The 72,089-nt window shown below is 48.1% G+C and overlaps 1 long non-coding RNA gene across 3 annotated transcripts; it reads right to left on the reverse strand.

Annotated features, from left to right (window-relative positions):
- Positions 1-14,422: 14,422 nt before the first annotated feature.
- LOC136600968 (uncharacterized) lies at positions 14,423-26,260 on the reverse strand. 3 transcript variants are annotated; one of them, XR_010789271.1, is made up of 3 exons: positions 25,975-26,260; positions 16,544-16,695; positions 14,423-15,122 (listed from the first exon to the last, which is right to left on the reverse strand). It is a non-coding gene; the product is annotated as an uncharacterized lncRNA (long non-coding RNA). The 3 variants fall into 3 exon arrangements; XR_010789272.1 differs by lacking the exon at positions 25,975-26,260 and adding an exon at positions 17,479-17,776; XR_010789273.1 differs by lacking the exon at positions 25,975-26,260 and adding an exon at positions 16,925-17,407.
- Between the last annotated feature and the right edge of the window lie 45,829 nt (positions 26,261-72,089).

Genomic DNA, 72,089 nt, shown 5'->3' on the forward strand with positions numbered 1-72,089 from the left:
ACAGCAGTCTGTCCAGGAGGTGTCATCCCGCTATCCCAGATGCCTGAACCTCCGATTCACCTATGCATAATACAAGTGGTGGTGCATCATCAACCCCTCCCCTTGGCTCTTGATTGATAGCCCAGTTATATTGCTAGCAGCCAATCAAGACCAATGAGAAAGGGTTGATGATCGCGTAAAATCCAGAACCACTATATAGCAATAGATGCACAAGAAAATGGAGCAGGTCCAGCGTAGGATAAAAACTCTTTTTCTTTATTGAAAAATCCAGAGGAACAAGGACCATGTGCCGTCTTACATATTTCACGCAAGCATGTTGCCCTGATAATAGACTATGATAAAGGGCAACATGTTTGCTTGACACATGTATAATGGCACATGTTACTTGTTCTTCTATGTCTGACTGGATCAGTGTTTCCCAAACTCCAGACCTCCGGGGGTCCTAACAGGTGATGTTTTCAGGATTTCCTCAGTATTGCACAGGTGATGTAATTATTGTCGGTGCCTCAGACATTGCTACAGGGGATCTTACTATAGGATATCCTGAAAACATAACCTGTGGGGGTCCGTGAGGACTGAAGTTTGGGAAACACCGGTCTAGATTTTTCAACTATAAGAAAGAGTGCTGTGAAGGCTCCGGTTACACCTTTGGGCCTGTTTCACATGGACGGCAGGTATATCAGCGCTGCAAAATTGCAGTGATATCGCAACTGTGTTCTCGCAATTTTGTGGTTGCAGTGATGCGTTTTTCTTGCAAAAAATCGTGCAGCACTTCACTGTTGCCTATGATAAAATTGTGAGAAGGTTAAGCCCTCCACCTTAAATAAGCCCTAGCTGAATTTCCAAAAGAAAGGGGAATACTCACCAAGCATGTGCAGTCCAGGTCCTCCCGCTGCTTTCTGGAGATCCATTGGGCATTTTGCAGTCCTTGTTCGCCCACACGAGATCACTTCCTGGTTACTGGATTCAAAATTCCCACCTCCAAGAAGCGATGCCTCTGATTGGTTAATCCAGCGCTTGTCGGCCAATCAATGCAGCGCACGATGAACCAAAGTGAGGGCTGTGATTGGTTCATCCAGCTCTGCATTGATTAGCTAAGCAGAGTTTGAAGAACCAATCACATTGTGGAGGCGGGATTTAAGAATTGTCTGAGCGGCGGCATTGATTGGCTAATTCATAAACCCCGCCTCCAGTACAGTACTGTTCTTTCATAATCCTTTCTTCCTGGTGAGATTGTTCACACTGTTCATCACTTACATCCCTGAATCTTGGAAACGCTGGTCTTTCATGCGTTTCTGGATTTGTAGTCCATTGAATTTACCTGCTGTTAGCTTCTCCATGCTCATTGCAGGAAGTTTTCTACATTTGTAGCCAAAACACTTTCCATTCCTCTTCAATGTCTTTACTAGAGATGAGCGAGCACCAAAATGCTCGGGTGCTCGTTACTCGGGACGAAATTATCGTGATGCTCGAGGGTTCGTTTCGAGTACGAACCCCATTGAAGTCAATGGGCGACCGGAGCATTTTTGTATTTCGCCGATGCTCACTAAGGTTTTCATGTGTGAAAATCTGGGCAATTCAAGAAAGTGATGGGAACGACACAGCAACGGATAGGGCAGGCGAGGGGCTACATGTTGGGCTGCATCTCAAGTTCACAGGTCCCACTATTAAGCCACAATACCGGCAAGAGTGCCCCCCCCCTCCCAACAACTTTTACTTCTGAAAAGCCCTCATTAGCATGGCATACCTTAGCTAAGCACCACACTACCTCCAACAAAGCACAATCACTGCCTGCATGACACTCCGCTGCCACTTCTCCTGGGTTACATGCTGCCCAACCCCTTCCCCGCACGACACAGTGTCCACAGCACACACACCAAACTGTCCCTGCGCAGCCTTCAGCTGCGCTCATGCCACATTCATGTCTATTTATAAGTGCGTCTGCCAGAGGGACCGCAGGCACACACTGCAGAGGGTTGGCATGGCTAGGCAGCGACCCCCCCAGAAAAGGGGCGGGGCAATAGTCCACAATGCTGTACAGAAGCAATGAGAAATCCAATACTGTGCCACCTCCATCTGGAGCTGCACACGTGGGCATAGCAATGGGGAACCTATGTGCCACACACTATTCATTCTGTCAAGGTGTCTGCATGCCCCAGTCAGACCGCGGTTTTTTATAAATAGTCACAGGCAGGTACAACTCCGCAATGGATATTCCGTGTGCACCCACAGCATGGGTGGCTCCCTGGAACCCACCCACTGTACATAAATGTATCCCATTGCAGTGCCCAGCACAGCTGAGGTAATGTCAGCTTTAATGCAGGTGGGCTTCGGCCCACACTGCATGCCCCAGTCTGACTGGGGTTCTTTACAAGTGGACAGATGTAGGTTCAACCCCGTGTGGACCCACAGCATGGGTGGGTGCCAGGAAGCCACCGGCGGTACATAAAGATATCCCATTGCATTGCCCATCACAGCAGAGGTAATGTCGTGCTTAATGCAGGTGGGCTTCGGCCCACACTGCATGCCCCAGTCTGACTGGGGTTCTTTAGAAGTAGACAGATGTAGGTTCAACTCCGTGTGGACCCACAGCATGGGTGGGTGCCAGAAAGCCACCGGCGGTACATAAATATATCCCATTGCATTGCCCATCACAGCTGAGGTAATGTCGTGCTTAATGCAGGTGGGCTTCGGCCCACACTGCATGCCCCAGTCAGACTGGGGTTCTTTACAAGTGGACAGATGTAGGTTCAACTCCGTGTGCACCTACAGCATGGGTGGCTCCCTGGAACCCACCGGCGGTACATAAATAAATCCCATTGCATTGCCCAGCACGGCTGAGGTAACGTCCGATTAAACGCAGGTGGGCTTCGGCCCACACTGCATGCCCCAGTCAGACCGCAGTTTTTAATACATAGACACTGGCAGGTACAAATCCGTAAAGTGAAGTACCTGCGGACCCACAGCATGGTTGGCTCCCTGGAACCCATCGGCGGTACATAAATGTATCCCATTGCAGTGCCCTACTCAGCAGAGCTAACGTCAGATACAATACAGGTGGGCCTCGGCCCACACTGCATGCCCCAGTCAGACTGGTAATATGTACCTTAACAGTAACCTTGTTGGTGGTAATGTGGTGGTGACTGCGGACCTAGTACCGCGGTTTTATTTAGTTGGTTTTCGGAATGTGGCCAGGATTAAGTGGGCCGTGGCAGGGGGATGGTGGTGGTGTTCTCTTGTTGTGTCGTTAAAGGTGAAATTCTTGGACTGCCACCAGACGGACCAATGCAAAGGTATTTGCCAAGAATGTTTTCATTGTTGGAGGAGGAGGGGGATGTTTTGGAGGCACTATGTGTCCTCTCCACGTGTCCGTGGTTATATGCACCTTAACAGTAACCTCGTTGGTGGTAATGTGGTGGTGACTGCGGACCTAGTAGCGCGGTTTTATTTAGTTGGTTTTCGGAATGTGGCCAGGATTAAGTGGGCCGTGGCGGGGGGATGGTGGTGGTGTTCTCTTGTTGTGTCGTTAAAGGTGAAATTCTTGGACTGCCACCAGACGGACCAATGCAAAGGTATTTGCCAAGAATGTTTTCATTGTTGGAGGAGGAGGGGGATGTTTTGGAGGCACTATGTGTCCTCTCCATGTGTCCGTGGTTATATGCACCTTAACAGTAACAGCGTTGGTGGGAAATGGCCTCGCCGCCATCATGTCTTTGGGAAGCCTCTGTTTCCACACCCCAGTGACATACCAATAGCAGCGGTATAGGATGAGCCCAGAATTATTAACATTTCAGCGGTAGCATTAGGGACAGGCCCCACTAACATATCACTAGCAGCATTATAGGGGGAGCACAGTATTAGTTCCATTTCAGTAATAGTAGCACTCAAGACAGGCCCCAGTAACAATTCCGAAGCAGCAGTATAGGGGGAGCACAGTATTAGTTCCATTTCAGTAATAGTAGCACTCAAGACAGGCCCCAGTAACATTCCCATTGCAGCAGTTTAGGGAGATAACAGTCTCTTTCACATTTCAGTAGCTGCAGTATAGACAAGGCCCCAGTTACATTTATGAAGCAAAAGTGTAGGCCAACCCCACACACCTTTCTGTACCATGAGTGCAGGCGAAGAACATACAAATTACTATGATTACACTGTAGGTGAGGGCACAAAAAAATTGGTGTACCAACAGTACTAATGTACCTCTGAAAAATTGGCCATGCCCAACCAAGATGGCAGGTGAAACCCATTAATCGCTTTGGTTAATGTGGCTTAAGTGGTAACTAGGCCTGGAGGCAGCCCAGTTTAACTAAAAATTGGTTCAAGTTAAAGTTTCAACACTTTTAAGAGCATTGAAACGTATAAAAATTGTTTAGAAAAATTATATGACTGAGCCTTGTGGCCCTAAGAAAAATTGCCCGTTCGGCGTGATTAAGTGAGGTTTCAGGAGGAGGAGCAGGAGGAGGAGCAGGAATATTATACACAGTTTGATGAAGCAAAAATGTCCCCGTTTTGGATGGTGATAGAGAACGATGCTTCCATCCGCGGGTGCAGCCTACGTATTGCTTAGGTATCGCTGCTGTCCGCTGGTGGAGAAGAGAAGTCTGGGGAAATCCAGGCTTTGTTCATCTTGATGAGTGTAAGCCTGTTGGCACTGTCGGTTGACAGGCGTGTACGCTTATCTGTGATGATTCCCCCAGCCGCACTAAACACCCTCTCTGACAAGACGCTAGCCGCAGGACAAGCAAGCACCTCCAGGGCATACAGCGCGAGTTCAGGCCACGTGTCCAGCTTCGACACCCAGTAGTTGTAGGTGGCAGAGGCGTCACGGACGACGGTCGTGCGATCGGCTACGTACTCCCTCACCATCCTTTTACAGTGCTCCCGCCGACTCAGCCTTGACTGGGGAGCGCTGACACAGTCTTGGTGGGGAGCCATAAAGCTGTCCAGGGCCTTAAGGAGTGTTGCACTGCCTGTGCTGTACATGCTGCTCGATCTCCGCGCCTCCCCTGCTACCTGGCCCTCGGAACTGCGCCTTCTGCCACTAGCGCTGTCGGATGGGAATTTTACCAACAGCTTGTGGGTCAGGAGAAAGGCATCCTAACATGAAGTCAGCCATGTGTGCCAGGGTACCTGTACGCAACACATGGCTGTCTTCACTAGGAAGATCACTTTCAGGATCCTCCTCCTCCTCCTCCTCCTCCTCAGGCCATACACGCTGAAAGGATGACAGGCAAGCAGCATGTGTACCGTCAGCAGTGGGCCAAGCTGTCTCTTCCCCCTCCTCCTCATCCTCCTCATGCTCCTCCTCCTCCTCCTCAACGCGCTGAGATATAGACAGGAGGGTGCTCTGACTATCCAGCGACATACTGTCTTTCCCCGGCTCTGTTTCCGAGCGCAAAGCATCAGCCTTTATGCTTTGCAGGGAACTTCTCAAGAGGCATAGCAGAGGAATGGTGACGCTAATAATTGCAGCATCACTGCTCACCACCTGGGTAGACTCCTCAAACTTTCCAAGGACCTGGCAGATTTCTGCCAACCAGGCCCACTCTTCTGAAAAGAATTGAGGAGGCTGACTCCCACTGCGCCGCCCATGTTGGAGTTGGTATTCCACTATAGCTCTACGCTGCTCATAGAGCCTGGCCAACATGTGGAGCGTAGAGTTCCACCGTGTGGGCACGTCGCACAGCAGTCGGTGCACTGGCAGATTAAACCGGTGTTGCAGGGTGCGCAGGGTGGCAGCGTCCGTGTGGGACTTGCGGAAATGTGCGCAGAGCCGGCGCACCTTTCCGAGCAGGTCTGACAAGCGTGGGTAGCTTTTCAGAAAACGCTGAACCACCAAATTAAAGACGTGGGCCAGGCATGGCACGTGCGTGAGGCTGCCGAGCTGCAGAGCCGCCACCAGGTTACGGCCGTTGTCACACACGACCATGCCCGGTTGGAGGCTCAGCGGCGCAAGCCAGCGGTCGGTCTGCTCTGTCAGACCCCGCAGCAGTTCGTGGGCCGTGTGCCTCTTATCTCCTAAGCTGAGTAGTTTCAGCACGGCCTGCTGACGCTTGCCCACCGCTGTGCTGCCACGCCGCGCGACACCGACTGCTGGCGACATCCTGCTGCTGCTGACACATCTAGATTGTGAGACAGAGGTTGCGGAGGAGGAGGGTGCTTTAGTGGAGGAAGCATACACCGCCGAAGATACCACCACCGAGCTGGGGCCCGCAATTCTGGGGGTGGGTAGGACGTGAGCGGTCCCAGGCTCTGACTCTGTCCCAGCCTCCACTAAATTCACCCAATGTGTCGTCAGGGAGATGTAGTGGCCCTGCCCGCCTGTGCTTGTCCACGTGTCCGTTGTTAAGTGGACCTTGGCAGTAACCGCGTTGGTGAGGGCGCGTACAATGTTGCGGGAGACGTGGTCGTGCAGGGCTGGGATGGCACATCGGGAAAAGTAGTGGCGACTGGGAACTGAGTAGCGCGGGGCCGCCGCCGCCATCATACTTTTGAAGGACTCTGTTTCCACAACCCTATACAGCAGCATCTCAAGGCTGATAAATTTTGCTATGTGCACGGTTAACGCTTGAGCGTGCGGGTGCGTGGCGGCGTACTTGCGCTTGCGCTCTAACACTTGCGCTTGCGCTCTAACACTTGCGCTAGCGACGGCTGGACGGTGCGGTGCGAGACATTGGTGGATGGGGCCGAGGACAGCGGAGGTGAGGGTGTGGGTGCAGGCCAGGAGACGGTAGTGCCTGTGCCCTGAGAGGGGGTTGGATCTCAGTGGTAGGTTGGGGCACAGGGGGAGAGGCAGTGGTGCAAACCGGAGGCGGTGAACGGCCTTCGTCCCACCTTGTGGGGTGCTTGGCCATCATATGTCTGCGCATGCTGGTGGTGGTGAGGCTGTTGGTGGTGGCTCCCCGGCTGATCTTGGCGCGACAAAGGTTGCACACCACTGTTCGTCGGTCGTCTGCACTCTCTGTGAAAAACTGCCAGACCTTAGAGCACCTCGGCCTCTGCAGGGTGGCATGTCGCGAGGGTGCGCTTTGGGAAACAGTTGGTGGATTATTCGGTCTGGCCCTGCCTCTACCCCTGGACACCGCACTGCCTCTTGCAACCTGCCCTGCTGCTGGCCTTGCCTCCCCCTCTGAAGACCTGTCCTGAGTAGGCGTAGCAAACCAGGTGGGGTCAGTCACCTCATCGTCCTGCTGCTCTTCCTCCGAATCCTCTGTGCGCTCCTCCCTCGGACTTACTGCCCTCACTACTACCTGACTGAAAGACAACTGTGTCTCATCGTCATCGTCCTCCTCACCCACTGAAATGTCTTGAGACAGTTGCCGGAAGTCCCCAGCCTTATCCCCCGGACCCCGTGAACTTTCCAATGGTTGGGCATCAGTCACGATAAACTCCTCTGGTGGGGGAGGGACCACTGCTGCCCAATCTGAGCAGGGGCCCGAGAACAGGTCCTGGGAGTCTGCCCGCTCCTGAGAATGTGTCATTGTAGTGGAGTGAGGAGGCTGGGAGGAAGGAGGAGCAGCAGCCAGAGGATTCGGAGTTGCAGCAGTGGACGGCGCAGAACTGTGGGTGGACGATAGCTTGCTGGAAGCACTTTCTGCCATCCACGAGAGGACCTGCTCACACTGCTCATTTTCTAATAAAGGTCTCCCGCGTGGACCCATTAATTGTGCGATGAATGTGGGGACGCCAGAAACGTGCCTCTCTCCTAATCCCGAAGAAGTCGGCTGGGATACACCTGGATCAGGTGCTCGGCCTGTGCCCACACCCTGACTTGGGCCTCCGCGTCCTCGGCCGCGTCCACGTCCTCTAGGCCTACCCCTACCCCTCAGCATGCTGTATTACCAGTAATTCAGAAACAGAACGCTGTAAGAAATAATGTGGCGCAAGCCTGCTGTTAAACGTAGCTGGCTGCGTATGTTTTTTTTTAAGTTCTCCACCCAGCACACACGTACCCAGAATGCTGAGGACTGTGAGAGGCAGGCCAAATAGAATTTTTGACCTTTTTTTTTTAAGGAAAGGCCCACTGCCTATATTCAATCAGTAATATATGTGTTGTGGCCCTGCAGTGTGTCACAGAACTGCAGTGTTGCACTGTTATTAACTGCAGCAGAGCGGTGATTTCACAGCCAGGAAATAAATTGGCGCAAGCCTGCGGTTAAACTTAGCCAGCTGCGTATGATTTTTTTTACATTGTACACCCAGCACACACGTACCCAGAAGGCTGAGGACTGTGACAGGCAGGCCAAAGAGATGTTTTGCCCTTTTTTTTTAAAGGAAAGGCCCACTGCCTATATTCAATGACTAATATACGTCTTCTGGCCCTGCCTACACAATTCTGTCCCTGGAGTATTAATGCAGGGCGCAATGCTCTGCACGGCCAATTTGGGGGGAAAAAAGTGCAACACTGCAAAAAGCAGGCTCCACAGTACTGCACACGGTTAGATGTGGCCCTAAGAAAGACCGTTGGGGTTCTTGAAGCCTACAATCACTCCTAACACTCTCCCTGCCTATCCACCACTTCTGTCCCTGTAGTATTAATGCAGGGCGCAATGCTCTGCACGGCCGAGATACCAAAAAAAAAAAACGGGTGCAACACTGCAAAAAAGCAGCCTACACAGTACTGCACACGGTTAGATGTGGCCCTAAGAAGGACCGTTGGGGTTCTTGAAGCCTACACTAACTCCTAACACTCTCCCTATAGCAGCTCCAACACGATAGCACTTTCCTTCAGCTATGTCAGAACGCATCTGTGGCGAGCCGCGGGAGGGGCCGATTTTTATACTCGGGTGACACCTGATCTCCCCAGCCACTCACAGCAGGGACATCACAGGAGGACGTTGTAATGCCTTCCCTGTCTTTCAATTGGCCAGAAAAGCGCGCTAACGTCTCAGAGATGAAAGTGAAAGTAACCCGAACACCGCGTGGTGCTCGTTACGAGTAACGAGCATCCCGAACACCCTAATATTCGCCTGAGCATCAAGCTCGGACGAGTACGTTCGCTCATCTCTAGTCTTTACACATTGTTTCATCAACCCAAGTTTGATGTTCAGTGGTGGCAATATGTATCATATGTACTAATAGTTGGGTATTGTGCCCATGATGCACACCAGCACCAGGTGATAGCACATATATAGGTGATCACCACTTAACTTGATCAGCTGGTTTTAGGGCCCATTCAGATGGTTGTATGTGAGTTGTGCCTGAGATTCTCAGGTACGAAATGCATCAGAGAGCACAGGGACACACATCTTTGAACTGTCAGAACCCCTCGGGTAGGGGATATTGCTTGTCCAACTCTGGTCTGTGATATAGACCAAAATAGGACATATGCTTGTGAAATTATTGAATTATATTTCATGAAGTAGTGTTGTGTGCATGGCAAGATGTACTTGTGCAAAAGACATGCATTGTAGTGAAATTTTACTAACAGGGTATCATATGCTGAGCATGTAGCTTTGTCATAATTAACCTTTGTAATGTCTTACTAAGAGAGAAGTATAACACATGCTGTAGACTTTGAATTGTTAACCTTGTGGGGGTTGCCACACTATATAACCCCTCGCATTGGAGCAATGAAACAGAAGAGCTTAGAAACATCACTTAAGTATGTCTCATTGTTTTCTTCTCCAATGCATCAAATGATAATTAGGCATGCCTGATTGATAAGCCTGCAATACCCTTCTAGTATCACCTAAGTTAAGTGATTACACTAACAGACAATCAGGCCTAGTGAAAAAATGTTTGTGTTCATAGCCAAATTGGCTTTAATGGGTCTGTGTGATGCCCGTAAAATGCGTTAAGAGCAGCCAGATGGTAAATGCTCCCAAGAAGAGTGCCCATCCCCCCCCCCCTTACTTCCTTTCTTCTATTTTATTGAGGTGCGGATTCCATCAACATTAATCTCATGGTACAAATAAGCACTATAAAGAAATAATGTTAAAATACAGGACTTTGGCATAAAATATATCTTTAATTTAGGATGTTAGATTATAAATTAAAATATAATATATAAAAAAAAATAAAAACAAATCTAAAAATAAACTAAAAAAAACAACAATGTTGGTTGCTGGCACCTGTTGGTATTAGGTGTTCTTAGTAGCAGGTGTTATTATTGGCAGGTGGCAGCAGTAGGTGGTATCTATTGTTGGTTGGTGGCTGCAGCTGCTTTAGGTGCTCTTGGCAGCAGGTGGTATCTATTGTTGGTTGGTGGCACCAGGTGGTATTAGGTGTTCTTAGCAGCAGGTATTATTATTGGTAGGTGGCAGCAGCAGGTGGTATATATTGTTGGTTGGTGGTACCAGGTGGTATTAGGTGTTCTTAGCAGCAGGTGTTATTATTGGTAGGTGGCAGCAGCAGGTGGTATCTATTGTTGGTTGGTGGCACCAGGTGGTATTAGGTGTTCTTAGCAACAGGTGTTATTATTGGTAGGTGGCAGCAGCAGGTGGTATCTATTGTTGGTTGGTGGCTGCAGCAGGTGGTATCTATTGTTGGTTGGTGGTACCAGGTGGTATTAGGTGTTCTTAGCAGCAGGTGTTATTATTGGTAGGTGGCAGCAGCAGGTGGTATCTGTTGTTGGTTGGTGGCTGCAGCAGGTGGTATCTATTATTGGATGGTGGCACCAGGTGGTATTAGGTGTTCTTAGCAGCAGGTGTTATTATTGGTAGGTGGCAGCAGTAGGTGGTATCTATTGTTGGTTGGTGGCGTCAGCAGGTGGTATCTATTGTTGGTTGGGGGCACCAGGTGGTATTAGGTATTCTTAGCAGCAGGTGTTATTATTGGTAGGTGGCAGCAATAGGTGGTATCTATTGTTGGTTGGTGGCTGCAGCAAGTGGTATTCATAGCTGGTTGGTGGCTGCAGGTGGTATTAGGTATTCTTGGCAGCAGGTGGTATCTATTGTTGATTGGTGGCTGCAGGTGGTATTAGGTGTTCTTGGCAGCAGGTGGTATCTATTGTTGATTGGTGGCTGCAGGTGGTATTAGGTGTTCCTGGCAGCAGATGGTTTTTTATCTTGGCTGATGGCAACAGATGGTATTTGCTGCTGTTTGACATCTCCCCTGATGTTATGGGGAATGTCACTTCCTGCAAAAGGAAAACGTAAAGACAATCTAGTTAAACCTTCTTTTAAGCTATAGGCAGTGTGGTAGCACAGATGGCCTGCAGAGGGCAGTAAAGCAGTAATTCTGCTAGTAAATTACAGAAAACCCTTGTGTGGGTATGGCAGGGAGGATGCAGGCAAGGAAAATGCTGTACAGCCCTGCTGAGGTGATCTAGTGTGTGTTTGTTTCTACTGCAGCTAGGGCTTATTTCAGGGTTAGGGCTTATGTTTCAAGTTCCCCTGAAAATCCCATCTAATCTTATAGGCCGTGTCTATTTTACAGGACAAAATGAACGGCAGGAAAAAACATCAGACACATTCACTGTTGAGAATGAAGTCATAAGACCAGAGGAAGAGTAAGTTCTTGTAGTTTATCATAAAAGTTTTATGTTGTTTGTTATGCATTTGCATTAAACACCAATGAACTAAATAGTTAGAAATCTGACACTTAAAAACTGATCAGCTAGATCTAGACTCAGGGGCATAGCTATAGGGGATGCAGAGGTAGCAGTCACTACCGGGTCCTGAAGCTTTATAAGAAAAAATACCAACTTTATTAGCGATGCTTGTGCCGGGCACACACACTGACGTCAGTGTGCGCACCTGGGATCATACTTCCCTGACCTCTTCTCATTGTTTCCTTAGGAGGAGTGGAGAAGAAAAGAAGCTCCATCAGCTCGAGCGTCCCGCAGCAGCGCTGAGAAGGGTAAGGGTGTCGATAAGACTGCAAAGAGGAGGTAAGTATATGGGTCTCAGGGGGAAAGGGCTACTACTACTGGGGCTACTGTGGGGTTAATATTACTACTGGGGCCAATATAGGGGACACTATTAGTAATAGTTTGGCCCCAGTAACATTTACTGTTGAGGATGAAAGACCTGAGGAAGAGGAAGTTCTTGTAGTTTTTTATATGAGTTTTATGCTGTTCATTATGCGTTTGCATGAACAAGCAGTGAGCTAAATAGGTAGAAATTCGACACTTAAAAACAATGCGCCAAAGCTAGGACATGGTGAGCCGTGACAAGCCATCACTTAACCCTCCCACCTCTCCATGTATTTCAGGTGTCCGAGTCTTCATTTGGGACGCTGCAAGGTCACTATGGTCTTTGGTTCCAATCTGTGATGTCACAGACACTGCAGGTATATAAAGTGATATTACAGTGAGATGAGCTCATTCTGTATAGAAAGTGAGAAAGAGAAGAGAAAATGTTCGTGAAAATGATATTAATGACTCTGCTGCTATTACCATCAGTGCATGTAGGTCCAATCTTCAGCAAAAAATATGAAGGTAACTACATTTGTAGCCGCCCGTCCTTACATCCCAAATAACAACTCATTTAGGAATCCGCAGTTGTAATACTAACGACCTAATGAATAAAAGGCAGATTATGAATAACTTCTATTGTTTCTTCTTTTCTAGATGTACCAAGAAAGAAAATAGAAGAGACGCCCACCATTATAGATCGAATAGAGGATAACATCAGATTTATTTTACCCGCTGTTGCCCCCTACTTCTTGGTACTCGTATATGCGGTGGGCGAGTGTCTTTATGAGAGGTATAAGTAAGTATTGCAAACCGTAGACACAAGACCCCCCAAATATGGCCGAATTGCATTTTCTTTTCTATTTCACTCCAGTTTTTTAGAGTGGAGCGAACAATCTGAAAATGCAAAAAAAGCTCCATGTCCTTAAGGGGTTAAAGGGTATATTTTAGTGTACTGTACACTTCTTGTGGCTTGTTTTACTGCACGGACTCACAAAGTGACTTCTAATTTTCCAACTTTACAGGAAAAAGAAGATGGATGACATCTCAACAGATGACATCGAGAGTGGAAGATCATCCAAACCCACAGAAATCAGCAGCGAATCCAACGGTAAATGCTGCAGTGGAGTCAAATCAATGTGCATTATATGAACATCTAATCTTATAGGCCGTGTCTATTCTACAGGACAAAATAGACAAGAAGAAAAACTTCCCTACACATACACTGTTGAGGATGAAGTCAAAAGACCAAAGGAAGCGGAAGTTCTTGTAGTTTTTTATATGCGTTTTAAGTTGTTCGTTATGGAGGACTGTAGAAGGACTTGCGCAGACACGACAAGAAGTTTTTTTCTTACTGCAGGTTGACCATTGCAAACTTTGACAAGTTGCTGGAGATTCTGTGACCCCATCTGACGTACCGGGATCATTGCACAAATTATTTTTTTAGCTAGTGTTTTTGGCTTTTTTGATAGTTAGGGACTCGCAAGAAAATGAGGACCCTTGACGTGGGCTTGCGAGCTTACATAATATGGTGAATTTAGCAAAATCACTCCTGAAAAAGAAGTGATGTATATTTGCTACATTTGCCCGTATTATAAACTAATACCTCATTTGGTTTATCTTAGGGATAACATAGGGAGAAGATCGCAATCCTCTGCCACTGCTGTGACAGGGGATTATTTCATCCTTGCAGGGAATCCCCTCATCACTGAATACTGTGACAGCACTGTCACAGTGTTGAGTGATGAGGGAAATCCCCGTAGAGATAAAGAAATCCCCTGCCACAGCAGTGGCAGAGGATCGCGATGCTATCCCATTGCTTTCAATGGGGTTGGCACTGCTGCTGCTCCATTGGAAGCAATTGGATAAAGGCATCCTCTGTGTTGATGATTTTTGGTGGGGGTGGGGGCTAGAAATACAAGCCCTACTCCGAAAACAATTCATAGCTGCAGAAAAAAAAACTAAACACCACTTTAGATGCACCAATCAGAGGCAGTGCTTTCAGGAGGTGCGATTTTTCAATCCACGACCAGAAGAGATGCTGAAGAAGAGGACCTGGGAGAAGTTCTGCTAGAGATGACCGCACTTCTAAGGTGATGTATTTCTTTATTTTTTGGTCTGCAGCTAGGGATTATTTTTGGGATAGGGCTTATATTTCAAGCCCCTCCCCCTCCACACACACACACACACACACACACCAGAAAATTATCGCTGCGGGGAGTCCCCTCATCAATGAACACTGTACTAGTGCTGTCACAGTGTTCAGTGATGAGGGGATGCCCCGTGGAGATGAAGCAATGCCCTGCTATGGCAGCTGTGGCAGGGGATTCCATCAGTGTGATGCGGCGCTCTGATTTTTGCACAATGTCCTATCTTTTACAGGTGCATTTTCTTTTGCGCTTGTAGTAAATGGACATCGGTTGTAATAGAGCCATTTTTTTGCATATCTACTTATGTGCGCAAAAAAATTGCTTGTTTCACTGCGGCGTCAAAAATGAAACAAAAACACAATATTTTTATTAAAAAAAGTTTTATTATTTTCTGTTTTTAAAAATACACAACAAAGACTTAACTTCAATTTTTTTTAAACAAAGATGCCTCTAGACTTTGGTCCTGGGGATCTGTGTCACTGCCAGAAGCTGTGGATCGCATAGAGGGTGCAGCTGACTGTTGTGGAGTTTGCTCCAGTGATGAGGGGATCCCCTGGTAGAAGACAGATGCCGTACGGCTGGCGGGTGTGCATATTGCCATGAGGATGACGGGGTTGGTATGCACCATATTCATGGCTATGGTACTGCTGAGGTGGGGGTGTTGCTGGTGGAGGGGTGGGGGGAGGTGGAAGTGGAGGCTGCATATTGGCATGCACACATTGTTGATGGTGCAGCCTGAACTGCTTGATATTATAGTGCAGCTCATAGGGTACCTTTGGGGGGCGAGACATTTCTAAAAGGTGAAAGACTTCTCCTTGATTCGTTAGCCGCCAGTGTTCGGGCATGGTTCTTAGAATTAAGGCCACTAAATAATTGGGCCGCATCATTCAGAGGCCTTTGGTGCTCAAGAAGTGCCATGACCTGTTTTTGCATCTCTTCCTGCCTCTGTACTGATGCTACAACTGGGGCATTTACTGGCATCGCAGCTGGGGGTCTTCCCACTCTCCTTGGAAGCAGTTGGCTGCTGACGGATGGCACACTGTCGTGCTCCTCTACTGTAGGCTGTTGAGGCAGCACCTGCTTCTTGCTGCGGGCTCGGCAAATTATCACTAGATCTGTGAAGAGAAAGCACTTTTTAGTAAACGCGTCTGGACCGTAATGCATGAAAAACAGCTCAACTGCAAACCGGCACGTCACCAGGCATTTGTGCTTTTTCTATTTCCCATTTTTTCCTTCCCCCTTTTTAAAAATTGAAACTCATCTATTAATTGGCAGCTGAGTGAGGACTCGCTTCTGCGGGACGAGTTGTATGTTCAAATGTTTGTATGTTCAAATGCTACAATGTAACGTCCCTCAAAACTTTTGAAAACTTTCTGGAGAGAATTAGACAGAAGAAGAAACTTCTCCATCTCTCGGTGCGTCTTGTTTTGATGGCATTTCTATTGTTCTTGTTCCTCTTTGTTTCTAGCCATGAGCCGTAAATACTGTTTATTTTATGTATCGGACTGTTAGAATGTAAATTTGTTAAAATGCAATAAAAAGTAATGATAGAGTAGTAAATATTCTAAAACGGTCCCGCTGGAAACTACGGGGCCCTCAGACAACCATGCTGACAGTAAAATGAAGAAGCTATTGCGCTCTGAAGATGGCGGCAGGCATTAATTAAAGGAAATAAATAGCTTTGAAAAAAATTTGTTTCGTTGTACCGACCCATAACAGAAGTTTTCATGTCATTTTTGTTGCAGTTTGTGCGCTGCAGGCACAAGACGCACTGAAAGAGGGCGGAATATCTTTTTTTGCCCCATTTCTCTCCTGTAGAATTTTTCCTAATGTTTCAGTGCATTAGTAGCATTAAAAAATACACCGCGTCCCACAAAAAACAAACCCTCCTACAGCGACGCGATGGATGAATAAAACAGGATTTTTTAAAAAGGGGGCAGGAAAAAGCTAAAATGGAAAAAACCTTGGACACTAAGGGGTTAAAGGGTTAACAGCTCCGAAGAGCCACACAGCTTATCGGAGTTGTTGCTGCTGGGTGTTGGCTGTAAGATACAGCTGGTGCCCGCGTGTTATGGAGGGAGATCACGGTGCGGTCTCTCTTAAAAAATTGTTCCGGCGATACAGGATTTAAAAACACAGCAGGCTTACATGTCAGCAAGTCCCAACTATTACCGCCTTTCCCTGAAGGCATGCCCTAGCTATGCTACAAAACAAGACTTTACCTAGCAGGGGCGGTCCAGGTCCCTCCCGCTACATTGAATAGCTGCGCCACGATGCTCGAGAACCAATCCGAGCCATCGCTTCCTGGAGACGGAGTTTACAAACACTGTTACCAGGAAGCAATCTCTAGTCGGCCACCGAGGACTGATGGGATTGCGTCGTAGACCAGTGGGACGGACCCGGACCATGCCTGCTAGGAAAACATGATAAGACATTCCCAAAAAATAAGACGCAGTTCCACTTTTGGGCTAAACATGGGGGTCTTATTTTGGGTAAATACGGCATTCGTACATTTCTTCAGCTGCTGTGTACTTACTCTCTCATGCCCATGCTTGGTGCCGGGTACATTCATTGCTGCAGGTAGATATATGGTCGTTTTGTTCTTCCTACAGCTCTGCTCCTCGGGACCGCTGTGTATTCTTCTCGGAATTGATCCTGCGCTCCTCCACTTTCCCTTTAATTCTTCCACTGCAATAGATCAAAGAAGCAAACATAAGCATTCTGTGTGCATGTGTCTGCATGTCAGCTTGTGTGCAAGTGTCTGCTTGCATGTATGTCTGTATGTCAAATACGCATGCATGGATCTCTTTGCATGTCAGTTTGCATGCATGTGTACATATGTTCATGTGTCTGCATCATTTGTGTAGGTGTTTGCATGTATGCAAGTGATGGCTGATAAGTAGCAGTCAGTACTTACGCAATTCTTTTTCTCGCTCGTGTCATTGGGGTACACAGCAAAGACCGTGGGATATAGCTTCTGCCACTAGGAGGCGACACTAAGCACAAAAAGTTAGCCCCGCCCTCTGGCTATATCCCTCCTGCCGACAGCAGGCTAATTAGTTTTTAGCTTAGTGTCTCGTAGGAGGACGGTTGTGCCCGTTAGGGCTGCTTTAAGGGCCAGGGTTAGACGGAGAGGCAGGACGCTCCCCATCAAACCCGAACGGAGAGGAGGGCGAACAACCTCGGGTTTGTCCAGGTTGCTTCTTGCCCGGCCCGCCTCAGAAGGAAAGGTGGCACATCCGGGTCGTATATATCCGCATGTGGCCCGCCAGCGTGAGCCCCCCTATGTTTGGTGCAGAGGTCTGCATCCCCTTCCCATGGGCAGGCGATGTTACAGGGGTAGGCTGCTGGAACTGGGGAGCCGCCTTATCTTCCAGCAAGAACGCAGGAGGTAAGTATGTGCTGGCGACCCCCCCTCCCCTCCCCTCTCCCTTCCCTGGCTCTCCCAGTATGTCGCTTTTGCATGCGTACCTTGTGGGCTGCAGCGAGGCGCAGGCATAGGCGTAGGCGGACAGGCTCCTTTTCGCGGGGGTTGTATCCGCTATGTATGGCTGCGGATATTCAGGGCACTGGTTTCAGGCACAAGCCGGCGGGGGGGCGTGGCCTCGTAGGCATGGCACCTCAGGCGGCGGCAGCAACAACTTCAGGATGCCCTGGTCTTCCGGCTCCCTGCATGGGCTCCCGGCAGGAGTTCCTGCGATGTAGGGGCTCAGTGGAGGGGCTGCAGTGCAGCCCCGGGCGAGGCAATGCCGGGAGCGGAGGGGGCGTGGCCACGCCCACATGACGTGTGGGGGCGTGGCTTCACGGTGATCCCTCCGTGGGGGCGTGGCCACGCCCGTGTCACGCTGGGGGCGTGGCCTCGTGGCGTGGGTGCGGCAGAATGCTGCCTTCATTGACTCCATGTAGGGGGCGTGGCCTTATCGGCAATGCACGCCGCCCTGCCCCTCCCCATTCCTCCCTTAGCACAGGTGAAGGGGGATGACATCAGAGAAGCAGCCTATTGGGGACAGCGCGCCAGGACTTAAAAACCTCCCTGCTGCTCCACTCCTTGCTGCCTTTTCTGCTCAGCTTATACGCTGCACAGCTCAAGCTTCAGGAAAAGAAAGCCCTTCAGCACCTGCAGTCTCCCAACCCAGCGGCTCCCCGGACCTCTTCGGACCTCGGCAAGGACCTGGGTAAGCTCTGCCTGGCGGCTAGCTCCCCTCTTTCACTGCGTATCCCTCCTGCCGGCGGTTGGCATAGCAGAGGATAGCTCGCAGTTTTCTTTGCACGGTGAAACCCCAGCACCATGTCTGACCCCAGAGGCCTGGAAGCTGGACCAGGGACAGCAAGAGTAACGCACTTTGCTTGCTCACGCTGTAACCTAAAGTTCGCATGCGGACAGGCTGAGCCCTTTTGTAGAGATTGTTCCCCTGCGAAACAGGCGGCTGGGCAGGGCATCCCCCCCGCAGTTCAGCCCCCAGCTGTGGCCGAGCCGGAATGGGCCCGCTCCTTGTCAATGGCGGTGTCTGACCTCACTCGGGCATCTGGCGCAATTTTGGAAAGGTTAGCGCAGGACGCCACCGGTTCACATGAGGAGGGTGGCCGTAGACGTAAACGGGTCAGGCCTTCGGACTCACGGCGGCCCTCCCGATCACCATCCTCCTCGTCGCTTTTGCGCTCTTCTGGCACTAGGTCACGGCGCTCGTCGGCAGAAGAGGATGTTTCGGACGAGGAATGGTCTGAATCTTCCTCAGACTCTGTTGTGGAGGAGGATCAGGTCCCAAAATTTTCTGCGATGGTGGAGAGCTTAGTGGTTGCAGTGCGTGACACTTTTCAGCTCACTGAACAGGAACCACAGGCATCTGGAATATCGTTTTCTTTCAGGCAGCCTAGACGCTCTCCAAAAACCTTTCCTCCTCATGAGGACTTTGACAAGGTCCTATCTAAGGAGTGGAAGGCACCGAATAAGCGTTTTTCCAAGATAGGTTACTTGGACGGGAAATACCCCTTCCCGCAGGATTTAGTGGAGAAGTGGTCGGTCCCACCACTAGTGGATCCACCCATTTCGCGCCTGGCTAAGCACACGGTGCTACCCACGGCACAGTCCTCCTCCCTCAGGGATCCCAAGGATCGAGGAGTCGAGGCCTTAGCAAAGACCGTTTTTGAGGCGGCAGGGTCAGCTCTTAGGCCTGTGTTTGCCTCGTCCTGGGTCAGTAAGGCTGTTACTGACTGGGCAAAGCGGTTACGAGAAGGAATCCTCGAAGGGGCAGCGTCCGAGGATCTGGTGGGCATTACACACCAGATTGAACAAGCAGGCATGTTTCTCTGTGAGGCCTCTATGGATACAGCCAGGCTGGCGGCCCGAGCCTCCGCGGCATCGGTGGCGACTCGCCGGACCCTATGGTTAAAATCGTGGGATGCGGACGCTTCCTCCAAGGGGTCGTTGATCAGTATGCCCTTTGTAGGATCTCGTCTGTTCGGCGCCAAGCTAGACGAGCTAATCTCAGAGGCTACGGGGGGAAAGAGCTCGCTTTTGCCGCAGAACCGTCCAAAGCGGTCATCTCCGCAGCACAGACGTTTTCGTTCCTATCGCCGGACGAGTCCTCGTAGGGTGGAGAGGATGGGTCCACAGGAGCGGGAACAAAGGAAGGTTCCTTCCTTTAAACCAAAGTCCTCTTGGCGGGGGCCCCAGCCCGCAAAGGGTACCAAAAGCAAGCCCTCCGCATGAGGGACTGCCCCCACCTGTTTCGGACAAGGTGGGGGGACGGCTTCTCCAATTCAGCCAGGTCTGGTCATCTCAGATCTCAGACACTTGGGTACAGGAGGTCGTGTCCAAGGGCTATGCGATAGAGTTCCTTTCACAACCGCACGATCGCTTCTTTCGGTCCAGAACCCCGGGGGACCCAGGGAAGGCAGCAGCTTTTCTCGGAGCGGTCCGCTCTCTTTATTTACAGGGGGTGGTGGTGCGAGTGCCCCCCAAACAATACTTCACGGGGTTCTACTCAAATCTTTTTGTGGTCCCCAAAAAGGACGGCTCCGTCCGTCCGGTTCTGGACCTAAAGAAGCTGAACAGGTTCGTAGCGGTCCGTCATTTCCGCATGGAGTCGGTACGAGCGGTCATCGCATCCTTGGAGGCAGGGGAATTCCTGTCTTCGATAGACATCCAGGATGCATATTTACATATCCCCATTTGTCAGGCGCACCAGCGCTTCCTCCGGTTCGCAGTACAGGAAGAGCACTTCCAATTTGCGGCATTGCCATTCGGGCTGGCGACAGCTCCCAGGGTGTTTACAAGAGTCTTAGCGGCAGTGATGGCAATCTTGCATTCCAGGGGGGTTGTTGCCATGCCGTATCTAGACGACATTCTGGTGAAAGCCCCGACCCAGCGGGACAACCTGGAGAGCCTGCAGATTGCCCTGGACACGCTTACCAGGTTCGGTTGGCTGATCAATTTCAAGAAATCGTCTCTTGTGCCAGCTCAACGCATGCAGTACCTGGGGATGTGCTTCGACACGGCACGAGGTCGAGTGATTCTCCCGGAAGCAAAATGTCAGCTGCTTCAGAGGCAGGTGCGGTCCCTTCTATCGCAGCGACCGGTGGCGATCCGCCATGCGATGAGGGTTTTGGGACTGATGGTATCGTCTTTCGAGGCGATTCCATTTTCCCAGTTCCACTCCCGCCCCCTGCAGTGGGCGATACTGTCAAGGTGGGACAGGTTAGCACGATCCCTCGAGCGGAAGATAAGGATTCCGCCAGGTGTTCAGCAGTCGCTCCAGTGGTGGTTGGACTCGCCACGTATCCAGCAGGGCAGGTCGTTCCTGCCCCTGCAGTGGCAGGTGCTGGCTACAGATGCCAGCATGACAGGCTGGGGGTGCACGCTGGGGGATCTGGTAGCACAGGGAACCTGGTCCACGCAGGAGTCCTGTCTCCAGATAAACGTCCTGGAGCTGCGAGCAATACTCCGGGCCTTGCAGCATTTCGTGCACCGGCTGGAGGGAACTCCAGTGCGAATCCAGTCAGACAATGCGACCGCGGTGGCTTACATAAACCATCAAGGCGGGACCCGCAGCAGGGGAGCCATGAAGGAAGTAGAGGGAATTCTGTCATGGGCCGAGAAACATCTTCCAGCGATATCGGCAGTCTTCATTCCCGGGGTCGAAAATTGGGCGGCCGACTTCCTCAGCAGGAAGGAGGTCGACCCAGGAGAATGGGGGCTACATCCCGAGGTATTTCAGGAAGTATGCCTAAGATGGGGTCAGCCAGACGTGGACCTGATGGCGTCTCGCTTCAATCAGAAGCTTCCAGCCTATCTGGCCAGGTCAAGGGACCCCAGAGCTCTAGCAGCAGATGCGCTAACGGCTCCATGGACGGGGTTTCATTACCCCTATGTCTTCCCACCAATTCCTCTCATTCCACGGTTGCTCAGGAGAATCAGGAAGGAAGGGCTACCTGTGATTCTCATAGCCACAGATTGGCCGCGAAGAACGTGGTACGCGGAGCTCATGGACATGGTAGCAGACGCGCCCTGGCGATTACCCCTGCGAAAGGATCTTCTCTCTCAGGGTCGCCTCTACCACCAGAATTTAGCTACACTGCGTTTGACGGCGTGGCAGTTGAGACCGCGGTACTGAGAGCAAGGGGCTTCTCAGACCCAGTTATCCAGACTATGATTAGGGCTAGGAAGCCGTCGTCATTGAAGGTATATCACCGGGTGTGGAGAACATTCTTTCGCTGGTGCGAGCAGAAAGGGGCGCACCCGATGCATTTTTCGTTGGCCCGTCTCCTGTCGTTTCTCCAAGACGGGTTGGGCTTGGGCCTGAGCCTCAGCTCCCTTAAGGGACAGGTTTCGGCTTTGTCAGTTTTGTTTCAGCGACCTTTGGCTTCAAGGTCGGCAGTGCGCACCTTTTTTCAGGGAGTTGCTCATACGGCACCCCCTTTCCGGTCTCCGGTGCCACCTTGGGACCTTAACCTGGTTCTGGATGCCTTGCAGGCCCATCCGTTTGAACCATTAGCGGAGGTACCGTGGCGCTTGCTATCTTGGAAGGTCGCTTTCCTTGTGGCAGTTACCTCCCTTCGTAGGGTTTCGGAGATTGCGGCACTATCGGCAAAACCACCCTTTACGGTTTTTCACCAGGATAAGGTGGTGTTGCGACCGGTGCAATCTTTTCTCCCAAAGGTGGTGTCTACCTTTCACATTAATGAGGACATTGTACTGCCATCATTTTGTCCAAAGGCGGTTCACCCTAGGGAACGGGCTCTGCACACCTTAGACCTAGTCCGCGCTCTAAGGACATATTTGGACCAGACAGCGTCCAAAGGCGCTCAGATTCCCTGTTCGTGATACCGGATGGTCCGAGACGGGGCCTCGCGGCATCAAAGGTGACTATTGCTCGCTGGATCCGTTCAGCAGTGGTGGAAGCCTACCGGGCCAAGGGTGAGGCACCGCCATTCCAGGTGACGGCACATTCCGCCAGAGCAGTGGGGGCGTCATGGGCGGTAAGTCACGGTGCCTCAGTATCACAGGTGTGTAAGGCAGCTACCTGGGCATCCCTGCACACCTTTTCTAAGTTTTATCAGTTACATACGTTTGCGTCAGCCGACGCTTCGCTGGGTCGAAAGGTTTTACAGACGGCTGTAAACTGACCGCATGCGGTTATGATTTATTTGTACCCACCCTTGGGGACGGCTGTGGGACGTCCCACGGTCTTTGCTGTGTACCCCAATGACACGAGCGAGAAAAGAGGATTTTTTACTCACCGTAAAATCTCTTTCTCGTCTCGTCATTGGGGGACACAGCACCCACCCCTCTTTCTTTATATGACACAGTGGTGGTCCTGGTCGGACTCCGGATTCTGTAAGTCGCACATGGTGCTGCGTGGTTTTCATTACAGTTAAATTTTTTGTTGATGTGTCATATGACTAACTATTGTTGTCTCTCTGTTCCTGCATGGCTATTCCAACTGCTGGCATGACAAACTAATTAGCCTGCTGTCGGCAGGAGGGATATAGCCAGAGGGCGGGGCTAACTTTTTGTGCTTAGTGTCGCCTCCTAGTGGCAGAAGCTATATCCCACGGTCTTTGCTGTGTCCCCCAATGACGAGACGAGAAAGAGATTTTACGGTGAGTAAAAAATCCTCTTTTTGTGAGTTACCACGGCTGTAGTCCATTCCTCGTAAATCTTTTTAGCCAGTTCCTCCCACGACCTTTCTTTCCTATCCTTATTTTGATGCATCAGGACAACCAATTTCCCCGTGTCAAATTGTCATCTTGAGAAAATGGCAACCACAGGTCTTTACTTTCTGAAAACCAGCCTTTTCTCTACCCCCCTGGATAATCTCTGCCTTCAAATCCACAGTTCATGCGCAATTGAATTGCAATTGCACTGCGGATCATCCACACCCATTGACTTCTATTGAGCCCACTCGCACAGGATCCGGACTGTAATGGAGAAAAATTGCTTGCCGCTGCGGGAGATTTACATATCAAATCTGCAAGCTTAAATTAGGTTGCGGATGCCAATGCTTGCCTATGGGAACTTTGACTTGCGGATCTCCTGCGCTGGTGACCAGTGCGGATTCCGAATACAAATCCGCCCATGGACATGAGCCTTAATACTCCCTGCAGCCACCAACCAATAAAGGATACCACCTGCTGCCAAGAACACCTAATACCATCTGCTGCCACCATCCAACAATGAATACCACCTGCAGCCAAGAACACCTAATACCATCTGCTGCGACCAACCAACAATAGATACCACCTGCTGCCAGGAACACATAATAGAAGCTGCAGCCACCAACCAACAATAGATACCACCTGCTGCCAGGAACACATAATAGAAGCTGCAGCCACCAACCAACAATGAATACCACCTGCTGCCAAAAACACCTAATACCATCTGCTGCAACCAACCAACAATGTATACCACCTGCTGCCCAAAAAACCCAAATACCATCTGCTGCAACCAACCAACAATAGATACCACCTGCTGCCCAAAACACCTAATACCATCTGCTGTCACCAACCAACAATAGATACCACCTGCTGCCAAGAACACCTAATAGCACCTGCACTCACCAACCAACAATAGATACCATCTGCTGCCAGGAACACCAAATACCAGCTGCAGCCACCAACCAACAATAGATACCATCTGCTGCCAAGAACACCTAATACCACCTGCAGCCACCAACCAACAATAAATACCATCTGCTGCCAAGAACACCTAATACCAGCTGCAGCCACCAACCAACAATAGATACCATCTGCTGCCAAGAACACCTAATACCACCTGCAGCCACCAACCAACAATAAATACCATCTGCTGCCAAGAACACCTAATACCAGCTGCAGCCACCAACCAACAATAGATACCATCTGCTGCCAAGAACACCTAATACCACCTGCAGCCACCAACCAACAATACCATCTGCTGCCAAGAACACCTAATACCAGCTGCAGCCACCAACCAACAATAGATACCACCTGCTGCCAAGAACACCTAATACCAGCTGCAGCGACCAACCAACAATAGATACTATCTGCTGCCATGAACACCTAATACCACCTGCAGCCACCAACCAACAATAGATACCACCTGCTGCCAAGAACACCTAATACCATCTGCTGCCACCAACCAACAATACCATCTGCTGCCAAGAACACTTAATACCACCTGCAGCCACCAACCAACAATAGATACCACCTTATTGCTTCCAGGTTTGACCAACTATACCAGTGATGGGGAACCTTTTAGAGACCGAGTGCCCAAACTGCAACCCAAAACCCACTTTTTTTTATCACAAAGTGCCAACATGTCAGGGGTGGGGCTTATCACCATGTATGATTTTACCCCCATCATTCTAAAAAGGACAGGGCCGCTTCAAAATAGACAGGGTGCAGACTTTGACTGCTTTTTGGATGCGGAAATACTGCAGAATGTCCTCAGCGGGAATTTCTGTGGAAAATTCGGCAGCATTTCCGCATCCAAAAAGCAGTCAAAATCTGCATCGTATTTTGAAGTGGCCCTGTCCTTTTCCACCACATGTAAACATACCCGAGCGATAATAGTGACCCCCCCCCCCAGCGGCCCCAGTGGTAATAGTGACTCCCACCCCACAACAATAATAGTGACCCCCACAGCGGCCCCAGCGGTAATAGTGACTCCCCTAGCGATAAAAGTGACCCCACCAGCGGCCCTAGGGATAATAGTGACACCCCCTCAGTATAATAGTGATGCCCCCAGTATAACAGTGACACACACAGCGGCCCCCAGTGCAATAGTGACACCCCACAGCGGCCTCCAGTCTAGTAGTGACACCCCACAGCGCCCCTCCCAAGACCCACATACTTACCCCTTCCTCCTCCTCCTGGAAGCTCAGCTTCTCTTCTGGTTGGCGATGGTCCCGACACGCATATTAACTTTTTCTTCCCCACTTCTGCCACAATAGGCAATTCCCAGCAACCTGATTGGCTGTTTGGTGTATCAGCCAAGACAAACAACCAATCAGGTTGCTGGGAATTGCTGATTGGGGCAAAAGTGGGGAAGAAAAAGTTAATATGCTCCCGGCACACACTGCGAGGTCAGTGGGTTGCCGGACGCCTCCTCCCCCTGCTCTCGCGGAACCAAGTAGTAGGGGACGTCGGGGGAGGGCGGAGGAGGATCCTGGCTGCACATTGAAGTCACAGTGACGGGATCAGCGCGGCTAGCAGCGCTGTGAGTGAATGCCAGCAGGGGAGCCACGGCCCCTGCTGGTATTCACAAGTGGTGAGCGGCCGATGGCGGCGTGTGCCAGTAGGGAGGGCTCTGCGTGCCGCCTCTGGCACGTGTGCCATAGGTTCGCCACCACTGAACTAGAGGCATTCCTATGTATGATAAGACATTCCCCAAAAAATAGGACCCAGTTCCACTTTTGGGCTAAACATGAGGGTGTTATTTGGGGTAAGTACGGCATTCGTACATTTCTTCAGCTGCTGTGTACTTACTCTCTCATGCCCATGCTTGGTGCCGGGTACATTCATTGCTGCAGGTAGATATATGGTCGTTTTGTTCTTCCTCCAGCTCTGCTCCTCGGGACCGCTGTGTATTCTTCTCGGAATTGATCCTGCGCTCCTCCACTTTACCTTTAATTCTTCCACTGCAATAGATCAAAGAAGCAAACATAAGCATTCTGTGTGCATGTGTCTGCATGTCAGCTTGTGTGCAAGTGTCTGCTTGCATGTATGTCTGCATGTGCATGCATGTCTGCCTGCAGATATGCATGCATGGATCTCTTTGCATGTAAGTTTGCGTGTAATTATCTGCATGCATGTGTGCATATGTGCATGTGTCTGCATCATTTCTGTAGGTGTTGGCGGGTATGCAAGTGATGGCTGCTAAGTAGAAGTCAGTACTTGTGCAATTCTTTTTGCGAGTTACCACGGCTGTAGTCCACTGCTCGTAAATCTTTTCAGCCACTTCCTCCCACGACCTTTCTTTCTTATCCTTATTTTGATACACTTCACTATTGGTGTCCCAAATAGCAGGATAAGGGGGACTACCCACTGCAATTTTTTTTTCTACTGCGAAATTCACAGCGTTTTTTTTTTCTTCTAATGTTAAAATCGCGGTCGCGAAAAATCACGATTTAGCAGTAAATTGCGATTTTGCGCGATCGCGAATTTAACATTACAAGTCCCATAGACCCCTGTAGAAAAAAAACGCGGGCAGTCACCCTTATCCTGCATCAGGACAACCAATTTCCCCACGTCAAATTGTCTGCTCATCTTGAGAAAATGGCTGCCACAGCTCTTTACTTCCTGAAACCAAGCCATTTCCCCACCCCCGGCTAATCTCCAACTTCAAATCCGTAGTGTCTTATCACCGAAAGGACCACAAATCATAAAACTTAACTTTTATTAATTATAAACCATAAGAAGACGTACTTTTATTTTCCCATATGTGTCAGAGGACACACAACAATTAAAATCAACCAAGCTCAAATCGGTGGATGTTGCTCAATCGCAGTAAACAATATAGTCAGACTTTTATTCTATACTGTTAGGATTCTTATCCATCCATCATTTTTATATTTTCCAATATTTTTCAATCCGGGATGACTAAATATCTATTGTCAGTGACTGACACCACCAGTATTTATCCAAGAGTGGTAGAATATTTATTGTCAGTGACTTAAGATTATTATTGATGGTTCTATATCCAATGTTACTCATCAGTATCACTATCCATTTCAACACCTCTAATTCTTTATCACAAGATGGATCTAGCATCTGCAGTTGTTCCTGTTCTTATATTGGTCACGGTACAATGATGTTTATTATTTTGGATCAATAGTCCATTGTCTTTATTATTGTATCTGACAAATGCATTTATTTCTATTGTCACCTTATTTGGAACAATTGTTCATCAAAGATTGCTCAGGTAGTATGAGTTCCTACTAGAACAGTGTTTGGGTGACTAATTTTTAGCAGATGTCACCTCAATAAATCGCCATTGGGTGCTATGTCTGAAGTGTATTTCCACAAACCTTGATATATCAAGCTTATTTATGCTTGTTATTCTGTGGCACTTCCTTATTATTGTATGACCCGTTCCCTGAGCTATTCATTTCCCGTGATTTATATGATTATATACAGGAAATGAATACAGCCACATGCAACCGTTATTGGTTATCAAAGACCATGATGGATTGTTCCAAATGGTAATGTCTTTTACAAAATTCAATCTCTCTTAGGCCGCCTGCAGACGAGCGGGTCGGATCCGGCAGCGAGAAATCTCGCCGCGCGATCTGACCCCAGAGCCTGCAGGGACGAGCACGTACTTACCCGCGCGTGGCGGCCCCGGCTCTTTGATGTGCCGGCTGCCGCGCAGCCGGCGCATGCGCAGACCGGAGCCGGCGGCCGGTGAGTGCGTGCCCCGCAGAAAATTAGAACATGCTGCGGTTTGTTTGCCGTGCGAGATTTCGCGCGGCCAAACCGCGGCCGTCTGCATAGGAGTGCGTATTGTAATGCACTCCTATGCAGACTTTCAGCGGTGGAAATCCCGCGGCGGGATTTCCGCTCGTGTGCAGGCGGCCTTACTTATAAGTAGGCAATTCAAAGGAATTGTCGCTCCCACTTATATAATAATTAGTGTAGAGAGAAGATATGTGAGGTGAAGAAAGATAGTGGCTGCATTTAATGAAGCAGCGTACTCTTCCTTTATAAGCTGCTCATCCCTTAGGATTTAATGAGCTAGTATTTAGTATACATAGATGGCTTGGTGGTAGCCTAGAATATATTGTAGGCTATCACCTCCATCAATACCCCTTAGGGCGATAGTCTCTGTTTCTATAAGTGCAGTCTGTTATGATAAACTAACAGCTGCCAGCTAGGATAATGATGATGACCCTGTTTTCAGTTTATAAATATGTAGATGGGTTGCGTTATGATGAACACACAACCACTCTATAGATTAGTTTTTCAAGGAGGGAATCGGCCCATGGAACCTATCCCCCCATCCCCATCAACGCGTTTCCACATCCTTGGAGACGGTTGTTTCCTCAGGATGGAGCTAACCTAGCATGACCAGCCGCTCTGGCTGTCAGAGTGTAAAATGAACAGAGATTCCGTAGTCAAATCCGTAGTGCATCCGCAAATTGAATTGCGGGTGCAATGTGAAGCACCCGCACCCATTGACTTCTACTGAGCCCACCTGCACGGGATCCGGACTGAGATGGAGAATGCTGCGATTTGTTTCCCGCAGCAGGAGATGCGCAAATCAAATCTGCAAGCTTAAATTAGATTGCGGATGCCAATGCTTCCCTATGGGAACTTTGACTTGCGGATCTCCCACGCGGTTGACCAGTGCGGATTCCAAAATACAAATGTGCCTATGAACATGAGCCCTAATGCCACCAACCAACAATGGATACCACCTGCTGCCAAGAACACTTAATACCACCTGCTGCCACCAACCAACAGTAGATACCACCTGCTGCCAAGAACACTTAATACCACCTGCTGCCACCAACCAACAATAGATACCACCTGCTGCCAAGAATACCTAATACCAGCTGCTGTCACCAACCAACAATAGATACCACCTGCTGCCAAGAACACTTAATACCACCTGCTGCCACCAACCAACAATAGATACCACCTGCTGCCAAGAATACCTAATACCAGCTGCTGTCACCAACCAACAATAGATACCACCTGCTGCCAAGAACACCTAATACCAGCTGCAGCCACCAATCAACAATAGATACCACCTGCTGCCAAGAACACCTAATACCACCTGTTGCGACCAAACAGCAATAAATACCGCCTGCTGCTAAGAACACCTAATACCACCTGCAGCCACTAACCAACAATAGATACCACCTGCTGCCAAGAACACCTAATACCACCTGCAGCCACTAACCAACAATAGATACCACCTGCTGCCAAGAACACCTAATACCGCCTGCTGCCACCAACCTACAATAGATACCACCTGCTGCCAAGAACACCTAATACCAGCTGCAGCCACCAACTAACAATAGATACCACCTGCTGCCAAGAACACCTAATACCAGCTGCAGCCACCAACCAACAATAGATACCACCTGCTGCCAAGAACACCTAATACCAGCTGCAGCCACCAACCAACAAAAGATACCACCTGCTGCCAAGAACACCTAATACCATCTGTTGCCACCAACCAACAATGCCATCTGCTGCCAAGAACACCTAATACCATCTGCTGCAACCAACCAGCAATAGATACCACCTGCTGCCAAGAACACCTAATACCACCTGCTGCCACCAACGAACAATAGATACCCCATGCTGCCAAGAACACCTAATACCATCTGCTGCCACCAACCAACAATGCCATCTGCTGCCGAGAACACCTAATACCACCTGCTGCCACCAACCAACAATAGATACCACCTGCTGCCAAGAACACCTAATACCATCTGCTGCCAAGAACACCTAATACCAGCTGCAGCCACCAACCAACAATAGATACCACCTGCTGCCAAGAACACCTAATACCATCTGCAGCCACAAATCAACAATAGATACCCCCTGCTGCCAAGAACATCTTATACCAACTGCTGCCACCAACCAACAATACCATCTGCTGCCAAGAACACCTAATACCACCTGTAGCCAGCAACCAACAATGGATACCACCTACTGCCAAGAACACCTAATACCACCTGCAGGTACCAACCAACAATAGATACCACCTGCTGCCAAGAACACCTAATACCACCTGCAGCCAACCAAGAATAGATACCACCTGCTGTCAAAAACAACTGTTACTACCTGCTGCCTGCCACCAACCAACAATGGATACCACCTGCTGCCAAGAACACCTATAGAACACCTTTCACGGCCGGCCGATATACGCCATCACCTGGGGCATAGAAGCTCGTGAACGGGCGCATAAATCTAACGTTTGTGCGCCCATTCACACGGCATGGGCCCCCGGCATAAATGCGCCAAGGTCACGATGCCGTCGCCCCTTTCCCCTCCCTATTGCAGGCTCACCTCTGCTTTCCTCCTCGTTCTTTGCAATGGGAGGGGCGGGGTGGGGCGCAGCTAAGCGCCATCCCATCTCTTCCCACTGATGGCTATAGACAGGGGGCGGCAGCTTAGCTGCCAAACTCCCTCCCAACTACAGCCGCTGCCATAGACTCCCATAGGAGCCATGCAGCGGCCAACATATTCTGGCCCAAAAGATAGTTCCAGGACTATCTTTTGGGCCCGACATAAAAACGTCTGGCGCTATATTGGTTGGCCGGGCGCTTTTACGTCTCAGGAATATGGCCATGTAATCTGATGCATTGGAATCCAATGCATCAGAACACAGCGTGTATCAGCCGGCCGTGAAAGCGGCTGGCTGATATACGCTCATGGGAAACAGCTCTTACACATTTGTGTGGCTATAAGACGCACCAAGATTCAGACAACAGAAAGTAAGAACGTATTTAATCACAAGCATAACAACGGTAAATAGGGAACAAGTTACAAGGAAAGCCGATCCATACGTAAAAGTAGCGCACAGCCAGATAACATGAAAAGCAATGAGTTTATTACAATATTCCGAAGGCACAAAAACACAAAACATGTACAATAAAACCATTTAAAAACACTAAAACTACCCAGCGGGAATAGGCATGCAGCAGCATCTAAAGGATAAAGCAAACAGTGATACTCCGATTACACTAACTAATCAAAAGGTCCAATCTCCTAGAATAAACCCAACATCACAACCACTATTGGGGCAGTAATGTGACATCCGAACAGGATATGAGAAGAGACGGACTAATAGATCTGGGGGAAAATATTTTAAGTCCCATAAACTCATTTTAGGGTATTTAACGAGATATCCCACGCAGGTGGAGTCCCATATGAAATGTTGAAAGCCCTTATTATTACCCTACCCGACCCTGGTAAGTCCCCAGATCAACCGTCACTCTGCTGTCCTACCTCCTTATTACATGCAGATATAAAGCTATATGATTAATCGCATCCGCTGCTGAAATCTGCATGAAAAATCTGCGCATGCCGGGGACATGAGGCCAAAGTCTTAGCTGCCCGACTATCAGAGGTTCTTCCGAATTTAATTGATAGAGATTAGAGATGAGCGAACGTACTCGGATAGGCACTACTCGTCCGAGTAATGTGCCTTATCCGAGTACCGCTGTACTCGTGCTCAAAGATTCGGGGCGCTCCGCTGCTGACAGGTGAGTCGGAGCGGGGAGCGGGGCAGAGCGGCCGGGAGAGAAGGAGAGAAAGATCTCCCCTCCGTTCCTCCCCGCTCTCCCCTGCAGCTCCCCGCTCCGCAGCGCGTCCCGAATCTTTGAGCACGAGCAGAGAGGTACTCGGATAAGGCACATTACTCGGACGAGTAGTGCCTATCCGAGTACGTTCGCTCATCTCTAATAGAGATCAAGTTTAGACCTGCCGATTTCTCGCTTGAACGAGCGAACAATTCATCATTGTCTCATACAAACAAGAATTCGTTCAGTCGGTCACAATCGCTGTATAAGTGCAGTTAAGGGTGCGTTCACAAGAGCGTATATCGGCTCGGTTTTCACGCCGAGCCGATATACATTGTGCTCACGTGCAGGGGGGGAGGCTGGAAGAGCCCTGGAGCAGGAACTGAGCTCCCGCCCCCTCTCTGCCTCCTCTCCACCCCTCTGCACTATTTGCAATGAAGAGAGGCGTGCGGGGCGGGGCCAATTCACGGACCTTAGCCCCGCCCCCGTCCCACCTCCTCTCATTGAAAATAGTGCAGAGGGGCGGAGAGGAGGCAGAGAGGGGGCGGGAGCCTCAGTTCCTGCTTCTGGCTCTTCCAGGCTCCCCCCTGCAGATGAGGAGGACGTATATCGGCTCGACGTGAAAACCGAGCCGATATACGCTCTTGTGAACGCACCCTAAATCGAATGACTAGTGAACGCGCCAGCGATGATTCTTATGCCTGCAGGAAATGAGTGATGAGCGAATAGCGGATGATTTCTCGTTCATCGTTCCATCGTCGGCTGAGTTATACTGAACGATTAGCATTCATTTTCACTCGTTTGAATGATTTGTTTGAACAATAATCGTTCCGTAGAGAAGGGCCTTTAGGTTTATTGAAGGTTGAGAAACAGTTGATGGCACTCGCCGGTTTTTTAGCAATATTTGAGGTCATGGCCCGAGAAACACCTTCAGTGCTCCTCACTCTGGATACGAGGAGCCGTTTGACCGCCGGAGCTGTCTTAGAGAGGTGCTCTTAATTTGTCTTGAATGCTTTTTTACCCTCTTCCATCATGGTCCTCTCTTCTTCACCATCAGCTCACATATATACATCGGGCTGTATTTCAACTCCTTTTAACATCACTAATGGTACCAGGCGGGGATGCCCACTGTCACCAATGATTTTTGCTTTAGTGATGGAGCCATTTGTCTGATTGATTCGCTTGTCCCCAGATATTTCTGGTATCACTATTACCAGAACCGACCACCGTATTGGCCTCTTTGTAGACAACATAATTTTGAGCATAACCTCACCAGAAACATCTCTCTAAGCTGTTTTGTGGACTATTGAGGAATTCAGCCACTAAGTCATTGATTCTTGGTGTGGGCATACCTCGACCACTTCAATTAAAATTAGAGGCCAAACGTGAAATTTCTTATTTAGATATTCTTCCTACCTTCCCGATTAGCCAATTAGGAACCATTAATTGTAATGTTCTATTATCTACCCTACAAAAAGATATTAAAAACTACACTAAACTATCGATCTCCTTGGTGAGTAGTAAATTGCTTACGAAAGATGTTGATATTACCCACAATACCCTACTCCTCCGTACCTTCCCATCCTTATTTCCAAAGCTGTATTGATACGGATTCAAAAATTACTTCCAAAATGTATTTAGAAAAACCAAAGAGCAAGGGTCTCACCTAATATACGCCTCTAATATGCCTCTCAAGGAGGATTAGCTTGCCCACATGTGAAGAATTATTATTTGGCCTCACTACTAGACCAATTGAGGAGCTGGTGGTTGGACGACTCTGATAAGCACTGCGATGATATAGAAGCTACCATTACTGGATTTTTCAAACTGCATCCATTAACATATGTAAAGGAATATCTTCCTCTTTTGATGGTTTCCCACTCCGACCTGTAAATACCCTCTTGGAGATCATCCTGTGAGTTATCCCTGACATTAGGCTTAGAAGTTGGTATCTCAACAGTTGGTATATCAACAGTGATGGGACCTGATGGAAGGCTCATGGATGCTTCTCTCCGAAGATTCTATAAGTACCTCCAATTGTGACATTTTATCTTGTTGTTAAACCTTTCAGGATGCCCTCCTAGAACTTTATATGAATCCTTTTTTTCTAATTCACACTAAAGGTATAACTGGAACCTACACCGCACTTTCCCTTAATTGTAATTCCCGTTTTCAGAAAGAACTGAGAAAGGGAATTTCAGGAGACCTTTAATGAGGACCAATCAGTTAAGTGCTAAGACCTCTTGTTGTGCTAATCATTAAGAAGACGTTTATATAGGTGGCATCTACCGCTTGTCTGAAATGCTTCCTGGTACTTCTGGTTTGTGTTGGAGATGTTATGGACAAGTTGGATCTCTGTTACATATCTGGTGGTCATGTGAAATCCTTAAACCTCTATGGGATCAGATTTACTTCCCACTGCATTCAATTTTGACTTTCGATGGGGCCCTAATGTGGCCCTATTATCATTAGCTGTAGAGGATATTATTTTTGCTGGCCTTACTATATTGTCTCATCTCCTAATAGTAACTAGGGCTTCTATTGCTATGAAATGGAAAACTACGGCTAGATCGACTTTTTGCTGTTATTCAAAATAACTGCTTAATGGAAAACTTATTGCTTCCAGATTAGACCAACTAGAGGCATACAAGTGTAATAGGGTAAATGGGACAATGGAACAATACCTCTACAGCGCCACCTATTGGAAGGCAGCATTTCTGCAAGCCAATGTCAGACTTTTTAGCAAGCCTTGTAACAATGACTGGGAATTATAAGCCAAAGCCACAATCTTCTCCAGAAGGAAAAGCTAACCGTGCACAGACAGACAGAAATGCTGCCTTCCAATAGGTGGCGCTACAGAGGTATTGTTCCATTTTGCATTTGCATATTTCCCCCAGGAGCATGGATGGCCTTATAAGTCTCCTCACACCTTCTAAGTGCTCTCCTTAAGGAGTAACGGTACCCTTCCTGACCCAATGTAAATGGGCGAAATGGCTTCAATTCTCTGGTTAAGATATTGCAGTGCTTAAATACAAATTAGAGGACAATGTGTATAAATATATTAGGGGACAATACAAGGATCTCTCCGATGATCTGTTTATACACAGGACTGTGACGGTAACAAGAGGGCATCCTCTACAGTTAGAGGAAAAAAGGTTTCATTACCAACATAGAAGGGGGTTCTTTACTGTAAGAGCAGTGAGACTGTGGAACTCTCTGCCTGAGGACGTGGGGATGGCAAAATCCATAGAGGAGTTTAAGAGGGGAGTAGATGTCTTTCTAGAGCGCTATGTTGTTACAGGATATAGACATTAAATAACCATCTGGATCTTGGAGTCATGTAGAAACTATAAAAAAATTGATCCAGGGAGTATTCTAACTGCCATTATAAAGTCGGGAAATAATCCCCCCCCCCCCCCCCCCCCAATAGCCTTTTTTTTTTAACTTCCTCTGGATCAACAAGGGAGGGGGGGTGGAAACAGGCTGAACTGGATGGACATTGTCTCCCTTCAGCCTAACATACTATATTACTATGTATATTTGAGCAGTCAATCAAGAGCCAAGGGGAGGGGTTGATGATGCACCCCCACCTGTATTATACATAGGTGAATCGGGGGTTCAGGCATCTGGGATAGCGGGATGACACCTCCTGGACAGACTGCTGTAAGAAAACTAACTTTTCCATTGATCTTTCAGGCTCCATAAACAGCAGGTAAATCGTTGGCACCTTCACCCCTGCCAGTCTGTTTAGTATTAGGTTTGTTGTGTGCTGATGACCAGCCATCTAGGCAGGATTATGCCACTGAATTTACACACCGCTTCCCAGAACTGGAGTCAAACGGAGAAGACAGTAAAAGTACTTTAGGTTGGACATCTGAACTTTTTTGAAAAAAACACATTTATTTATTTTTTAATGCTATTTTATTTCCACTCTGGCATTAATTTTGACTTTGGAACATATAAGATAAGGACAGATGCATCTCAGTAGCCCGGGCCGTGCTGGTAACTTCTATGGTGACTGATGAACCTGTAGACTTCATGATCAGCGGGATCTTTTCCTCCGTCAGTTGAGCTGTAAAGAAACATTCTGACATGTGAGCAGTGTAGAGTAGAACAAAGGTGAGCACTAATCTACAGGGCAGAGTCCGGGGCAATGACTTTACCAACTGCAGGACTCACATCTATGCACTTTTGCAAGAGAGAAGGCGGGACAGGGGCGGAGCTAAGTTCCAGGAATTAGCCCCGCCCCTGTCCCACTTTCCCTCATTGCAAATAGTGCAGAGGGGCAGAGAGGTAGTGGAGAGGAGGCGGAGAGGGGCGGGAGCTCAGTGCACTGCTTCGGGCTCTTCTAGCCTCCTCCCCCTGCAGAGAGGGACGCCGTATATTGGCCGGAGTGAATACACGGCCGATATAAAGTCATCTGAATAAGCCCTCAGACTCCCTTGCACTCCCCTTATAAACACCCGTATGAAGCATGGTCACATGACTTCCAAACTCCCAACACAAAAGGATACATTTTGACACCAGACGGCTCCTTTGCAGACATTAACCCTTTCATTCCTACAAGCATCAATACACATTTTGCTGATTCCTTCCACATTGAAGCCACTGACAATACATAGGCATAAGACAACTGCATGCATACATTACGGAGGCGCCCCGGTAACTCCGCCCACTACGACAGCATGCATACATTATGGAGGAGCCCCGGTAACTCCGGCCACTACAACTGCAGGCATACATTATGGAGGAGCCCCGGTAACTCCGGCCACTACAACTGCAGGCATACATTATGGAGGCGCCCCGGTAACTCCGCCCACTACAACAGCATGCATACATTATGGAGGCTCCAGTAACTCCGCCCACTACGACAGCATGCATACATTATGGAGGCGCCCCAGTAACTCCGCCCACTACAACAGCATGCATACATTATGGAGGAGCCCCGGTAACTCCGGCCACTACAACTGCAGGCATACATTATGGAGGCGCCCCGGTAACTCCGCCCACTACAACAGCATGCATACATTATGGAGGCGCCCCGGTAACTCTGCCCACTACAACTGCATGCATACATTAAGGAGGCCCCAGTAACTCCACCCACTACAACAGCATGCATTCATTATGGAGGTGCCCCGGTAACTCCGCCCACTACAACAGCATGCATACATTATGGAGGAGCCCCGGTAACTCCGCCCACTACAACAGCATGCATACATTATGGAGGCGCCCCGGTAACTCCGCCCACTACAACAGCATGCATACATTATAGAGGAGCCCCAGTAACTCTGGCCACTACAACTACATGCATACATTATGGAGAAGTCCCGGTAACTCCGGCCACTACAACTGCATGCATACATTATGGAGACGTCCCGGTAACTTCGGCCACTACATCAGCATACATACATTATGGAAGGGCCCCGGTAACTCCGCCCACTACAACTGCATGCATACATTATGGAGGCCCCAGTAACTCCGCCCACTACAACTACATGCATACATTATGGAGACTTCGGTAACTCCGCCCACTACAACAGCATGCATACATTATGGAGGCCCCGGTAACTCCGCCCACTATAACAGCATGCATACATTATGGAGACCCCGGTAACTCCGCCCACTGCAACAGCATGCATACATTATGGAGGTCCCGGTAACTCCGCCCACCACAACAGCAGGCATACATTATGGACGCGCGCGGTAACTCCGTCCACTACAACTGCATGCATACATTAAGGAGGCCCCAGTAACTCCGCCCACTACAACAGCATGCATACATTATGGAGGAGCCCCGTTAACTCCGGCCACTACAACTGCATGCATACATTATGGAAGGGCCCCGGTAACTCCGCGCACTACAACTGCATACATAGATTATGGAGGCCCCAGTAACTCCGCCCACTACAACAGCATGCATACATTATGGAGACCCCGGTAACTCCGCCCGCTACAACAGCATGCATACATTATGGAGGTCCCAGTAACTCCGCCCACTACAACTGCATGCATACATTATGGAGGCGCCCCGGTAACTCCGCCCACTACAACTGCATGCATTCATTAAGGAGGCCCCAGTAACTCCGGCCACTACAACAGCATGCATACATTATGGAGGAGCCCCGGTAATTCCGGCCACTACAACTGCATGCATACATTATGGAGGAGCCCCGGTAACTCCGCCCACTACAACTGCATGCATACATTATGGAGGCCCCGGTAACTCCGCCCACTACAACTGCATGCATACATTATGGAGGGGCCCTGGTAACTCCGGCCACTACAACTGCATGCATACATTATGGAGGCTCCAGTAACTCCGCCCACTACAACAGCATGCATACATTATGGAGGCCCCGGTAACTCCGGCCACTACAACTGCATGCATACATTATGGAGGCGACCCGGTAACTCCGGCCGCTACATCAGCATGCATACATTATGGAAGGGCCCCGTTAACTCCGCCCACTACAACTGCATGCATACATTATGGAGGGGCCCAGGTAACTCCGCCCATTACAACTGCATGCATACATTATGGAGGCCCCAGTAACTCCGCCCACTACAACAGCATGCATACATTATGGAGGGCCCGGTAACTTTGCCCACTACAACTGCATGCATACATTATGGAGGCCCCGGTAACTCCGCCCGCTACAACTGCATGCATACATTATGGAGGCCCCAGTAACTCCGCCCACTACAACAGCATGCATACATTATGGAGGCCCCGGTAACTTCGCCCACTACAACAGCATGCATACATTATGGAGGCGCCCCGGTAACTCCGCCCACTATAACAGCATGCATATATTAAGGAGGCCCCGGTAACTTCGCCCACTACAACTGCATGCATACATTATGGAGGCGCTGCGGTAACTCCGGCCACTACAACTGCATGCATACATTATGGAGGCGCCCCGGTAACTCCGCCCACTATAACAGCATGCATACATTATGGAGGCCCCGGTAACTCCGCCCACTACAACAGCATGCATACATTATGAAGGCCCCGGTAACTCCGCCCACTACAACAGCATACATACATTATGGAGGCCCCAGTAACTCCGCCCACTACAACTGCATGCATACATTATGGAGGCCCCGGTAACTCCGCCCACTACAACAGCATGCATACATTATGGAGGCCCCGGTAACTTCGCCAACTACAACAGCATGCATACATTATGGAGGCCTCGGTAACTCTGCCCACTACAACAGCATGCATACATTATGGAGGCCTCGGTAACTCTGCCCACTACAACAGCATGCATACATTATGGAGGCCCTGGTAACTCCGCCCACTACAACAGCATGCATACATTATGGAGGTGCCCCAGTAACTCCGCCCACTACAACAGCATGCATACATTATGGAGGCCCTGGTAACTCCGCCCACTACAACAGCATGCATACATTATGGAGGCCCTGGTAACTCCGCCCACTACAACAACATGCATACATTATGGGGCCCCGGTAACTCCGCCCACTACATCAGCATGCATACATTATGGAGGCGCCCCGGTAACTCCGCCCACTACAACAGCATGCATACATTATGGAGGTGCCCCAGTAACTCCGCCCACTACAACAGCATGCATACATTATGGAGGCCCTGGTAACTCCGCCCACTACAACAACATGCATACATTATGGGGCCCCGGTAACTCCGCCCACTACATCAGCATGCATACATTATGGAGGCGCCCCGGTAACTCCGCCCACTACAACAGCATGCATACATTATGGAGGGGCCCCAGTAACTCCGCCCACTACAACAGCACATTCTGCTGCATTACTTTTCACTTCTGTTCTGTTTTATTTCAGTTTCTCTCCAAAAATGCAGCAAAGAAATAGAAACCCTGAAGTGACCCAAACGCAGGTGGGAGGCAGCCTCGGTTTACCAGCAGCCGCATGTAAACCCCCCGATATTACATACTCTGTACTGAGCTACATGACGACCTTGGCTCTGCTACATCATCCTGGGGATATATGTCAAGCATTGGGAATTGCTCCTACCTTTAAGGCCCAATGTCCACAGGCCAAATAGAATTACGAAATCCGCGCGGGTCTCCAGCAAACATGATCCGCGCCAATAGGGAATCACTGGGCACCCGCAGGTCGTTAAATACCTACGGATGTCATTTTTTCCTGGAGCGCGGATCGCACGTGCAGAAAAGCACCAGCAACATGCTCCATTTTGTGTGGCGTTCCTGCACGGACGGCTCTCGTGGTTTCAATTGAAGCTTATGGAAGCCGTCCAGATCTGCGGCACACCCGCAGCTCTATTTGTTTTGTGCCAGGGGAACGCGGGAGAGCAGGAGTTAAAGAAAGAAATTTGTGCGGCACGCTACCAGCATGCCGAACACATCCGCTGAGCCAAGGAGAGGAGATCCGGCCGCAAGGGAGGTGAGACCCGCAGCGTCCGGACAGGTAAGTATATCGCATTTTCTTGGCCTCATGTCTGCGGGGCAGAAGGGACCTGCTGCGGGCTTCTGCACGGGGAATCCATGCGGCCTGAATTTCCCCGTGGACATGAGGCCTAAAGCTCTTGTTCACCCCCTCATAGATGAACCGGGAGAAGTGCCGGCCGGACAGACTCAGCTGGTTAACATGGAGCAAAATAAAATGGTCTTTTGGCGCCGGAATATCAGCCGGCATCTGAAATAACAGGACAGTCATAAAGCACTTCTAGCATACGGTCCTGTCAGGAAGGACTGTGTACAGCTCTCAGAGGAGAACCTATAGAACATCTGATCATCTACACGGGCCCCATACTGGTGACATATGCCACTCACATACCCACTACAGCAATCTCACTCACATACCCCCACAACAATGTCACACACATACCCCCACAACAATGTCACACACATACCCCCACAACAATGTCACACACATACCCCCACAACAATGTCACACACATACCCCCACAACAATGTCACACACATAACCCCACAACAATGTCACACACATACCCCCACAACAATGTCACACACATACCCCTACAACAATTTCACACACATAACCCTCATAACAATGTCACTCACATACCCACTACAGCAATGTCACTCACATACCCCCACAACAATGTCACACACATACCCCCACAACAATGTCACACACATACCCCCACAACAATGTCATACACATACCCCTACAACAATGTCACACACATACCCCCACAACAATGTCATACACATACCCCTACAACAATTTCACACACATAACCCTCATAACAATGTCACTCATATACCCTTATAACAATATCACTCACATACCCCCTACAGCAATGTCGCTCACATACCCCCACAACAATGTCACACACATAACCCCACAACAATGTCACACACATACCCCTCATAACAATGTCACTCACATACCCACTACAGCAATGTCACTCACATACCCACTAGAGCAATGTCACTCACATACCCCCTACAGCAATGTCACTCATATACCCTCATAACAATGTCACTCATATACCCCCAGAACAATGTCACACACATAAGCCCATAACTATGTAATTAACATACCCATAGAACAATGTTGCTCACATACCTCCAACACAAAGCTGCTCACCTACCCCTCACAACAATGTCAAACACATGCCCTTAATACAATGCCACACACATAGCCCCACAACAATGTAGCTCATATACCCCCACACAATGTTGCACACATGCCCCCACAACAATGTCTCACACAAACGACCACAACAATGCTGGTCATATACCCCCTCACAACTGTGTAACACACATGCCCCCACAGCAATGTCGCACACATACCCCCTCAACAATTTTGCACAGATACCTCCACAGCAATGTCGCACACATACCCTCACAACAATGCCACACACATACCCTCACAACAATGTTACAAGCATACTCCCACAACAAAGCTGCTTAAACACCCCTCAAAACAATGTCATTAACATATCCCCCAGAACAATGTCACACACATATGTCCACAACAATGTCACTCACATACCCTCACGACAATGCATCTTATATACCACCTCAACAATGTAACACACATAGCCCCCCAGCAATGACGCACACATACTCCACAGCAATATCACACACATAACCCCACAATAATGCCCCACACTTTCCCCCACAACAATGCCGCACTCATACCCCCCAAAACAATGTCACACACAAAAACCCACAAGAATGCTGCTCACATACCCACATAGCAATGTCACACACATATCCCCACAGCAATGTTGCTCACATACGCCCACAACAATGCGGCTCATATACCACTCACAACAATGTAGCTCATATACACCCACAGCAATGCGGCTCATATACCACTCACAACAATGTAGCTCATATACACCCACAGCAATGTTGCACTCGTAACCCCACCGCAATGTTGCATACATACCCCAGAGAAATGTCGCACACATACCCCCAAAACAATATAATACACATACCCACACAACAATGCTGCACACATACCCCCACTACAATGTCACACACATACATCCACAACAATGCTGCACACATACCCCCACAACAATGCCACTTATATACCCGCACAACAATTTTAGACACATAGCCCCACAACAATGCTGCTCACACGTCTCCAAATTAATGCAGCGAACAAACCCCCACAACAATGTCGCACACGTACCCCTACAACAATGCCGAGTAAATACTGCCACAACTATGCCACACACGTACCCAAACAACAATGCCACTCATATACCCCCACAAAAATATCACTCATATACCCCCACAACAATTTTACACACATAACCCCACAACAATGCAGCTCACATACGCCCACAACAATGTCACTTGCATAACCCTCACAATAATGTCACACACATACCCCCACAACAATATCATTCACATACCCCAACAATAATGTCGCTCACATACCCCTCAAAACAATGTTACACACATACCCTAGCAACAATGTCACACACATACCCCCCACAACAATGTCACACGTACCCACCACAACAATGTCACACACATGCCCCCCACAACAGTGTTACTCACATACCCCCACAACAATGTTACACACATGACCCCACAAGAATGCTGCTCCCATAACCCTCATAACAATGTCACACACAAATCCCCACAACAATGCATCTCACATACGCCCACAACATTGTCACTTGCATACCCCTCACAATAATGTCACACACACACACACAAAAATGTCGCTCACATACCCCTCAGAACAATGTCACACATATACCCTCACAACAATGTCACACACATACCCCCACAAGAATGCTGCTCACATACCCCTCACAACAATGTTACACAGATGACCCCACAAGAATGCTGCTCACATACCCCTCAAAACAAAGTCACACACATACCCCTACAACAATGTCACTCACATACCCCCACAGCAATGTCACACACATAAACCCCCCACAACAATGTCACACACATACCCCCACAACAATGCCGTTCACATACAACCACGGTCATATACCCCCACAACAATGTTGCTCAAATACCAAAGCTACAAAGTCGCTCACATACTACCTCAACAATCTCACACACATACCCCTACAACAATATTACACACATACTCCCACGGCAATGTTACACACACATAACCCCCACGACAATGTCACTCACATATCCCCACAACAATACCGCACACATACCCTGTACAACAATACCGCACACATACCCTGTACAACAATGCCGCACACATACCCCCACAACAATACCGCACACATACCCCCACAACAATGCCGCACACATACCCCCACAACAATGCCGCACACATACCCCCACAACAATGTCGCACACTTACCCCCATAGCAATATTGTATACATACCCCCAGAGTAATATCACACACATAGCCCCACAACAATGCTGCTCACACATCTTCAAAACAATGTCACTCCCATACCCTAAGAACAGTATCACTGATATACACCCACAACAATGTAACACCTATACCCCCACAATACTGTCGCTCACATACCCTCACAATAATGTCACACAAATACCCCCACAATGCTGTTGCTCACATACCCTCACAATAATGTCACAGCCACACCTCCAACACAAAGACACTCACATGCCCCCACAACAAGGCAGCTCACATACCCCCACAACAATGTCATACACATACCCCCACAACAAGCTCACTCATATACCCCCACAACAATGTCGCTCACATACCCCTCACAACAATGTCACACATACCCCAACAACAATGTCACACACATACCCACCAAAACAATGTCACACACATACCCCCCACAACAATGTCAGACACTCAGACACATGACCCCACAAGAATGCTGCTCACAAGCCCCTCATAAAAATGTCACACACATACCCCCACAACACTGCCGTTCACATACAACCACGGCAATGTCAGTCATAAACCTCAAGAACAATATTACTTACGAACCCCAGAACAATCATATACCCCCACAACAATGTCGCTCAAATACCAAAACTACAAAGTCGCACACATACCCCCACGGCAATGTTACAAACACATACCCCCACAACAATTTCATATACATACTCCCCACAACAATGTCACTCACATACCCCCACAAGAATGTTACACACACATATCCCTACAACAATGTCACTTACATACACCCACAACAATGTTACACAAACATACCACTACAACTATGTCCAACGCATACACCCTACTACAATGTCACACACATACCCCCACAACAATGTCACTCACATACCCCCACAACAATGTTACACAAACATACCACTACAACTATGTCCCACACATACCCCCTACTACAATGTCACACACATATCCCTACAATAATGTCACTCACATACCCCCACAACAATACTGCACACATACCCTGTACAACAATGCCGCACACATACCCCCACAACAATGCCGCACACATACCCCCACAACAATGCCGCACACATACCCCCACAACAATGCCGCACACATACCCCCACAATGCCGCACACATACCCCCACAACAATGTTACACAAACATACCACTACAACTATGTCCCACACATACCCCCTACTACAATGTCACACACATATCCCTACAATAATGTCACTCACATACCCCCACAACAATACTGCACACATACCCTGTATAACAATGCCGCACACATACCCCCACAACAATGCCGCACGCAAACCCCCACAACAATGCCGCACACATACCCCCACAACAATGCCGCACACATACCCCCACAACAATGCCGCATACATGCCCCCACAATGCCGCACACATACCCCCACAACATTGTTGCATACATTCCCACACAACAATGCTGCACACATACACCCACAGCAATGTCGCACACACACACTCCCACAACAATATCACTGACATACCCCCGCAAAGTCACACAGAAACCCCAAGAACATTGTCGCCTACATACCTCCAACACAAAGCTGCTCACATACCCCCACAACAATGCCCCTCACAAGAATGTCGCACACATGGCCTCAATACAATGCCACTCACATAATCCCACTACAATGCAGCTCACATACCTGCAAAACAATGTCGCTCAAATACCCCCACAAACAAAGTAAATAAACATACCCCGCAACAATGCTGCTAATATACGCCCCCAAAACAATGCTGCACACATACTACCACAACAATGCCACGAAAATACCCCCACAACAATGTCACACACATACCTGCACAATTATATCTTTCACATACCCTCACAACAATGCAGCTCATACACCCCCACGACAATGTCCACACATAACCCCACAGCAATGTCTTACAGAAAACCCCACAGCAATGTCGTACACATACTCCATACACCCACGACAATGTCATTCACATACCCCCCTCAAAAACAATATTACTCACACACACCAAGAACGTTCATATACCCCCCAACAATGTCGTTCAAATACCAACACTAAAAAGTCATTCACATACCCCCTCAACAATGTCACTTACATACCACCACAACAATGTCGCTTACATACCCCCACAACAATGCATCTCATATACCACCACAATAAGGTCGCAGACATACTCCAACAGCAACGTCGCACACATACCCTCTCAGCAATGTCACACACATACCCCCCACAACAATGTCAATCACATACTTCAAAAACAATATTACTCACACACCACAAGAACAATGTCACTCAAACACCCCTACAACAATGTTGCTCAAATACCAACACTACAAAGTCACTCACACACCGACACCACAATGTTACACACATATACCCCCACAATAATGTCACACATATACCCTCACAACAATGTCACACACATACTCCCAGAACAATGCTGCTCACACATCTCGACAATAATGCCGAAAACAAACCCCTACAACAATGTCGCATACATACCCCCACAAAAATGCCAAGTAAATACCCCCACAACAATGTTGCTCAACTACCTCCCCCAAAAAAACAATGTCAGACACATAACCCCACAACAATGCTGCTCACATACCTTTTATAACAATGTCACTCGCATACCCCCACAACAGTACCCCTAACAACAATGTCACTCGCATACCCCCACAGCAATGTCACACACATACCCCTACAACAATTCCGCTCGCATACCCCCACAGCAATGTCACACACATACCCCCACAAAAATGCCTCTCATATGCCCCCAAAACAATGTCACACACATACCCCCACAACAATGTCACTCATATACCGCCACAACAATGTTGCTCGAATAACAACTATATAAAGTCGCTCTCATACCCCCACAACAATGTCACACACATACCCCCACAACAATGTCACACACATAGCCCCACAACAATGTTGCACACATAAACTACCAGCAATGTTTCACACATTCCTCCACAGCAATGTTGCACACATGCCCCCACAACAATGCTGCACACATACCCCCACAACAATGTCGCACACATACCCCCATAGCAATGTTGTATACATACCCCCAGAGTAATATCACACACAATGTTGCTCAACTACCCCCCCCAAAAACAATGTCAGACACATAACCCCACAACAATGCTGCTCACATACCTTTTATAACAATGTCGCTCACATACCCCCACAACAAAGTCACACACATACCCCCACAACAATGTTACACACATAGACCTCCTGCAATAAGTTACTCCCATACCCCCTCAACTATGTCGCTCACATAGCTCCAACACAATGCCGCTCACATACCCCCACAACCGTACCCCTCACAACAATGTCACTCGCATACCCCTACAACAATTCCGCTCGCATACCCCCACAGCAAAGTCACACACATACCCCCACAACAATGCCGCTCACATACCCCCACAACAATGTCACTCATATACCGCCAAAACAATGTTGCTCGAATAACAACACTATAAAGTCGCTCTCATACCCCCACAACAATGTTGCACACATAAACTACCAGCAATGTTGCACACATACCTCCACAGCAATGTTGCACACATACCCCCACAATAATGTCGCACACATACCTCCACAGCAATGTTGCACACATACCCCCACAACAATGTCGCACACATACCCCCATAGCAATGCTGTATACATACCCCCCAGAGTAATATCACACACATAGCCTCACAACAATGCTGCTCACACATCTTCAAAAGAATGTCACTCCCATACCCTAAGAACAATATCACTGAATACCCCCACAACAATATAACACCTATACCCCCACAATACTGTTGCTCACATACCCTCACAACAATGTCACACAAATACCGCAAACACAAAGCCACTCACAGGCCCCCACAACAATGCCGCTCACATACCCCCACAACCATGTCACACTCATACCTCCCACACAAAGACACTCACATGCCCCCACAAGAATGTCACTTGCATACCCCTCACAACAATGTCACATACATAACCCCACAGCAATGCTGCTCACATACCCCCCACAACAGTGTCACACACATATATCCCCCACAACAGTGTCACACACATATATCCCCCACAACGTCACACACATATACCCCCCACAACAATGCCGCTCATATACCACGACAATACCACAATGGCAGAGTCAGTCATAAACCTCTTAGAACAATATTACTCACACACCCCAAGAACAATGTGAGTCATATGCCCCCACAACAATGTCGCTCAAATACCTCCAACACAAAGCCACTCACATGCTCCCACAACAATGCCGCTCACATACCCCCCACAACAATGTCACACACATACCCCCACAACAATGTCACACACGGCAATGTCACTCATATACTTCAAAAACAATATTACTCACACACCACAAGAACAATGTTGCTCAAATACCAACACTACAAAGTCACTCACACACCAACACAACAATGTTACACACTTATACCAGCACAATAATGTCACACATATATCCCCTCAACAATGTCATACATATACCCCTATAACAAGGTCACACACATACCCTCACAACAATGTCACACACATACTCCCACAACAATGCTGCTCACACATCTTCACAACAATGTTGCAAATAAATCCCCACAACAGTGCCGCACACATATCCCCACAAAAATGCCAAGTAAATACCCCCACAATAATGACTCTCACATACCCCCACAACAATATAACACACATATCCCCACAACAATGTTACACACATATACCCCCCACAATAATGTCCCACATATATACTCACAACAATGTCACACACATACTCCCACAACAATGCTGCTCACACATCTCCACAACAATGCCGAAAACAAACACCCACAACAATGTCGCAAACATAGCCCCACAACAATGTTGGTTACCCCCCCAAAACAATGCCGGACACATAACCCCACAACAATGCTGTTCACATACCCCCACAACAAAGTCACACACATACCCCCACAACAATGTTACACACATACACCTCCTGCAACAATGTTACTCCCATACCCCCTCAACTGTCGCTCACATACCTCCAACACAAAGCCGCTCACATACCCCAAAAACAGTACCCCTCACAACAATGCCACTCACATACCCCCAAAACAATGTCACATACATACCCCCACAACAATGCTGCTCACATATGCCCACAACAATGTCACACACATACCCCCACAACAATGTCGCTCGAATAACAACACTATAAAGTCGCTCACATACCCACACACCAATGTCACACACATAAACTACCAGCAATGTTGCACACATGCCCCCACAGTAATGTTGCACACATACCCCCACAACAATGTCGCACACATACCCCCATAGCAATGTTGTATACATACCCGCAGAGTAATATCACACACATAGCCCTCCCAATGTCACTCCCATACTCTAAGAACAATATCACTGATATACCCCCACAACAATGTAACACCTATACCCCCACAATACTTTTGCTCACATACCCTCACAACAATGTCACACAATTACTTCCAACACAAAGCCACTCACATGCCCCCACAACAATGCCGCTCACATACCCCCACAACAATGTCACACTCATACCTCCAACACAAAGACACTCACATGCCCCCTCAACAATGCAGCTCACATACACCCACAACAATGTCAATTGCATACCCCTCACAACAATACTGCTCACATACCCCCCACAACAATGTCACACACATACCCCCACAACAATGCCGCTCATATACCACGACTGTAGAGTCAGTCATAAACCTCAAGAACAATATTACTCACACACCCCAAGAACAATGTCAGTCATTTACCCCCACAACAATGTCGCTCAAATACCAAAACTACAAAGTTGCTCACACACCACCTCAACAATGTCGCACACATACTCCCACAGCATTGTTACAAACACATACCCCTACAACAATGTCACATACATACCCCACACAACGTCACTCACATACCCCCACAACCATGTTACACAAACAAACCCCTACAACTATGTCGCACACATACACCCACAGCAATGTCCACAAATAACCCCACAGCAATGTCGTACACATACTCCATACCCCCACAACAATATTGTTCACATACCACCACGGCAATGTCAGTCATAAACCTCAAGAACAATATTACTGACATATTACGCAGCACACATACCCCCCACAGTAATGCTGCGAAAAAAAACACAAAACAATGTTGCACACTTTACCCCCAACAATGTCGCACACACTCCCACAACAATGTCGCTCACATATCCACACAATGTCACTCACATAACCCCACAACAATGTAACACACATGCCCTCAACACAATGCCGCACACATACCCACCCAATATTATTCACATATTCCCATAACAATATTGCTAACATGCCTCAACAACAATGACGCTTACATATTCCCCAAAAACACCCCTCACAACAATGTCACACACATAACCACACAACAATACTGCAAACAAACCCCCACAACGTCGCTCTTATATCTTAACAACAATGCCACTCACATACCCGCAAATAATTTCGCCCGCACACTCTCACAACAATGTCACACACATACCTCACAACAGTGTCGCTCACATACCCCACAACAATTGCACACACATACCCCCACAACTATGTCACTCACATACCCTCACAACAATGTTTCACACATACACCCATACCAATTCCGCACACATACCCTCACAACAATGTTTCACACATACACCCATACCAATTCCGCTCACATACCCCCACAACGTTTCACACATACACCCATACCAATTCCGCACGCATACTCCCACAACAATGCCACACACATACCGCCACAGCAATGCTGCAAACCCCATCCCTACATAAACGTCGCTCACCTACTCCCCCAACAATATCACTCACATACCCCCACAACAATGTTGCATACATACCCCACAGCAATGTCACACACATACCCCCACAGCAGAGTTGCACACATACTATCAAAACAATATCACATACATACATCCACAAGAATGCCGCACACATTCCCCCACAACAATGACACTGACATGCACCACAACAATGTCAAACACATAGCCCCACAACAATGCCGCACACATACTCCCACGGCAAAGTTGCACACACACTCTCCCACAACAATGTTGTGCACATACCCCCATAATAATGTCACTCACATATCCACACAATGTTGCGCACATACCCCCACAACAATTTCGCTCACATACTCCCACAAGAATGTCGCTCACATAACCCCACAACAATGTCGCTCACATGTCCACACAGCAATGTCTCACACATACCCCCACAACAATGTCGCACACATACCCCCACAACAATGCTGCACACATACGCCCACAACAATGTCGCAAACATACCCCAACAACAATGTCGCACACATACCCCTATGACAATGCTACACACATGCCCTTAACACAATGCCGCTAACATACCCCCACAATATCTTTCACATACCCCCGGAACAATATTTCTCCGATACCTCAACAACAATGCCGCTTACATACTTTCACAACAATGTCACACACATAACCACACAACAATACCGCACACAAACCCCCACAACAATGCCGCACACATCCTCACACAACAATGCCGCTCACATAACCCCACAACAATGCCACACACAGACCCCCACAACAATGCCGCACACAGACTCCCACAACAATGCCGCTCACATAACCACACAACAATGCCACACACAGACCTACACAACAAGCAGGTGCGGGGGCAGCGGCAGCCGAAGCAGGCGCGGGGGCAGTGGCAGCCGAAGCAGGTGCGGGGGCAGGAGTGACCAGTGTGACCGGAGCGCAGCAGCCGGCGCCAAGAGGCCACCAGGAGTTCAGCGGAGCAGCTGAGACAGGAGGGCAGAGTGAGCGGCCGCCGGGACAGCGGGTGACGTCACCAGGAGGAGCGGAGGAGCTGAGTATCTACCTCTGTGTGTGTTTGTGAGCTGTGTGTCTTCTGTGTATCTGGTTAGTCGTGTCTTCTGTGTGTGTGTGTGTCTGGGGGTCTAAGTGTTTGTGAGGGGGGGGGGGGGAAACAAAAAAAAAAAATTTGACTGTTTGCGCATAAGTGTCAGCGGGTAAGAGGTTGCGCGAGAGAGGCAGCGGGTGAGGGATTGCGGCAGCGGGTGAGGGGTTGCGGCAGCGGGTGAGGGGTTGCGACAGTGGGTCAGCGGTTGCGGCAGCGGGCCAGCGGTTGCGGCAGCGGGTCAGCGGTTGCGGCAGCGGGACAGCGGTTGCGGCAGCGGGACAGCGGTTGCGGTAGCGGGACAGCGGGACAGCGGTTGCGGCAGCGGGACAGCGGTTGCGGCAGCGGGACAGCGGTTGCGGCAGCGGGACAGCGGTTGCGGTAGCGGGACAGCGGGACAGCGGGACAGCGGTTGCGGTAGCGGGACAGCGGTTGCGGCAGCGGGACAGCGGTTGCGGCAGCGGGACAGCGGTTGCGGCAGCGGGACAGCGGTTGCGGCAGCGTGTGAGCGGAGTGTGAGCAAGTCTATCTTCACTACTTCCACAAGTAAATTGTAGATCCCCATTAGGATGAGCTCCATGCCTGGCAATGTCATCCAGTGTGCTACTTGTGCAATGTATGCGGTCCTTCATCAGCCGATCGAGGGTGCATACTGTTGCGCAAGATGCGTGCACGTTGCAAATTTAGAAGCCCAAATTCTGGATCTAAATGGGCAACTGGCAACACTGAGAGCCATTGACATCATGGAAAGGAGTTTGGTGCTCACTGAGCAGGCACTCGCTGGGGTAGAGGCGGGGGCGGATGGTAGTACGGAAGTGCAGGGGGAGCAGGCAGTCAGCTGGGTGACAGAAAGAAGGAGGGATAGAGGGAAGAGAACCAGGGAGGCTAGTCCTGAACTGGCACAACCCAACAAGTTTGCACGATTGGCAGATGAGGGGGATGCCATTACAGAGCCAGCACCGCTGCAGCACGACACGCCCTCTGAACGCCAGGGGGATGACTGCTCCAGTGAGACGGGGACGGGGAGCGCAGGGCAGGCTAGACAGGTTCTAGTGGTGGGGGACTCAATTATTAGGGGGACAGAGAGGGCAATCTGCCATAAAGACCGGGATCGTCGAACGGTGTGTTGTCTTCCTGGCGCTCGAGTTCGACACATCGCGGATCGGATTGACAGGTTACTGGGAGGGGCTGGTGAGGATCCAGCAGTCATGGTGCACGTTGGCACCAATGAACAAGTTAGAGGTCAATGGAGGGCCCTCAAAAATGATTTCAGGGACTTAGGGTCCAAGCTCAGGGCGCGGACCTCCAGGGTAGTTTTCTCGGAAATACTACCTGTACCTAAAGCCACACTAGAAAGGCAGCAGGACCTTAGGGAGGTAAACAAGTGGCTCCGGAGTTGGTGCAAGAAGGAGGGATTTGGGTTCCTGGAGAACTGGGCTGACTTTGCGGTCAGCTACAGGCTCTACCGTAGGGACGGGCTGCATCTAAATGGGGAGGGTGCAGCTGTGCTGGGGGAAAAGATGGCTAGAAGGCTGGAGGAGTGTTTAAACTAGGGACTGGGGGGGAGGGTAAAATGAGAAATAGTGGGGTAGCCAGTGTAATTAGTGATCTGGGTCCAAGCAAAGGGAATGGGGGACGAGCAGGGGGTGGGGTTAGTACAGTTAGAACTGACAGATCAGCCATAAGTACGAATAGCAACAAAACAAATTTAGAAAACAAAAAAAATGAAATAAATTGTATGATCACGAATGCACGAAGTCTGATTGGTAAAGTGGGCGAGCTTGAAGCGAGAATGACTGATGAAAACTATGATATGGTCGGAATTACTGAAACATGGCTTGATGATAAGTGCGATTGGGCGGTGAATTTGCAGGGGTACAATCTCTTCAGAAGAGACCGAAGGAACCAGAAAGGGGGAGGGGTATGTCTGTACGTCAAATCGAACTTGAAGCCGAGGCTACGGGAGGATATAGGGGTAGGAGACGAACAGGTGGAATCTCTGTGGGTAGAAATACAGGGAGGAAAAAATAACAAAATCCTGATAGGGGTCTTCTATCGACCACCAAAAGCAACAGAAGAAACTGAAGACTTACTACTAAGGCAGATAGAGGAGGTGTCAAAACGAAACGAAGTAATTATCATGGGGGACTTTAATTACCCAGATATAACATGGGAGAACGAAACCTGCAAATCTCACAGGGGTGATAAGTTCTTGAGAGTAATTAAAGACAATTACCTGAACCAACTTGTGCAGGAACCAACAAGAGGGAGGGCCATTCTGGACCTAGTGCTAACTAACAAACCGGAACGTATAAAGGGGGTGCAGGTTGAGGGGCACTTGGGGAACAGCGACCACAATATAATCAACTTCCAGCTGTCAATCAATAGGATGCCTTATCAAGGAGTGACAAAGAAACTAAACTTTAGTAAAGCAAAATTTCATGAGCTTAGAACTACTATCGGTAACATTAATTGGGACAACATCCTCAAAAATATCAGTACGGAGGAAAAATGGGAAAAGTTCAAAAGGATCCTAATCGCCTCATGTGAGCAGTTCATTCCCTTTAAAAATAAAAGAAACTCAGCTAAAAGGAAACCAATGTGGCTCGACAAGACGGTACGAGGGGCAATAAACGAAAAGAAGAAAGCGTTCAAACTACTAAAGCAACAAGGCAGCGAAGAAGCGCTAAAATCATACAGGGAAAAAAACAAAATATGCAAAGATACGATTAAAACTGCCAAGGAGGAAGCGGAAAGACGGATCGCAAAAGAGAGCAGAAACAACCCGAAGCTATTTTTCAACTACATAAACAGCAAAAGGATTTGCAGGGAGAGCGCTGGCCCTTTAAAAAACAATGCAGGAGAAATCATTGATGATGACGAAGGGAAAGCAAATCTAATAAACAGTTTCTTCTCAAGTGTGTTCACCAAAGAAAAGGAAATGCCACACGAGGTGCAGGGGAATAAAACGAACCCCTCACAAAATATCTTATACCTAACGCAGGAGGAGGTGCGGAAGCGTCTAAAGAAAACTAAAATTGATAAATCACCGGGCCCTGATGGATTACACCCAAGGATACTAAAGGAACTAAGTGACGAGATAGCTAGGCCGCTATACCTTATATTTCTAGACACTATCAAGACCGGAGTAGTACCATTGGACTGGCGCATTGCCAACGTGGTTCCAATTTACAAAAAAGGGAGCAAAAGTGAGCCTGGTAACTACAGGCCAGTAAGTCTCACTCTAGTAACGGGAAAAATTTTCGAGGGGATTCTGAGGGACGCCATCAATGAGTACCTCAAGGAGATTAAGGGAATAACTCCTCACCAGCATGGATTCATGAAGGGTCGCTCATGTCAGACAAATCTGATCAGTTTCTACGATGAAGTAAGCTCTAAGCTGGACCAGGGAGAATCTATTGATCTTGTATATCTGGACTTCTCTAAAGCCTTTGACACCGTGCCACATAATAGGCTAATATACAAAATGAGGCAGCTCGGACTGGGCGAAAACGTGTGTAAGTGGGTAAAAAATTGGCTCAATGATAGAAAGCAGAGGGTGGTAATAAATGGTTCGTACTCTGATTGGACCACAGTCGCTAGCGGGGTGCCACAGGGTTCAGTATTAGGCCCCACTCTGTTCAACATATTTATTAATGACCTGATAGAGGGGCTGCACAGCAAAATATCAATATTTGCAGATGACACAAAATTATACAATGTAATTAATGCAACGGAGGACAATGTGCGGCTACAAACGGACCTGGATAAGATGGGGGCTTGGGCAGAAAAATGGCAAATGAAGTTCAATGTTGAAAAATGTAAGACTATGCACATGGGCAAGAGGAACGGATGTCACAAATATTCACTTAATGGGGTACTGCTAGGGAAAAGTGATATGGAAAAGGATCTGGGGGTATTAGTGGATAATAGACTAAACTGGAGTAACCAATGCCAGTCAGCCGCTGCAAAGGCAAATAAAGTCTTGGGGTGCATCAAAAGAGGTATAGGGGCGAAGGACGAGAACATTATCCTCCCACTATATAAGGCACTTGTCAGACCTCACATGGAATACTGCGTACAATTCTGGACACCGGTGCTCAGGAAAGATGTCACAGTGCTTGAGGGGGTTCAAAGAAGAGCGACTAAACTAATACATGGAATGACGGGACTGGAATACCCAGAGAGGCTGTCCAAATTGGGACTATTTACTCTAGAAAAAAGAAGGTTAAGAGGCGACCAAATAACCATGTATAAGTACATGAGGGGACAACACAAGGATCTCTCCCGTGATCTGTTTACACCCAGGACCACGACGGTAACAAGAGGACATCCGCTACGATTAGAGGAAAGTAGGTTTCATCACCAACACAGAAAGGGGTTCTTTACTGTAAGAGCAGTTAGACTGTGGAACTCTCTACCGGAGGAAGTGGTGATGGCAAAATCCATAGAGGAGTTTAAAAGGGGACTTGATGTCTTTCTGGAGAAGGATATTACAGGATATAAATATTAGGTTAAGTGTCAATCCTGGTATATAGGCAGGTAGGAACTATTAGGGGTTGATCCAGGGAACAGTCTGATTGCCATTAGGGAGTCGGGAAGGAATTTTTTCCCCAAAAGGGCTAATTGACTTCTGGCCTTGGGGTTTTTTGCCTTCCTCTGGATCAACACAGTAGGATAGACAGGCTGGACTAGATGGACAATGTCTTCATTCGGCCTTACATACTATGTTACTATATGTTACAATGCCGCACACAGACCCCCACAACAATGCCGCCCACGTACCCCAACAACAATACCATGAACTAACCCCCACAACTATGCCACATACATACCCCAAAATCAATGTCGCACACATTAACCCACAATTATGTCACACACTTACCCCATCAACAATGACGCTGACAAAGCCCCACAACAATGCCGCTCACATACGCCAACAACAATGTTGCACACATACTCCCACAACAATGCCGCTCAGATATCCACACAACGTCGCTAACATATCCCCAGAACAATGTCGCTCACACAGCCTCACAACAAAGTCGCTCACATACCCCCAGAACAATGTTACACACATATCCCCAACTCAAAGCCGCTCACATGCCCTCACAACAATGACACACACATGCCCTCAATAAAATGCCGCTCACATACTCCCACAACAAAACTGCTCACATACACCACAACAATGTTGCTCACATATCCTAACAACGACTCCTGCATACCCCCACAACAATGACGCTTACATAACCCCCCCAAAAAGAAATTTTGCTCACATACTCTCACAACAATGTCACACACCTTACCCCACAGCAATGTTACACCTCTACCCCCACAACAATGTCGCTCACATACTCCAACAACAATGCGGCTCACATACTCCACAACAATGTCACTCACATACCCACACAACAATGTCGCTCACAAACCTCCACAACAATGTCATATGCATACTCCACAACAAAGTCGATCATAAACCCCCACAACAATGCCGCTCACATACCCCCACAACAATATCGATTACATACCCCGACAACAATGTTACTCACATACCCACACAACAATGTCGCTCACATACCACCACAACAATGATGCTTACATCCCCCCACAAGAATGTTGCTCACATACCCCCATAACAATGTCACTCACATACCTGCACAACAATGCCTCTTTCACACCCCCACAACAATGTCACACACATCCCCCCACAACAGTGTTACTAACATATATTTACAACAGTGTTGCTCACATACCCCCACAAAAGTGTCTTAGTGACTGTGATCAGAGGACCTTTGTCTCCAGTGTGTCTACCTCGAGCATCCATCCAGATACCTACAGGTGGTTACTGATAGCCAAGGTGCCGTCCAGTTTATTGAAAGATCCTGCCCCGGTATTTGGCTCTGCCTGGCTTGCACCAGTGTTACATGGCATGGTCGGCAGGATAAACCAACCCATAATACCAGAACAGTATGAAGTGACCAGCCAAAATACCGACCCAAAAACAGCAGAACAGTTTCCAAGTGATGAACTTCCCAGCTGTGACTGAACCTGCTGTGAGCCGAACAAAGAGAGTCCTGAAGTCTATGAGAGACCCTCCAGCAAGAGCACAGGAGAAGGTGCCACAGTCAAGAATAACCTCACCAGGAGTGGTGTAGTGGCCAGAGTTAATAGGGCCTCTCTATATTGTTCTATGCTTATCTCATGTCAATGTCTTGCTTGTGGAATGCATTTGATTTATGTGTATTGGATGGCTGCAGGACTGAGAGGGTTAATGTCTGGTATGTTCTGTCCTGTCTGAGAAATGTAACGTTTTGTGTGTGTCACGTGGTGTTGGTTTATATATGTGTTGGTAAGGAGACAAGGAGAGTGCCAGTAAAAGTGAGAAGAATGAGGTCCGACCGTGAGTGAGCAACACAGACATCAGACATCGGGCTGAGTGTGCAGAGAATGGAGGAAGTCGAGTGATGGCCTGATGCTCAGCCTGGGCTTCTCCTAGCCAGGAATCCTTGGCGTTTCTGATGAGCGCTGCAAGTGAAACCAACCGCTCCTTAGAGAGAAGATGAAGATACAGCAGAGTGAGTGTTGACAGGTTGAGAGAGAGAGAGAGAGAGAGAGAGAGAGAGAGAGAGAGAGAGAGAGAGAGAGAGAGAGAGAGAGAGAGTTTGCCGGGAGTGGGAATCACACAGATAACTTGGACTGTGGATTGCCCGAATGCCCTGAGAATTCTCCCTGCTTCACCACTTTGGCTTGTTGTATCTGTACCAGGACTGTTTGTTGAAATTTAAGTTTGAGAGTTTGCAGTAAACGGATGGAGCCGACCGTTCCCGCTCAGAAAATTACCCTGTGTGTGGACTATTTTATTACATCTGGAAGATCCACTGCAGATGACGGAACGATGACATCACTAGTGACAATTGGACTTGGTTACTTTTCACTTGATCGCCCCAAGCAGCACTTTGGTTGGGTCCCGAGCTACCCCCAGGGGAAGAGATGGTAGAGCCCCGTGACAAGGACTTTCTCTACCCCCCTGTCTCCTTGGCTATGTGCCCGCTCCTCGGACACTGCAGGGCAGAGCTTTAGCGTTATGAACAGGATGATTCCTCTGCGCCTTTGCAGTGGCAAAAACTGAAATGAGGCCGGGGTTGCCAAAATTGGTACAGGTACATGTCCAATGCTAAGTTGCAGTGACATGTGGTACAGGAGGCTAAAGGACAGTAACCCAGATAGAAAAGACCAGAAATGCCCCACTGAAAGAGGTCCATGATCTGAGTGATGGAGTTTCTGAAAAGTGGGGACTGCCTTATAGTTGGAACCCATGAAAGTATTCGGGTTCATGAGGGATCACGAGCTGGGCAATGATTTCTTTGCCCACTGGTTATCAGTCATGCTGGAGGACCTAAGTTTTGAAAATCACAATCTGGCTAAGCCCTGGCAGGTGAGTATTTTTTTGTTTGTTTTTTACCCTATTTTAACAGGCTTTTCTTATGAAGCCCTTCCCTGAAAAGCCATTGACAGCTGCCGTGGCTCAGCGGCAACTTTTGCCGCTGTTCCCGGCTTTGTAGCGCTGCTGAGCTATCAGCAGCCGGGAATTTAAAATCCCCGCCTGCTGGTAGCTCTGATTGTGATTGGCTGAAGCGCTCAGCCAATCCCTATTAGACCTACCAGCAGGCGGGGATTTTAAATCCCGGCTGCTGATAGTTCAGAACTACAGAGCCGGGGACAGCTGCAAAAGGCGTGGCTGAGCCACAGCAGGTGAGTATAGAATTTTTTCACCATTTTTTAAAAAGGCTTTTCAGGGAAGGGCTTGTAAAATTTCCCTGAAAAGCCATTGACAGCTCAGCGGGGACTTCTACCACTTTCCCCGGCTCTATAGTTCTCAGCTAGCAGCATGCGGGAATTAGAAATCCCTGCCTACTGGTAGCTCTGATTGTGATTGGCTGCAGCACTTCAGCCAATCACAATCAGAGCTACCAACAGGCTGGGATTTCAAATCCTCGGCTGCTGGTAGCTTAGTACTACAGAGTTGGGGACAGTGGTAGAAGGCACCGCTGAGCCCCAGCAAGTGAGTATTTTTTTTTTTTTAACCACTATTTTAAAAGGCTTTTCAGGGAAGAGCTTATGAAACCCTTCCCTGAAAAGTCATTGACGGCTGCCGGGGCTCAGCGGCGACTTCTGCCGCTGTCTCCGGCTCTGTAGTACTGAGCTATCAGCAGCAGGGGATTTAAAATTCCCGCCTGCTGGTAGCTCTGATTATGATTGGCTGAAGCACTTCAGCCAATCACAATCAGAGCTACCAGCAGGTGGGGATTTCAAATCTTCAAATCCCTGGCTGCTGATAGCTCAGTACTACAGAGCCGGGGACAGCAGCAGAAGGCGCAGCTGAGCCCCAGCAGCTGAAGGGAGGTGAGTATTTTTTTTACACTACTTAAATAACTTTTCAGGGAAGGGCTTATGTAGCCCTTCCCTGAAAAGCCACTGCAGCTGCCGGGGCTCAGCGGCAACTTCTGCCGCTGTCCTGGCTCTATAGTTCTCAGCTATCAGCAGCCAGGGATTTAAAATCCTCACCTGCTGGTAGCTCTGATTGTGATTTGCTGAAGCGCTTCAGCCAATCACAATCAGAGCTACCAGCAGGTGGGGATTTTAAATCCTCGGCTGCTAATAGCTGAGATCTACACAGCCGGGGACAGCCAGGAGAAAACGCGGCTGAGCGCGGCAGCCGAACGGAGGTGAGTATGTATTTTTTTTGTTTTTTTTTAACACTTTTCTTTGATTTTCAGGGAAGGGCTTATATTTAAAGCCCTCTCCTGAAAAACATTTCAGGGGTGTCAGCAGCAGGATCCTCCACTGCAGCTGTCATGTGTGACAGCTGCGATAGGGAATCCTTTATTCCCCGCACGGATTTAGAAGTCCTCTGCTGCATCTGTCACAGATGTGACAGGTGCAGCAGGGAATTCTTTTTCCTTGCGGGGAAGCAGGAAACATGTGCCACACGCGGTAGATGTGTTCTGCATCCCTGTGGGACATGACAGCGTTGGGGAGGTACACTTTTTTTGCCTTTTTTTTTATACTAAAATGTTTCTTTTTCACGGAAGGGCTTATATGTAAAGCTCTTCCCTGAAAAGGAATGCAGGGGTGCCAGCAGAGTATTATTTTTAATGGAGCCGCCGGCAGCAGCCGCTGCCCCATTGACAACAAGCACGCAGCTGTGTTCACGCGTGTTTTTCCTCGTACCTAGGTGCGCACGTATGTACGCACCTAAGTACGCACAAAAACACGCTCGTGTGAACCCACCCTAAGGGGCTATTTACACAGCTATAGGCGTTTTATGTGCACCCACTGGCGCCGTAAAGACGCCTGCACGGCAAACGGGACGGCGCATATACACTGAGGCTGCAATGCCATGGGGCCTGGGAAGACAGTCCCCCTTCCCTTGTCCTCACCAGCTCACCTCCTCTCTCCTCCCTTCCGGCCATTTGCAATAAGAGGGGGGCAGGGCGGGGCAGAGCTTAGCTCCTGCCCCTCCCCACCCCTTGTCCATAGCCAGCAATGGGAGTGGGTGGGGCAGGCAGAGCTTAGCTCCACCCCTCTCATTGCAAACATCAGAAAGCCGAGCATGAAAACCCGTCCGATATACGCCCGTGTAAATAAGCCCTAAATTTGGTTTGTTCTCATCTAATTAAAGGTGACATGCTTGGTAGGGACATATACCTGGGGCGTTAACATACGGTAATCATAGAGTCATTACATACTAAGCCAATCATGAGCTGTACCGTTATGATGTGAATGAAGCAGAAGTGTACTGGAGAATGACCAACATGGAGTCAGACTCAGATACATTTGCATGCATGCAACTTCTCATTATAACCAATTTGGAGCAGGCAGTGAAGTACATGGAATATGATATTTATTCCTACAACATACTGGAACCAAAGACCAAGGCCTGGTAACATGAAGATGGGGACAATCAAAAGTGAATTTCATATACTGAATAGTGATGAATGGATTAATTGAAGCAATGGAAGGTATTTATCATCTCATTATAGTAAACTCATTGATTTATCTTTGATTCCTCTAGTCTCACCTGAGTTCTTCAGGTCTGTCTTTACCACTGACGACCAATCTAATGTCTCACGGTGATTGTAGGGGCACCTTCACAAGGTACATACATGTTGTGTGAAGAGCTGGAAGCATTGGATGACCAACTCTCTGTAAATAGAGACTTGAACAGTTTATAAGCAAGTGAATAAAGGTGATTTTCATCCTGTGCATTGAATGGTTTGCGGTGTAATTTACACTTATTTCACCTATTCTTCTGTGAATATCACTGATGGATATGAAGATCTTCAGTTAAAACAGAACACAACCCTCAACCCTTCCCGCTGCAGACCTTCCCCACTTTCAAAAAAAATCATAACTTTTCCATATTCTGGAGTAGAGAGAGAAAGCATAGGGGCACATGGGGGCACCTTCAGCCCTCATGTGTTGAAGATGGAAGAGGGGGAGAGGTTTCCCGAGCGCAAGAGTCCACATAAATTGTAAGTGAGCCCCCAAGAGAGAGAGTGAGCAACCAGTGAGTAAGACTTTCTCAAGGCCCAGTGCAGAGGTACTCCTTCTTCTTCTTCTTCTTCAACTGTTCACACGCAAGCGTCTGAAGTCTGCAAGAAAATTAACTGTTCACTCACCTTAGAATCGAGGTTACAATACCTTCAGGTGACAAGTGGACAACCTGTAGCACATCTGCAGAGCTGCTGACTAGGAACTGCATCAGAATCTTATGCATGAAGGAGACAATTCTGCACCTGTAGCATGAACATTTTTTTCTAAATCCCCTGCTAGTTTCGGTATATAATCGTATCTTTACGCCACTGGAAGCTAGGGGTTTGACAGGGCTCCCATGGAGGAATGCCCCTGTACACCCCTAGCTCCAGATTGGCTGAATAGCTGCAGGTCCTGGAAGGTGCTTGGAAGGACATGATTTCCAATCCTGGCTTGTTTCACTGAGCCCTTCCTGGGACGCTTGCCTTGACCTTGGTCCCCTGGCTGCTGTGTTGCTGTGAGTAGTGTGCTACTACTTCCACACCCCACCTGCCTGTGCTCACCTACAGCCCAGCGGCTGTTCTCCCTGTTGCCCCGCTCCGTCACTCATGGGATCCACTGCCCTCTGCCTGATCTGCCGCCTTTGCTGGCGGTGCCGTTTCCGCTGGTTGCCAGCGCCTCTGCTGCTGGTGCCGCTCCCGCTGTTTGCCCATGCCTCTGCTGGTGATGTGGCTCCCGCTGGTTGCCGGCGCCTCTGTCGGCGGTGCCACTCCTGCAGCTTGTCGGCACCCCAGGTGGCGGTGCTGCTCCTGCTCTTTGGCCGGTCCTGCTGCCATTTCCAAAAAGCACTTGGGGGATTGTAGAGGGCAGCACTGTAAGGCTCGCCACTGTCCTTCGGCACCTGTGCTTCTGGCGCTGCCGCTCCCGCGGTGTGGCCGCCTTGCTGCTGACCACACGCTGTGCTTCAGCACAGAGTGGGGTGCCGCCTTCTGGGGCGCCGGCAGGGGAAGCCCCTTGCACCTGCGGCTGCAGCGGGGGAGCGCTGTCTGCTATTAAAAGCCATTGAGCTGGAGGCTAACATTACTGGGCTGCCAGGACCTACAGCCCAGCCTGCTCTCCAGCCAATCACATAAAGTCGGCGTCACCCCCTTGTCAGTTTTGACTCCACCACTACTTCCCGGTGGTGTCAAGATACAATAATACCGCTAGTTTCACTGTCTGTTATTATAATTGCTTCTCAAATTTGTTGTCTGAACATGCTTTTACTCTGCAGGTACGTTACCATTACAAATACCATACTTTTTTTCACTTCTACTACAACCGCACTTGCCCGCAGCCAGCAATGGGAGGGGGCAGAGCGGGGTGAAATTAGCTCTGTCCTGCCCCCTCCCATTGCAAACAGCCAAAGGGGAGGAGAGAGGAAGAGAGAAGGGGAAGGGAGTTTAGGAATCACGCTGCTAAACTCCCTCCTACCTCCCTTCTCCGGCCACTGTCATTGGCTCCTGTAGGAGCTCATGCAGCGGCCAACCTATTCCAAGCACAAAGATAGTTCCAGGCGCTATTATGGCCGGCTGGGCGCTTTTACACCATGGGAATATGCCTGTGTGATTTGATGCACTGGAATTCAATGCATCAGATAAAAGCGTATATCGGCTGGCCGTGGAAACGGTGGCTGATATACGCTCTTGTGAATAAGCTCTTACACTGAAGGGTGGTCGTTTAAAAATTACAGTTTTGAGCAATCATCTTTGCATAAACTCTTAAGTAGCTAATTGGCTACTTAAGAGTTAAATGAAGGCGGAGCCGGACAACACAGCTCCCAGAACAGAAGTTGCTTTGTATATGCAAACAGCTGCCTTGTTCTCTGAGCTTTTAGCTGGTATCCTGCTGAGAAGTCCCAGTGGGATACCAGTTGAAAGAATGCTATCAGCGGTATCCTGCTGAGAGCTTAGCATGCGGCGCTGATAAGAGTCATTGCTGACTTTTAGCTTGCTAAAAATCAGCGATGAATGAATAGTGCAAAAAAAGTGCACGATGGCAGCACGCTTAGACGCAACGGTTATCGCTGAAAAGAGCGAATTTTGAGCGATAATCGTGGTGTCTAAATAGACCTTAAGGGTGACTGCCCACTTCAGTTTTTTTTCACTGCGAAATTTGCCGCATTTCTTTTTCTGCAGGGGTCTATGGGACTTGTAATGTTAAAGTCGCGATCGCGCAAAATCGCGATTTCGTGGTAAATTGCGATTTGTGGGCAATCACGATTTTAACATTACAAGTCCCATAGACACCTGCAGAAAAAAAAAGTCTGCAAATTTCGCAGTGAAAAAAACTATAGTGGGCAGTCACCCTAAGGGTGCCTACCCACTGGCGTTTTTTTTTTCCCTGCGAAATTTGCCGCATTTTTTTTTCTGCAGGGGTCTATGGGACTTGTAATGTTAAAATCGCGATCGCGCAAAATCGCGATTTTGCGGTAAATTGTGATTTATGGGCAATCGCAATTTTAACATTACAATTCCCTGCAGAAAAAAAAAAGTTGCAAATTTCGCAGTAAAAAAAACTGTAGTGGGCAGTCACCCTAAGACTGGTTTGTACTCTTCCTCCTCCTATCTCTGACCTTGAACACAGCTCCTCACAGAGGTCTGAGATACAATAGCCCCTCCTTTTACAATAACTTTGTCTGTTATTTCTCCCTTTGAAGCAACATAAAAGCTATTTCAGCACTGCTACATACTTCAGATATTGGCAAGATATTAGAGAGCAGACAGAATCTGCTGTATACTGTCCGCTGCACTTTTCACCTGAGAATCTCAGGCACGGCTCCCCTACAACCATCTGAATGGGCCCTAAAACCAGCTGATGGAGTCCAGTGGTGAACACCTATATATGTGCCATCACCGGCTGCTGGTGGGCATGATGGGCACAACCCCATGTGAGGCAGAAGATAAATGTGATGCCACTAAACTGAAGCCGATCAGCTGCCAGCTAAATGGTCGACACAACAACCCTCTACAAGGTTCATCAATTAGCTGAGGCTGTCGAGGAACAGAAAAAGGCCACCTGAATAAACGCAGGTCTGCGAGCAACATTAATAAAAGCAAATAAAAAAGGCCGCATGTGAGCCTAGAACCGGATCAAGTAACAATATATAGTACTGTACACTGGCGTACGGTGAGGGGAAGGAGAGAGACGGGAGGCAGCACCGCAGGTCAGCAAGAGCAGAGGGGAGTGCTGTTATACGTGGAGTCGGCAGCCAATTACAGGCTGCAGACTCCCACGGTGCGCGGCCCTCCCACTGATAGGCTGCAGCTGTGAGTGGTCACAGCTGCAGTCTATCAGTCTCTGCCGGCCAGCGATTACCGGAGGAGGGGCTAGTGCGGCTCTACTCACCTCCGGAGCGATGCATGCAGAGCCGATACAAGAGATTGCAGGAGGACCTGTGGCTGCAGATCACATGACTAGGCTAATTATATATGTACAGCTGGTATAACCTGGGTATATACTGTATATAATTATATATGTACAGCTGGTATAACCTGGGTATATACTGTATATAATTATATATGTACAGCTGGTATAGCTTGGGTATATACTGTATATAATTATATATGTACAGCTGGTATGATCTGTGTATATACTGTATATAATTATATGTACAGCTGGTGTAACCTGGGTATATACTGTATATAATTATATATGTACAGCTGGTATAACCTGGGTATATACTGTATATAATTATATATGTACAGCTGGTATGATCTGTGTATATACTGTATATAATTATATGTACAGCTGGTGTAACCTGGGTATATACTGTATATAATTATATATGTACAGCTGGTATAACCTGGGTATATACTGTATATAATTATATGTACAGCTGGTGTAACCTGGGTATATACTGTATATAATTATATATGTACAGCTGGTATAACCTGGGTATATACTGTATATAATTATATATGTACAGCTGGTATGATCTGTGTATATACTGTATATAATTATATATGTACAGCTGGTGTAACCTGGGTAATACTGTATATAATTATATGTTACAGCTGGTGTAACCTGGGTATATACTGTATAATTATATATGTACAGCTGGTATGATCTGTGTATATACTGTATATAATTATATATGTACAGCTGGTGTAACATGGGTATATACTGTATATAATTATATGTTACAGCTGGTGTAACCTGGGTATATACTGTATATAATTATATATGTACAGCTGGTATAACCTGGGTATATACTGTATATAATTATATGTACAGCTGGTATAACCTGGGTATATACTGTATATAATTATATGTACAGCTGGTGTAACCTGGGTATATACTGTATATTTGAACACTTTACACACAACTAAAAATCACATCAGAAACCTGCATGCAGTTTAAAACCCGCCTGTACTGTTTGAACCCCCGTGCGGTTTATAATTGTGCATGCGGTTTTTGGATCTGATTTTAATTGTGGTTCAAAAATGCAACAAAATCCATGCACAGTGTAAGGCCGGCTGCACACAACTGGGTCGGATTCTGCATGCGTGAGCCCGCAGCGGAATCCCACCCTGTGCCCCGCTGGCATCCGCGTGTACCTGTAATTTCTTTCTTTTTCCTGTACTGCGGATGGTCTACATGGCGAGCCGTCGGACCCGCGCAGTACTGTTTTTTCCTTTTAATCACTGACTTTCCAGCGCCGTTGCTAGTTGATGACACGGCTGCCCGCGACTTTTCCGCAATGTCAGGGCAGCAGGTCGCACGGCTTGAATTGAGTTCAATGGAGGCCGTCCGTGCAGAATCTGCACTAGAATACAGCATGCCGTGATTTTTCCTCCGTGAGCGGAAAACCACAATTGATTTCCGCTCGTGTAAAGGGAAAAACGCTTTTCCATAGCATGCTGCGGGCGGTACATGCTGCGGAATCTGTAGGCGGATGCCAGCGCCATATTCCGCTATGCAAATCCAGCCGTGTGCAGCCGGCCTTAGGCTAATTTCACACGAGTGATTCTGAAACTATGCCCCCTATCACACTCGCCAACGTGTGCTGTGCCCACGGATGTGAGGGGTTGTTGTGTTATATCCAGCTCCCATCACATCATCATATTCTCGTGTGATGCACAGGAAAAAAAACATCGCTCCCGTGTATGATCGCATGCAAAACAATGGGGTCATATTCATGTGCGTCTTGCAACGCACAAATCTCGCACAATTTTGAAAGCGGCCTAAGACATTACCAACAGGTCTTTATGTAGTCAAGGAAAGGAGTCCTGATGAGAAGGCTTACGCCAAGGGGCTGCATCATGTTTGTAAATTAGCACAGTTTAGGTATAGATATGGGTACAGATGGAGGGGGGCCCAGCTGGGCTTTTGCACCCGGGCCCCTTAGCCTTTAGGTACGCCCCTGGAACTGTACACAAGTTCTAGGGACACTTGCACACAGTTTTTGAAGGAACTCAGCAGGGGGGTTGTTTCAAACACCTTGGAGAACTAAGCCCAGATCTGTTGTGGATGAAGGTTTGCGCAAATCCTTCTGTGTCTGGATGTTTGGGGTCATTGTCCTGCAGACACCTGGAGTTTAAAAAAAAAATTCTTGCTTTGCAGCATTTTTCCCACTTCTGCCTAAATCCTCTACAGTTCTGTATAAATCCACATTAACACATTTTTGTGGCTATTTGGCCACTTTCACAGGGCAACAAAATTCCGCGTTTTTCTTGTGATGCGACAGCGCTACAAACCGCATGTATGTGAAGCCCATGCCTTCCAATGGGTTCCTTCACATTAGTGATGTTTTGTAGGCGGCTACATTGCTGAATATTGCCCTGATTTGCGATGTTTTGTGGCCCATGTTTCCCGGAGGAGCCTTCCTTTCTGTCGCTTCGCATCGCACAAAAACGCGGATCACATCGGAGGATCATTTGTAATAACCCTAAATGTTTGTGACATTGTTAGCAAGATATGGATTCCGGCAGCAGTAGACTTATTCATGGTGGCAGAGGAGCCTTCATCTCCAACAGATATCTATGAGGGCCGCCTCACATGTATCATCAGGGTCCATCAGAAGGTCCTCTGATCCGTCAGCACTCCAGTAACGGTAACTACCGGCCCCCATGATGGCCATGTTCTAGCAGGAATCCTCTGACACAAGACTGGTCATAGTAGGAAGATACAGAGATGGATGCTTCATGTTTACTGCTTGTTGTGACATCACACATACGTGTACACGGCTGCATGTGAGGCTTCTATGAGGTCACTATGGTCTTTGGTTCCAATCTGTGATGTCACAGACGCTGCAGGTATATAAAGTGATGTTACAGTGAGATGAGCTCATTCTGTATAGAAAGTGAGAGAGAGAAGAGAGAATGTTTGTGAAAATGATATTAGTGACCCTGCTGCTATTACCATCAGTGCATGCAGTTCGAATCTTCAACGCAAAATATGAAGGTAAGTACATTACTGCACAAGGAGTTAATCCTAGCATGGGGAGGTGATATGGGCGGAGGGATCTAAGAGTACAGCCTAATAACATATAGATTAGCTATATATACTCTGTTTCCCAAAAAATAAGACAGGGTCTTATATTAATATTTGCTCCAAAATATTTTTCTTTTTTACATGTATGGCTGCCGGGACACTGTTTACATTGACTTTTGTTTTTTAATTAACTGTTTTTAGGGCTAATTTTTGGAGTAGGGCTTATATTTACAGCATCCTCACAAATCCTGAAAAATTATGATAGGGCTTATTTTCTGGGAAACAGGGTAGTTAAAGGGGTTGTCCCGCGCCAAAACGGTTTTTTTTTTTTTTTTAAACCCCCCCCCGTTCGGCGCGAGACAACCCCGATGCAGGGGTTAAAAAAACAACCCCCACAGCGCTTACCTGAATCCCGGCGGTCCGGCGTCTTCATACTCACCTGCTGAAGATGGCCGCCGGGATCCTCTGTCTCCATGGACCGCAGGGCTTCTGTGCGGTCCATTGCCGATTCCAGCCTCCTGATTAGCTGGAATCGGCACGTGACGGGGCGGAGCTACACGGAGCTACACGGAGCCCCATTCAGAAAAGAAGAAGACCCGGACTGCGCAAGCGCGGCTAATTTGGCCATCGGAGGGCGAAAATTAGTCGGCACCATGGAGACGAGGACGCTAGCAACGGAGCAGTTAAGTATAAAACTTTTTATAACTTCTGTATGGCTCATAATTAATGCACAATGTACATTACAAAGTGCATTATTATGGCCATACAGAAGTGTACAGACCCACTTGCTGCCTCGGGACAACCCCTTTAATAGCATTCTCTCCGTGCTGCAGACACTCACTACTAGAAGTAGTACTGTAGAAGAAGGGGGTTCACTAGAGATAGAGGGGTTACCGGCTGCTTCTCATTTTGTCAGTAGAGTTGTTCCTTATTAGATGTGTGTGCGTCGCTTATTATGGGAAGAGATGGCATTGGGAAGTCTATGTGACTCTGGGTGATGTTCTGCTGGGGAGCCTTGGGTCCTGGCATTCAGGCTAATGTTACTTTAAGGGCTTATTCACACGGTCAAGAATCTTGCAGGAGTTTTGTACAATGCAAGATTCACAAAACTCGCACTAATATGAAATCCATGCTTTTGAACGGTCTATTCACATGAGCGATTTTTCACTCACAGCGATACTGAGGGGAACTAAGATCGCAGCATGTCCTATTATTGGATGTTCCCGCAGAAGGAATCCCCCATTGTTTCCTATGGAAGCACAAAAAAAAATCGCATGCAATTAATTTCCATTGCAGCCCATGGGAAGCTCCTGGGATCTTTTCTCAGATGTGAAAATCGCAATCTCACAGAAGTGATGGAATCTTTAAGCAAAAACTCATCGGCTCGTCGTGAAAGTGGCAAGTTGCCAAGTTTGATATTAGGCGGAGTCTCTTGGCCTGATATGGGGCACCCGTGTGAATGTAGCCTCACACATACCGCTGTTGGTGCGCCTACACATTGTCTGCATACATTGCAGGTGGGAACTATTCTCCATATCCCCAATGTATCAGCCGAACACATTGTAAATATTCCCTTGTACTGAATAGCTTTCACTAAAACTGGCCTAGATGGTCGCCGGCAATGTGTAAGAGGCTGGCATGGCACCTGTATAAGTTAGTGCCCCCTGTGAGCCCCTGGACTGTGGCAGGGCAAGATGTGGTGCCCAACGGGGGGCTGCAGGCGGCTGAGGAGAGCGTCAATAATGTGCTGAATAAACTGCTCATTGGGGGTGGGGGTTATAGGAATTCCTGGTGCCTTATTGTACATGCCGGGGTACAAGGATCGGTAGGAGCCGCCCATCCTTACATCCCAAATAACAACTCATTTTGGAATCCGCAGTTGTAATACTAACGACCTAATGAATAAAAGGCAGATTATTAATAACTTCTATTGTTTCTTCTTTTCTAGATGTACCAAGAAAGAAGATAGAAGAGAAGCCCACCATTATAGATCGAATAGAATATAACATCAGGTTCATTCTACCAGCTCTGGCCCCCTACATCTTGGTACTCGTATATGGGGTGGGCAAGTGTCTCTACGAAAGACACAAGTAAGTATTGTAAATAATACTTTTATCAGCTACACTGCAGTCTACATAGGAAATAGCGCATCCTCACATTATCACATGACATATTAACCCCTTAGCGCTCCAGTATGTACTGTTATGTCACGGAAGTTCAGGGATTGTATGGAAAGGGGTCCGGGGAAGAAACAGACGGCACCCGTCCACAACAGCTCCAATGAGCAACGCCGCTGAACAGAGCTGTTAATACTTTAATTGCCACGGTTTATGTTTAGGAGTCCCGAATAGTTCCCTGTGATGAGATATGAGAGTGCCGTGTATTTGCCATGGCAGCCGGGAGCCTGTGGTGTGGCTTGATAGATTTCCTATCAGATTGCAATATAATGTAATACTATGGTATTACATCATACTGCAGGAGCGATCAAACCATCGCAAGTTCTTGTTCCCTATGGGGAGGAAAAAAATGTAAAAATCAGTTTTGAAAAAGTTGTATTATTTTAATAAAAAAATAAAACGTAATAAAAGTAAAAATAAAACATTTTCCCATATTTAGAATAAAAGAATCTAAATTGAAAAAAAAAAATTTCGCTGTAGATTATAAACCGTAGACACAAAAACCCCAAATATGGCAGAATTTCTTTTTTTTTTTCATGGCACTCCATTTTTTTAAAGTGGAGAAAAAATTCTAAAAATACAAAAAAAAACAGAGCACGTCAAGAAGGGGTTAACGGGTATATTTTATTGTGCTGTACATTTCTTGTGGCTTGTTTTACTGCTCGGACTCACAAGGTGACTTCTAATTTTACTACTTTAAAGGAAAAAGAGGACGGATGAATCCCCAGATGACATCGAGAGTGGAGGATCATCCAATTCCACAGAGAATAGCGACGAATCCGATGGTAAATGCAACATAAATAATCTAATCTATCTATCTATCTATCCATCCATCCATCCATCCATCCATCTATCTATCTATCTATCTATCTATCTATCTATCTATCTATCTATCTATCTATCTATCTATCTATCTATCTATCTATCTATCTATCTATCTATCTATCCTAATGGATAGAAAATCATGGCATAACCGCAGGATAAATGTCTGATAGATGTGATTCTCACCTCGGGGACCCACATGGATTTCTAAACTTCAGGGTAATACAGCTGATGGCTGATGCATCCAGGCAGAGAATGAATGGAGAGAAGACCACCCATGAGCAAGAGTCTGTCCATTCACTTCTATGGGAGTCACAGAGCTAAAAACAGTCAGTCCCATAGAGGTGAATGGAGAGCGCCGCGCACATCCATGACCTCTCTTCTATTCCCTCTCTGCATGCATGCGGTAGTCATCAATTACTTTACCGGGTGCGAGACCCCAATCAGGAGATAGGCGAGGGTCCCAGAGTTAGGACGCACATCTCTCAGACATGGTAAAAAGTTTGCTTATAGCTTGATGAAAAGATTGATC

Source organism: Eleutherodactylus coqui, unplaced genomic scaffold (genome assembly GCF_035609145.1).
Source record: "Eleutherodactylus coqui strain aEleCoq1 unplaced genomic scaffold, aEleCoq1.hap1 HAP1_SCAFFOLD_36, whole genome shotgun sequence".
Lineage (NCBI taxonomy): Eukaryota > Metazoa > Chordata > Amphibia > Anura > Eleutherodactylidae > Eleutherodactylus > Eleutherodactylus coqui.